General features: G+C 36.8%; 1 protein-coding gene across 1 annotated transcript; it reads left to right on the top strand.

Moving 5' to 3' along the window:
* Positions 1–36,657: 36,657 nt before the first annotated feature.
* Positions 36,658–53,272, top strand: LOC134750170 (odorant receptor coreceptor). The gene is made up of 11 exons (XM_063685291.1): positions 36,658–36,869; positions 36,974–37,073; positions 38,026–38,236; positions 43,346–43,482; positions 47,866–48,026; positions 50,268–50,454; positions 50,653–50,866; positions 51,381–51,480; positions 52,170–52,274; positions 52,561–52,716; positions 53,136–53,272. The coding sequence occupies exons 2-11, from the start codon at positions 36,974–36,976 to the stop codon at positions 53,184–53,186; spliced, it is 1,422 nt and encodes a 473-aa protein (XP_063541361.1). The 5' UTR covers positions 36,658–36,869; the 3' UTR covers positions 53,187–53,272.
* The last annotated feature ends 18,817 nt before the right edge of the window (positions 53,273–72,089 follow it).

Here is a 72,089-nt window from a genome sequence, read left to right as displayed (position 1 = left end):
GTCGGCGCACCCGATCAATCAATCAATCGATCAATCAATCAATCAATCATTTTGATTTCGTCATCACAGGTGTAAATACATTAGTACAGGTGATTTTCGGCGTACGATACTTAAAATAAAACTAACATACTACAATTACATGTAATAATACAATTATTTACAACTAACATACCTATAGTATGTTACAAACTGAAAAAATAAATATAAATAGTCAACTAACTTTAACATGATATACCTACATACAACTAAATTCTCAACTATCTGGTGATATAGTTAAATTTACGATGTCATATTTAAGACGAAAGGGAGGACCGCCCCAAAACCGCTATTCCATACAAACGTAGACCCCATTTTCCTCCCTGGACGTTAGCATTATTGCAAATATTATGACACTATATGATGTATATCAACCACAGCTATGCTAACTATCAAACGAAGGGGTCGTTTGATTTATTTCGAATTTTTAATGACGACATGAACGTCATAATCGCGGCAGTAATGCGGCAGCTAACGTCACTTAATATTAAGGAAATTGACGGATCCAGCGGCGGCGGCAACAATGACACCGCAACAGCTGCTGCAGTTGCATAAAATTTTAAATTGTATGTGTTTTACATGACCATTTTTCACATGCTAAGTAACAGTTTGCTATTATTTTCTTTTAAGGGTACATATCGCTACTATAACGTGGAAATCCCACCGAAGAACTTCCCTCTGCCAATCCCACCTGGTATCAAGAAGGGGGATAAAGGCGAAGTGAATTTCCAACTGCTGAGATATGGAAAGGAATTAATTCTGGATCTTTTCATCACCCTCCGCGCATATTGATAGTTAATTTCATCACAAACATGGGCCAAACACATACCAAAAAGTAATTTTGTAGACTTCTTCTCTGCATAGCCTTATCCCAATTCACTTGGGGTCGGCTCTCCTCGTCCTTGTTCGCCAGACACGTCGGTTCTGGGTCGTCGAGTCATTTACTTGGGCTTTCTTCAGGTCACTGTTGATAACGGATGTCCAAGTCAGGGGGGGTCTGCCACGCTTCTTCGGGCCGGTACTGGTACATATGTTAAGGACTTGTCGGGTCTCATGCTCTTCAGGACTTCTCATTACATGCCCATACCACCTAAGACGCATTTCTGATAGTGTTTCTTCGATAGGGCGAATCTTAAAACTTCCACGGATATGCTCGTTCCTCACCCTGTCGGCGAGGGTGACACCTCCGGCCCATCTCAGCATCTTCATTTCTGTCGTATGTACCTTTGTGGTGTGGACCTTTTTCATGGGCCAGCATTCGGTTTTATACATTTTTCCCTTTACACGAACCGGCATTCTCCTGTAGACAATAAGAATTAACGATCCGAGTACATATGACCCCAGGCTTCCATGAGCCGTGGCAATGCCGGGACAACGCGAGGAAGATGATGATGAGTATTGTAAGACAAAGAGTGCGGGTCAATTTTGAGACAAAATAAAATGTTCCGTAATTCCGATGACAATAGATAAACTTTCTAATAATTATGTAATATTAGAGCTGATCTGATGATACAGTTAAAAGGTAACCAAAGGAACTCCTCCATCGAAAAACCATCGAGTTTAGGCTCATTAGAGAGGTCTTGAAAATTACTTGATATATGTATACGGTCAGCAATAAGTGTGTGTCACAAAGTATTTTTTTGACAGTAGGTTATATATAAATTGTTTTCCTTGTTAATTCCCACTTTATGTTGGGTTGGTGTTTTAAAGGTGTGCAATAAAGAGTGTTTGAAATGAATTGAGCTTTTATTATTTGCAGTTTGTATGAATATTAAAATGATATAAATGATAGGAGTAGACGATGATTTTTGTTACGTTTTGACCTGGGTGCAATAATTTATTACCTATGGAATAGCGAATGCGCTATCCAATGATGAAATCCTGGGAAGATTCTTTGGCTCTGAGATGCCTGAGTTTGGCTCTGAGTGTAGCTTATACTATAATCTGCTTATATGGCAATAATGTGCATACGTCATATATAATCGAATAAGCTGTCGTGAGACATACTAACACTAAGCTAATTATACGTTTAACTGACTAAAAATACGTGAGCTAAACCGTAAAATAAAATTAATTTTGTCAAACAAAAAAAAAAGGCATCAGATCAACAGCGCAGGCTTCGTCACATTACAGAAAGATCATCCAGCTCAAGTTTCGTCAAAACAGAATGTTTTTACACGTAAGTTAAGAGTTTTGAATGATTCACGGTTAGCTAATTTCACTAGACTTATATTGACCGGGATATATAACGTGATTACCTTTTGTATTGTTTTTGAGCTCCCGATATCGTAAAGATATCTGCAGCATGTCTGCAGCACGCATCGTCAATATTAAGTTAAAAAAATTGTACAATAATAATAATCAAAAAGAGTAAACCGTAAAATTAGCTTAATAATATTGTTATGACTGAAAGTCTCCTTGCCAGTAATGTATGAGTAATACTTAAATGAAATTCTGCAACATGGCGAAGGCCAAATACAATTTTGTCAGGGTATACCAATAAATTATCGATGTGATTTCGAACTTCAGAGGACGGTAAGTTAAATGTAGTAGTCTTCAGATAGATGTCGTTATGAGTTCCCATAAGGCGTATGTATATAACAATAAAGGATATAGTGGAAATAAAAAATAAATAAACTGCAGACGAGACTCGAGTTTTGGCTGAGGAATATTTCTAACATTCTTAATAAAAAAATTGTGAACCTTTCTGCTCAGTACAAATTAAACATAAAAAGTATATAGTATAGTAGTCTAGATAAATACTCTTCAAGGTACTCTTAAAAAACCTTTAACTTACTGCGCAGGAAGTACATATATTCGAGTTCCCAAAAGTTCGAAAAGTTCGCAGAAATATCAGGAAATTTTCAAATGAAATATAGGACACTTTCATTCTGGAAATGGAAAATTTCGATCCTCATACAAAAATAAACACTTTTCGAATAAATACTTTACCATGTGGAAACACAAGTTTCGTAAGTTTCAGGCAGCACATCAGTAACTGAAAGTAATATGGATTTACTCCCTGAATGGAGTAAGTTTACGAGCGAGTGTGATGAAATAAATATTATATTTAGGTAAATAAACTACGCGTTGCGTGTTCCATCCGTTCGAGATATGTCGGGGTAATGTATTCCCCTTCGTAATACTGATATGTTCCAGAAAAATGGATAAGCGGGACTGATTGCAAAAAACAAACGCGATTTACGATTTATTCCTTATTTTATCTTACAATTAGCGGTTCTCTAGTTGCGATCCCAAAAACCATCGCAAGTCAATAAAATTCACATCGCAAGTCATTTCACAAACACACCACCAGAGATCCTAGAGCTGGCTCATTCCTTGGCCAAAGGATCGGAATTGCCATTCAGCGGGGGAATGTAGCCAGCATTATGGGCACCCTTCCGCAGGGATCAGATCTGGGGGACTTTTTTAGTTAGTTCTAATTTTGTTGTAATTTATTTTATAAGGTTTTAGTTTTATTTTAATTTAAGATTAGTTATTGTATTTTAAATATAATTTGTATGTGCTTATAATAATATAATTTTATATTTATATAAAATAAATACGCGCTTTTCACAAAGAATCTAGGAAATATACTGCCAAAAACTAAAAAAAAAACTAGCTTAATTAATATGATGTAGTTATAGCTTTAAATACTCAATGTTAACAACAAAAGCGACTTTAGTGACCGCGCACATAATCTCATGTTATAGATTTTGCACACAAGGAAATAAATAGACTTTTTTTAAACGAATTGTTAAATCGAAATCTGGCTCTACGTCAAAATTGAAGGAATTTCCATGACTTTTTGATTTCTTAGTGAATATGTCACGTAAAACCAGATAAGTACTCACTGTCTTTGCACACTGTACGCAAGGTAAGCCCCAAATTTCATTACATATAAAAGAAGGTGCGGAAATGTAGGCCACAAAATTGCCTGTGGAAGAAAAATGGCACAGAAAACGGGTATTTTCTTCGCCATTTTCATGGAGTAATATTCTATAACAATTTATCTTGTCTTTTGTGTATCTCGCACCATATAGTATATATTGATTATACTGATTCGAATGTGTTCGACTAGTTTTCCGTTATCTAAAGGTTGGTAAATAGGCCAGAGGACCTAGCCATGACAAACGTTGATATTTATTATTTGGAAAACGCCAATCGAAAATTTAATATTGTATGGAAATAGTCACGTAACTTTTTGTAGCATCTGTCATGCGGAATCATTTTATTTTGGTGGCGTTTGTCGATTGTTATCACGTATGTAAATAATACTTTTATTTCTGCTCTAGTTGCTTTTTTGGGTCCTTAATTTGTACCCAAGTAGCATGTAAGTGTCGGCATCTCCATTCCGCGAGCGCGGGGGAATACAACCAGCGCTATAGACACCATTCCCCAAATTGATTTTGTTATATTAAATGCATCTATAATTTATTTCAAAGATGAATTGCCCAAAACATTGCTCCCAGACGCCAAAATAGCGATTCCGTAGCCAGTTTCTGTCCGTCGCTTTCTCCTTAAACAGCGCCCAAGAACTGTGTTCATCAAACTACACTCAAACTTAATCTACTTAGAGACTTGTGTTATCTCTAAGCTAAACTTTCATCAGACAGAATGTTCCCAAGTCCCAACCCCGTTGAATCTTTAATTACCGTATGACCCGGGTAAGTAACGGTAAGACTTATAATCTATCTCATAATTATATTTTTTTAACGGGTTACATTTGAATCTATTACTTATTGCCGTACATATTTTGATTCAGTGATTGGAGCATTACTTGGAGCGAGTGCCTGTCGTGAACTGCATAATCATCATCCGGTGTAACGGGACCAATTTTGGTTTGACGTTAAATAGTGCGAGGGCAAATAAAAGTTGCTTTTTAGGGTTCCGTACCTAAAGGGTAAAAACGGGACCCTATTACTAAGACTCCACTGTCCATCTGTCTGTCTATCACCAGGCTGTATCTCATGAACCGTGATAGCCAGACAATTGAAATTTTCACACATGATGTATTTCTGTCTCCGCTATAACAATAAATACTAAAAATTAAAGTACGGAACCCTTTAAACTTTATAGTTTCAAAAATAATAATTAAAAACATATTTTTGCAAGGTAGGTAATGAAAGTGCTGGCGCATTTATTTAATAACGTTTAATTCGAGGAGGAAAACATTTGTTAAGTATTACTATTTAGAAATTGCTTCAGATCGATATGGACGATAACACTTAGTCGATATTTAATTAATCACTAGCACTAGTGCACTTTTGCCCCCGTCAAATCATCATTGTTGTAAATGGCGTTTTGGAATTCCACTGCTATTTTTAACTTCAAAACGCTTGTCCGCTGTTACAAGCACACCACTGACAACACAATCACAATATCACTTGAGGCATGTATTTATATTAAAGTACAGCGTCATCTATTCTTAACCCACAAAGAACTCATACTTTGACAGACATTCAAAGTTTGTTTCAAACTCCTAAATAACAGTAAAGTGACAGTTTTCATACGCACAAAGTTAAAAGCACACGTAACAAAAAGTGCCATCTACAATAATGATTAGTCGCTGGGCGTTGTATAGAGACTATCAGTCTTTTATTTACTTGTCTCTGGTTCGGGAAAGTTTCCCAAGTAGGGTATCTCGATTTTATTTCTGGCTAAGCTGCTTAAAAAGGTGATTACGTAGCTTTTCACACGTCCAAGCCGCATACTCGCATGAGGTCTCAAGTTACAAGAGTATTGAAAGCAGTATTGATTTTCGCTTAGAAATAAACTGTTAACCTTTACATTGAATTGGTCCTTAGATAGGAAGGCTTCTGGGCTACGACCATGAACCTGAGAAATACCTTCAAGTTACAGAAAAGAGCCCCAACAATGTAGGTTTCGACCATTGTCATGCGTCACTTTCGCACTTACTTGTTAGAACGTGACAGGCATGGTAACAAATGATAAAGAGCCGGCCATCTTAGCCCTTCTGGTTAAGACTGAAATGGCTTCTCTACACGATGGTCCAGCGTAGGCCAGTCCAAGGGACGCAGCTATCTTGTAGATAGCAATATCACTTGCTCCCTCTAACGCATAAATGCGTAACTTGGACTGGCCTACTGTGGGCCATCGTGTAGAGGAGCCATACCATAAGTAGGAAATCGTTGGAAGTGTGTGTGTGTGTGTGTGTAGCGACCGATAGTGGTGTTGTATAAGGAAAGCCTATACTTAGCAATGAATGTGTTTCGTGATCCTGACATGATCCTTTCTTATTATTATGCCTTTCTACATTATACCGTTAGGAACTATTACAATAGAATACAAATACTTAATTGCACACCTCATTACAGAAAACAATACAAAGAACATAGAAAATAAGTTAAAAGTTATGTAGCAGCATAAAATTACTGGGGATCGAACCAGGGACCACCCGGTGCAATCTACTCATTCTCGAGTAAAAACTAAATATCTAAATACCGCCAAAACCAGCAATACAAAGTTCCTGCATTTTTCAACATTTATTTTAATCTATAAACATATCTCAAAAAGAAAATACTATTCTGATATCAGTACGACTATTTGTTTAGGCGCGAGCTATCACGACTCCGCCATTTTGGAAAATTTCCAAAAACCGGATCGACAAAAAAAAACTATTTAATCATAGAATTTGGTCACAAAATTTCACGAAAATCGGTTGGGAATTGCGACCTGTAGAGGAGAACATCTGGACATACAAAAGCAAAATGCCCGAGTCAAACCGTAGACCTTCGCTACGCTTCGGTCAATAATAGTTACGTTGCCTTACATTATCGAAATTAGAAAACTGTCAAATTACTATTTAAGTTAAGATTGTTTTTTCTTCTTTTTTTTGTTTATAGTGTCACATGTCGATGCCTGCACATAATAAATAACCGAGTAAAGTTTGATTAAAAAACCGAGTTAGAGGTTACTTTGGGAATTAATTGTGTTGAGCGAAGTGTCATAATTCGTGTATCGGAAGCTGTGTTATTAAAGATAATATAATCAAGGACTATACATATAAGTACATATTTTTTCCATGTCTACGAATATCAACGTCTCTTAGGAAAAAATGATCATATAAGGAGATTTTTCGCTCTGGCTCAGGGAACGGCCTTAATAAGCACCTAAAGTAAAAATTATTATATTTTCGTAGGAAACACGTGGTTTTATGAAAGTCATTTCATGAATGAATGCAAATGTATTATGCGTGAGAGACAGAGCTGGATTAAATTATTGCCATTTCGGTGATTTTGGCAACATGTCTTAGACTGTCAAATCCGTTACTTCTATTACGGATTGTTATTCGCAACACGCGGACCGACTGTGGGCGGCGGTGAGGAATACGTGACGGGTCGTGGTTATACTCAAGCGCCCCAGCGCATATTTGGGAACCTCATTGGTACACAAAAGTTATTTGTTATAACATGTTTTTTTTTATGACACTTAGGGTAATGCTATTAAAAGTAAAAACAAAATGCAACTTTACGCTCAAGTGCAAGTGGCTCAAGCCACTGATGCCATCTGGTAACACTTACCTATTATAAAATGTCCAGCCGTTTTTTAATAAGTTTTAAATAAATCTTCACAAGATTGTGGAAATCATAAATTAAATTATCTTCAATGGTACATTCCAGTCATTTATTTATGTGGTGTACTGTAAATAATGTTTTTTTCTAGTGACTCAGTGAAATGTCTGATCTGTGTTCTTCTTTTAGTTGCCCTATAAAACAACACTTTTATTACATAATTTGTGCACAACTCCTTTCTCCTAGACCACTTCAAATTAGACAAATTTTCGGTACAGAATAATGTAGCGTAAACGGCGCTGCGCTCCAGCGAGGAGGAGGAAGGATCTGAGGAGGGATGAATGCCATATAGGCAAAAGAATGTTAGGGATGAATGTTGATTGACGGAGAGCGAATGGTAGACCCAAAAAACGATGGATGGATTGTGTGAAAGAGGATATGAGAAAGAAAGGAGTGAGTGGTGAGGTGACGAAAGATAGAGGAGAATAGAAGAGAGAAACATGTTGTCCCGACCCCACATAAACGTGGGATAAGGGCAAGAAGAAGAGAGAAACGGCGCTGCGCTCCCGGCCTAATTCACACCCGCGTGAATTAACCACATACGCCTTTAGGCTTGATGAACTCCGTAACATTGATTCGATTACGTGTAAGCAATTAGACTGGTTGGTTCCGAGAGATTAGTGGTTTTGTTTCAACATCGTGTCAGAGGTCTCTATAGGGGGTATTACTGCAATCTTCTGCCACTAGAGTGCACCACTAGCCGTGCTCCTAATACTGTGCCTTTTTCAGTTTTTTGACAAGTTTTCAGAGATAATAAAATATGACGTTGATGCGCCAAGGCGCTTTGTTTACAGAGAACCTACCGGGAAACGCGAATAATTTCGCTATCTGCCGCTTTATCGCTCGAATATGCAAGAGTGTCAGAGATGTTAGAATAACGAAATTTCGATTTTCTTGTTTTGCGAGACACTCAGATTGTGGTAGTGGCGCCCCCTGCGCAGTTTTGCGTAATATTCCCTATTAAGTATTCTAGTCTTAATTAGTCTTAATAAGTATTATTTCTAAGTTTTTATTCTAAAATAATGTTTCGGTAGTAAGTTCCCTATATTTATACTGTTTAGAAATCCGTATCAGCATGACAATTTTTTTTAGTTCAGTATTCAGTCATTTATTGCCTTTATAGGTACATAATAAGGTATTAGATAAGAATTTTGATCAGCTATGAACCCTGTAAGGGCACTGCAACTTAATACTCATTAATTAACTACATTTTTACCTACGTAACTTACTAAGTAATTAGTAATAAGTAGCTAAGGATCACGATTAAAGGTTACATTACATAATATATTAAATTTGACATGCCAATTAAAGATATTACATGTTATTGAATTTCACATTAGAGATTAAATATTATTAAATTTTCAATAAAATTAAATTTTGCATTGCGATTGGATATTAAATATTGTTAAATTTACATTACGATTGAAGATTGATTACATATTATTAAAGTTTACATCACGAATAATAAATAATTATTATATATATTAAATATTTTATTATATTATATTTCATAGTTTCATTAGTTATTACATTATATTTCATATAGTTACATCTTCATTCAAGAATTAGTACAGAGTAAAAGCTTTTTCAATTAAATATGCTTTGAGTTGGGTTTTCTTGCTTAGTTGTCACACTCTTATCAATGTGGTTGTGGTTCAAATGGTGATTGGTCTTCGTCCTTAATGCCGTCTTTTAGGGCTTACCACAAAAAGGTCTAACTTTGTCGCGGTGCACCGCGTTTTTAACACCGCGGTGTTAAAAAAATATCGTCACTTACCCGACTCCTTTCTGGAATGCCCTTTCTGCCCCTTATTGGCGGTATACCCTAGTTTACTACCAATAGAGAGAGTGCGCGCCTTATCCAAATATTAGGAAAGTACCACCCTAAAAAATAATCTTGGGCTTGCCACGCCCTTGTAGGATGAATAAAATCTGTACTTATTTTGCTTTTATTTTCCACTATCATCTCATTGCTTTCACCCTTCCATAAGATGTTCAACAAAATACGATTATTTTTAAGTGAGTCCGTACCCGAGTGGAACAAAGAAAAGGGCCAGCGGACCGTTTAGCTTATTTTATGTGCTGAATGTGCTGCGGGCGTGACTCAGACTCAATGTGGGGATTTTAAATGTGGTTAAGGAAAGTCCCAAGTTGATAGTAAACGGATTGAGAAAATGTAGGTTAAAAATATGCGTCGTCATACTGCCTTGCTTTCAGATATACTGATGCATGTGTAAAATACAGTGTAGGAAAGTGAATGTCCAATAACTTAGGCACTTAGTTACGAGAAATGCCCGAGCAGAAGATTTTAACGGTAAACGGACTGCTGGCAGATACAAACAGCTGACAGGAAACTGTCAATGTGTTTATTTTCTTCATAAAGTTACCTGTCTTTAACTTTTCAGGTATTATTTACTAAGCACCATTTATCGATCGCATTAGATTTGCACACATTAGAACTGAGTCTACGCTGAGAAACTACAATCAAATAAAATAGTAGGTTGGTACTTACTGAGTACTTACACAATTATATGGGATATGTTAGACCGATGAGCTCAAGATCACAGTACGCAAATCCTTGTTTTTGTGTCAAAAAATCCTAATCCTTTAAAGACAGTAAATATTCGGCCTATTAATCTACCCCAACGCCCAAAATAACGTACGTGACATTAGAAGACTAGTTTGAACTAGTACTTTATTACGCGAGAATAAGGGAAACAATTGAATGACTATTCGAACGCAATATAAATTCTCACACGCGCCCCTTCAGGAGACGAATTCGAACTTACATTCCAATATCAAAATTACATCATTTTGTTATCACGTATATCTCGCTCGCGCCAATATATGTACGATCAAGTCCGAGCGAAGTGCACACGCAAATTAAAACAAACAGTATTGCCTTGTAGACGCCTCTGGTGACCAGAGGGCTGGCAGCTACTTCGGCCAGAGACTAAGTCTGGCCATCCACAGAGGTAACGCTGCCAGTCTTCTGGGTACCATTACACATGATAGCGACCTGGGGAGCATTTTTTATTTATAAGTTTATTTTAAGTTTTATAAGTTTAGTTTAGTTTTAGAGATTAGTTAGTTTATTTAATTTTAAATTTATTACATTAAACAAACAGTTAATTTTGATGTCAAAATGTAAGTTCGAATTGGGCTCCGGGTTATAAAAGTGTTCGCAGTTTTATCGGGACGTATATCCGCAGTAAAGTGGAGCACGTGTCTTCTGATAGCCGATTACGTGCCTTTTGCCATTTTTATGCCTACTTAAAGTAATGGCAGATAAGAATGGAATTATAAAGAGGTCGCCTGAAGAAATGGTAGCTAAGGATGGATTTCATGTTTTTCAAGTCTTCAATAAAGTACCTTAAAAATGAAGTAAAAAACAGATAAATAGAACTTTTGAAAAATGTTCCAATATAGGACCTAACCTTTCAGTTAAATGCGGGTTACACCCGTGAAGCTAGGGTTTCGTAGCATCACATAATCTCAAAAAAAAATTCTTTCATGTGACCAACTTCTACTTGACCGGTTTGAAAACTTATTTCATGCTTATTACCCGACTATGGCAAAGCAATAAGAGGGTTTGAGTTGTCAATGTGAATTAAGAATAATAATACTGAAGCTTATAATAAATCACTAGAGTAGGTTCTAGCTCTGGTATTATTTTAACGAGCATCTATCGCAGGGGTAAGAAGACCCATATTAATTAACGATTTCTTCGCAAGCAAAGTCTCACAATATGTGAGCAGAGATTAATTATGGTGAATATCCAATAATATATTAAAAACATTACTCGATTTAAACTGAAATAGCTGTCATAATAAGGAAAAGTGACGAAGCCCTCCAGTGCTGGAAGCCAGATAACTGGAGTGATTCGTCACTCCAGTCATTGTTTGGAGTGTGTCAGTCAATGTTAGGAGTGCTTTGTGGAGTGGAGTCGGAGTGGACTTGAGTGGAGTATTGGAGTGGGCGGACCACTGAAGGCCCTTTGTCACTTATTCTTTAGTAGATAATTATGACATCTGTTTCAATTTATAATTTATATATAGTTAGTTAGTTAGTGTGACTACTTAAAAAAACACAAATCAAATTATTTCACATAGGTACCTAGTAATGTTATTTCTCGATGGTTTCACAAGTTACTCGCGCAGTAAGTTAAACAATTCAGTTGAGAGTAAATGTTTTGAAACGAGCAGCTGTTGCGAATCGCCGACCCACTAGTGGCTTTATAATCGAACGTTTAGTTTCAAAACATTTTCTTTGTCTTTTACTGGCGACTTAGAAAAATGAACAGGATATATCTACGTACGTTTGCTAGTGTTACGAGTATGTATATTTTCTCAACTTTTCTGCGATATGCAAAGAAATATACTTACTAACGTCATATTCGATATCAGTAATAAAAAAAAATAGAAGTGCGAGTGGTGATTGGTGATATACCTGATGTAAAAAACTTTTCAAATCTTAAGAGTAAAGTTGATAAATGATACAGATTGTAAAAATATTTCTCACCACACTAGTTTGTAAAGGCTCTCTTTATTTTTCAAAGCATGATGAGAAAGTTGCATTTTATCTACAAGTGTTGCAAAGTAATCTGATGCAAATTTGTCATATTGGCTGGTAGAATTTACTTTTAAGGGATGATTTTGAATGATAAATATTTAAAAAATGTTAATTTGGGTTCGATTTGTAATGTTTTACAGTTGATTTTTTCCTCGCGTTGGTGTGGTTTGTTTTTTTTTTTGTTCACGGAGTGGGCGAATGCTTTTACGCTCCGTCCCCTCGGCCGCGAGAAGGCCATTGATGGAGGGGTGTGTGGGACTCGCCGCTCCTGTCCCCTCTCAACTGGCGAGAGGGGAGGGAGAACCTGGCCCTACCCACTAAACCCACTCCGGCGTTTCATCCTCTTTGCCGTTTGTTTGTGTGTGTGTCAACCAATCCAAAAAAGTGGTGAAAATGTTGTGTTTTAGTCGGAAGCAGAATTTGTTTAACCCTCGTGCCTTGAAACCTACGCAACGCTCAATTTCCACTTTTCGAACGACTCGCTATGCTCGTTTCTTGGAATCTTTCGCTTGCTCGGATATCACTATTAGCACGAGGGGTTAAACAACAATTTTGCCCCATTATAAAACAAATAACTGCTATATATGAAAATAATAATGAAAATAAATATATGACCTATCCCAGGCTGTGGGAAAGCAATGGATGGCAATAGCTTCAAACAGAAGCAAATGGATTGAGTTGGAGGAGGCCTTCACCCAAAGAGGGGTTCACCACTAAGCAAATTAAGATAGATTCAACCTACGAATGTAACCTAAACTTAGTGTGAATAAACGGCTTTTTTAATTTAATTATTTATTATATGAAAATAAACAAAAAATAATTCATTCATTCTCTATGAAGTTCCGCTCGTAGCGCTACGTTTTGTAGCACCGTTTTCCCGGTTTGTAGCTAAATGCTTCGTAGTCTTCGTAGAGCCATGATTAACGCATACTGCCAGTGACTCGCCAGGGGAGGTCTCTGTTCGTAGGCGCTTTTCGCTACATACGGTTTTCCCCGTGTTATTGGCTACGCTCGTAGCGCGTAGCTCGGGCTGGCACTAAATGTGTTAACGCGGAAAAGCTTACCTCTAGTTCAGTTACTTTATAATAAAACTAACGCTGCTAAGGAATTAGTAATATACCTACTAGTTCGACAACATGGGCATCGGACTATATAGTCATAGTCATATCATTTATTGCATACATGTGTTTACATTAGGTCTTATTTATATCTTAGGATTCTTAGGTTACGTTACGAGTATAGTTAAGTTACGAGTTCAAAACATTAGGGTCCAGGGGAAGTTCTAACTAAATTACATCGTAGAATGCCTAGGCTGGAAGCGGTTTCGAAGTTTATTTCGACTTAGTTGGCAGTGCATCTCGCTCGCACCAATACCTATAAGTAGGTATGTACGGTCAAGCAATTTGATTTCTGAGCCACTTGGTACCCTGTCACAGTAACCATAGTTGAGATCCCCAGCTACTTTCATATTGATTGCGAAGTGGTACAGAAATAAAATTGTTTGACTGTACGTAAATTAACTAGGGTCAGACGCACTTACGGCGGATACAAAATCTTGTATGTTGATAAAGGTTATTAACCCGATTTGATCACTATTTTTTTTATTTTTACATAGCACAGTGAAACACTATATACCTACAGGAAAATAATAATATATAATGGCTCCTCTACACGATGGGCTATCGTACTGACCCACTAAGAACGGCCAGCGTGTAGAGAGGGTAGTGGTGTTGGATGGCTTATGGCGCGGCGGGATGGCGATGGGATGGCCGCGGTGTCGGTTTTTCGTCTGAACTAGAGGTATCTAGTGGGCCAGCGATCGTGCGTACGCATCTACACGTGGCCCATGCCATAGTGCGTGCTCTCAACCATCGCATGGCCATCTCGTTGGTCCAGCGCTGGGCCATCGTATAGAGGAGCCATAAAATTAAATCTTTACATATATTACCCAATAAAACTCTTTCTCTTGCCACCGTCAACGCGCCGGCTATCCTTGAACCAAACGGCGTTTTGAGGGACGACGGCAAGAGACCGGACGGTATGACCCTGGTCCCGTGGAAGATGGGACGGGTGCTGGTCTGGGACGCCACATGCGTCGATACACTAGCTCCGTCCCATCTACCAAGAACCTCGTTCAGGGCTGGGGCGGCTGCCGAGGCGGCTGAAGGCAAAAAGTTCGCTAAGTACCGAGGTCTCGGCCCACAATACCACTTTGTGGCATTTGGTGTCGAGACGCTGGGGCCGTGGGGTCCAAGCGCAAAAGTTCTTTTTAAAGAACTTAGCAAAAAGCTCGTCGACGCAACCGGTGACCAGAGAGCTGGCGGCTTTCTCTCGCAGCGCATAAGTATTGCCATTCAGCGAGGGAATGCTGCCAGCATCTTTGGCACAATGCCGCGGGGGCCTTATTTAGATGTTTTTTTAATTAAGAGTAGTTTTGTTTTTTAATTTTTTTTTTATTTATAAGTTGTTATTCTTAGTTACTTTTAGTTTTACTTTTAATTGAATAATAATAATTGTTAATCCGATAATAAATATATTATACACAAAATATAAAACTCTATAAGTGCATTCCACGAGAATGTCCCTTACGAAACGCCGTTCTTCTAATAGTTCTGAAAAGGCTGAGAAAATGATATTGGGTCTGGTAATATTTCATGACTTTGCTAACAAATTGGCAGTATATTCTCGAGCTTTACGGATTTCGTAAGGGACATTCTCGTGGAATGCCCATATACGGGTGATTATGTTATGTCCGGCCATACTCTGCGAGTAGAGGTTAATGGTATGCAATTTTAAGTGCCCCGTACAAAACTTTGTTTAAGGTGTTCTTATTACGGGATCACTTCGCTCTTGTATAATATGGGGCCAACCAGGAAAATAAAAACAAGTGTTCCGTGTAGTTAAATCTTAATAATTATGTCGATATTTTCTATGAAACGAATGACTTTTTTGTTTCGGAGTTGACTTGGCCCTGGGGTTAACAACTTTACGACAGTCATATTCTAGTTGTTGTTCATTATAATCATTATGGCCTCCATACTAACCCGTGATAGTATGTCGGTAGACCGTTTACTAAAATGGAGAACGTTCTCAAGAGGAGAACTCTTATGTCAGACATAACATTAGTCAACCGAAGATAATTATACGGTTTTAAAGCTCGGTTCTCCATACAAACGTAATTACGCTCTCATTCTAAAATGAGTAGCTATATTAGTTTGCTCTGAAACTTTGTACTTACAATAGGATAAGGTATATCTATGTCTGTCATTAGTTTATGTAGCTTCAGATACCACAGTTAAAAAAATACAGCAAATTTAAGTTTTTCATACAAAACTTGTTTTTGCTCTATTTCGTTTGTTTTATAAATTGGAGCTATTTAAACTAATTACTGACCTAGATATACCTCATGTCATTGCATGTGCAAAGTTTCATTATAATCCAACACGTAGTTTTAAAATGAGAACGAAACTCCGTTTGTATAGGAAGGTGAAATTCGGCCGAGCTTGCCAGGGACTCTTAACTCACGTATTTTAATCACTCGCGCTATCATGAAAGGCTACTCATGCACTGCTAATGCTTTAAAATGGTGACGTAGGCTCTCCGAAACATGTCGCGCAAGTGACTAATATACGTGACTTCAACCGTAAAATTAATTTAGTGTTAGTATGACTTGGTATGACTCACGACAGTTTAAATTCGAATAGACAACCTGTACAAATATCCCCGTACAGATACAATTCTGCCATCCATCTTGGCACACAGAGCGATGTTTCCTCGCACGCTATTTTATTCCGCTGATGGCGACGCAATATCGGAAATGGGAGCACCTATTTAATCACGATAGTAGTCCATTTTATTGCGACGTATGATATATGTTCCAGGTGAGAGAGATGAAATATTTTGTCTAGATGTGTTTTTGTGGCGATAGTGTAAGCCGTTCGCATAAAAAAACCGCAAATCGATGTACAGGTTAGCCGTCTGGCACACGCATACTATAGTTCAAAATATTTTTTTTAACCCGCAGTTCCTAAAAATATTTCCCTTAGGAGGGGAGTGCTGAACCTTTTTTTTTACCAAAATCATGCTTCAAAATTTGGCTTGGCACCTACTTCAAACATATCAGTGGTCACACATATTTTATCCTTTTTGAAGTCGGTTTTCTTTTTGTTGTAAAAAGTTTTTATTAATTTTTAACAATCAGAATCGTTTGCGAACAACCCAAACCACCCAAAAAGTTTCACCCAAGGCTTTATTTCGAGCTCTTGCTATTCGATACTCCATGATAGTTTGGTTTCAAAATAGGTCAGCTTACCCGGCAATCGTCTCGGTATGTAAACTTGGCTTGTCAATTTGTGCAGAATCCTTTGAAACTGGCTAGAAGGCAAACTTTATTGAATTTAGTAGATGGAGTGAAACCTGGTTAAATAGAATCAAAACAAAAAAAAACTCAATTTTTTTTGCAATCCGATTGGACAAGTTGGGTGGAGTAAGCAATATAATGCGGTAATTAGCACAATACGTGCCTATGTCGCAAATTTAAAGGGTCATATGTACTGTAAAACGTTGTACAATACAGGTGCTACAAGGTTATTAGCAACTCGTGTCGATTTAAAACACTCCCTTCGGCCGTGTTTTTAATTATCGCCACTCGTTGCTAATTTCCTGCTTTTCGTACTTTTAATTATCGTATTGTACTAATTATGTTCTTTAATATGAGTAAAGATCAGTACTTAATAGTTTTTGTAACTGTATGTAACACCCTTAGACAATAATCACGTTTGACGTTGACACCATTATTTGCGTTCGGAAATTTGCATATTGTTTCACGTTTGTAAAATGACGACGCCGTTTGTAAAAGTCTGATTCCTACAATTTGACTACGACATACATATCTACATGGGGCACATACGCATTATTAATTTGACTTATATCAACAAAACAGTGAAATAGTTCAACCTCTGCCGACAAGATTTTCTTTAAATGGTTCGAACGAACTAGTCTAACTAAGTTAACTTGGCAATAATAGTATAGGTACAAAGTGAGGGGGTGTACTAATTAGAAAGTCAGTATATAGAATTTTAACATTAATTATGACATTCTCATATTTTGTTATATACATTACAAATGCCATGCAGAAATGCAGTGTTAGCTTGGTCATACTGTATCAACCCGAATATTTACAACTTATCCTAGTTACCTAAATGAAATCATTTTTAATTTCGCCGCTAGGGGCGCTAGTGTAGATGGAGGTCTTTCAAAATGTCAAATGCATAGAAGTTTTGGGGGTTTCAAGCTTTTTTATCGGGAATTTTCACTTCTTATTCATAATTGTGGTAAATCTTTGTCCATCTTTGATTAATCATGGTAAACAATAGATATAGATCAATAAATGTTAGTGGTTTAAAAAAGTGCCAACTAAAGTATATGCAAAATTAAACAGGTATGAAAAAATGGCACATTTAGACGTTAAAATACCTTTGTGTATATTAGAACGTATATATTTCATAAAAATAAGCATAGAATCATTTTGAGATCTGTTTTTCTGGACCTACATCTACAGTGGCGCCAACTGGTGAGCACAAAAATGGGAACCCTCATTAAAGAAAAACAGTTTCCTGCAGTCGAGGTTTCACCAATACTAGGTATCTTTACCAGCTTAATGAGGCACTTGGCAGAGCGCAGTCCAAGTTTTAGCGTATTCGAGTCAGTTCAGTTGATCAAGGAGTTTCCAATATCCGGGCGTTTCAAAGGCTTTGCATCAGTTAAATTGTCTCGAGTAACACTGAAAGCTTATAGCAGGATTTTATACACTGAAGTGATTGAAGTAGCTGCAAATAAACAAAATAAAAAATATTTAAAACTTCAAACAACATCCTATCGAAACAGATATAATATACAGCGAATGGATAGAGTTTTCAACCCCCAGCGACCCGTCCGGCGGATTTTGGCAGTTTAATGCGTTTACTTAGTTTCGAACGACGAAATTTCTCAACAATTGATGTTTTCATTTCCATTCTGATTTTATTTCAAAGTAATGTATGTCTACTGGTGATACGCTTGTTACGATGTTGTTGTTTCTCTAAATACCTAAATGTTTATTTACCAGCCTTGGTAATATAACGAGCACCATACGATTGAGTGGCGTGCTTCAAACATTTACTTTATTAAGACGAAAGTGGAGGACTCGCGCGAAATCACCTTTTCATACAAACGTAGTGCTCATTTTCCTCTCTACACTACACTAAATATTTTGACACAATTTGTTGTATGTCAACCAGATGCCCCTACGTTTGATTTTTTCGATTTTTTCATTATTATAAAAGTTAGGAGCATTTAAATATTTGTATGAAATCTGTTTTTCGCTCTTAATTTTTACAATAATTAGTAAATCGAAAAAAATCAAACGTAGGGGCATAGCTATGGTTGATATAGAACAAATTGTGTTAAAATATTTTAAATAATGTTAATATCTAGACAAGAAAATGTGGACTAACTTTGTATGGAGAGACGGCCGTCCCCTTTCCTCTTAAGTATATATACTTACAAAGTAATTCCTCATACAATCAAATATCAAACATAATTATACTAACTTTCAAATACAAGTAGGTAAAAGTTTTTTTTATAAAAAAACGACAAGTTCTCTCTATAGAACATTAAAAGAATGTACTTAAACAGGGTCCATATTGGCTCACATAACATTACTTGTCATATTATTTTTCATAATAACGCTTTTTGATCATAATAATCATTTGTCATAATTTTTTTGCGTACATATTTGTTGTATATAAATTTGTATTACCAAAATCATTGCTCATAATTATCTGTAGACAGATTTTTTTAACAACATAATTTCATTTCCAACTATTCGTCACGACTCATAATGGTTTTTATAATAAACTTATTAATTATAAACTTAAATTGTATAAGTATTTGAAAGCATAACATTTTAACTTTTGCAACTTTTTTATTTTTCATTTACCTAGCCTATTAAGCTATTTCGGCCCGCCAAGGAGTCGACGAAGCCCCGCTTCGCGGGGCTCCTTTTTCCGCTCTGAGGAACACAAGAAACCTAACACTCCTCCTCGCTTCGCTCGTCGTCGTACCTATCCCGACTCTGGGACTGTATTTCTTTTTTGATCTGCAAGTTGAATGTGGTGTGGATGCAAGATACCTGACAGTTTATAAATAAAACCAGGTAAAGTTTAAAATAAATATTATATAAAATTTTATTACTTAAAATCGTTATGTTAAAAAATAAATATGATAAAATTGTATTATTTAAAATCGTTATATTAAAAGAATATATGAAGATTAACATTAGTATTACAGATATTTATTATGATTGACATTATTAACATGAATGATTTGGTCTTACGATAGTTATGCGCAAAGACAAGTTATAAGTAATGATCATTATGATATAAAATTATATAACAAACATTTTCGGACTTCCAATAATCGAAGTCGAAATTTTATGTGAACTTTGGCGAACCCACTTAAACAAACACAACCAAGTGACTCATCCGTCAATGAGATACAACTTTTTGTATTTGTAGAATTATATCATTAGCTGATCTACCGTAAAACATGGTATTGTTTGTTTCCAATCTACTAAGGTTCTATTTTTTAATGGCAAGTATAGTGGCAATATGTTCAAACGTTCTTAGAAGTTGCTACATTCCCATTGTTAAGAAAGTTTTTGAAAACAAATCGTAGAAGCACAAATCAAACCTATTGCATTATTCAATGAGTCGACGCACCGATTCAAACAGTCCCGAGTGGTTCTGCTTACGCAGCGTACTACGTAGGCGAACACAGAAATAAATATTAAATTTGTGTAGGCGAACAACACGCGAACGCGAAGCAAAGCGATGCGGCGCGGGGTGAATCAATCCTTTAATGCTATAGAAGTGTTTTACTTGCTACGTGTGCGATCTCGTTGCGAACGCAAAGTGCAAAACTGCAAACCCAGCAGTGGGCCCGCGGCACCGCGCCGCGCCTCTGCTTCGCGTTCGCGAGTTGTTCGCTTACGTAAGACGCTTCGTTACTCAACTCTTTTGAATTGAAATAACTCATATTTAATATCTTATTAGTTTTATTTATTAAATTGTTTTAAATTAAATCTGTTTTCTACATTTTTGAACACTATAAGCAGTGCATGAGCAGCGGTCACGATAGCCATATGTCGCGCGACTGACTTATATGGACTAATTATGGGACGTGAGATAACTGTAATAAAATATTTTTTATAAAAGCATTTACTGAAAGCTAATTTAGAGTTCTGTACCCAAAGGGTACAAACGGGACCCTATTACTAAGACTCCGCTGTCTGTCTGTCTGTCCGTCTGTCACCAGGCTGTATCTCATGAACCGTGATAGCTAGACAGCTGAAATTTTCACAGATGATGTATTTCTGTTGCCGCTATAACAACAAATACTAAAAACAGAATAAAATAAATATTTAAGTGGGACTCCCATACAACAAACGTGATTTTTTTGCCGTTTTTGAGCGTTATGGTACGGAACCCTTCGTGCGCGAGTCCGACTCGCACTTGGCCAGTTTTTTATATCGGAAGTAATATACTACTTATATAATTACACATAAATAATAGTAGGACTTGAGCAGAGTAAAACTTATAATTATATACATGAAATAATAATTTGGAACAGTTTATTTAGCCACTGTAAATAATGGGTTTCCAAGGCGCACAAAGTTTTAATCTTTCTTTCTTTTTCAATCCAATATAATACCAGAGAAAGAGATAGAGAGAGAGAGAGATAGACGGAAAAAGAGATATTGTATCCAAATAATTCATCATCCTTGCGTTGTCCCGGCAGTTTGCGTAGGCTCATGGGAGCCTTAACCCGTACCATGAGTCACTGACAGTGTCAAAACTGACATATTTTATATACTCTAACGTCTACGTAATTTACTTTATATATATATATAGGTCGCTCGCACTAATATGTCAGTACGAACGAGATGCATAGAAAGTAAGTTAATTTCACGCTAGCGTTTATGTCAGTGCCAAACTGATGGTAGGGTCCGCTTGGCAAATAATCCCATAAATTGTCGTAGGCACTATAGCACAGATTATATAATAGACTATAGTTTTTAGGAAAGCGACTGCCATCAGCGACTTGGGCGTCTTTGCAGAGCCCAGGCGCTCATTACTGTTCTTAGGAGACTATCTGATCTTCCAACCCAGAGGGTAAACTAGGCCTTATTGGGATTAGTTCGGTTTCCTCACGATGTTTTACTTTACCGAAAAGCAAGTGGTAAATATAAAAACTCATTGGTACGAGCCGGGGTTTGAATCCGCGATCTCCGGATTGCAAGTCGCACGCTCTTACCCTTAGGCCACCAGCGCTTTGGTTGTATCTTAATAATTAAAGAATAATAAAACTATGTATCATTTGATATGTTTGAACAATGTGTCCGTATTTATTACTCTCAGCTTACAATTTTTACTCCAACACTCGTATTATTAAAATGAAACAAAAGTCCCAAGTAATCAAAACGTCTCACATAAAAGAACTTGGGCGTCTTTGCAGAGCCCAGGCGCTCATTACTGTTCTTAGGAGACTAGCTTTGAACACTTCGTCTCGTTATTTTTGTAACGTAATTTTTAAATGAGCTGTGAGATTTTGTTTGGAGAAAATACTTTTTTACTCAGCAGCTTTATCTTTAGAGCAGGCAGAGGTCCGAATCGACATTTATGTTTTAATAACAGAACCGAGCTTGCTGGGGACCCTTAAGTATTTAATTTTGAATTTTTGTGTGAATTTTTGTGTGTTATTATTAAAATATAAATGTCGATTCGGACCCCTGCCCTGTCTGCTCTAAAGATAAAACTGCTGCTGGCTAAAAAAGTATTTTCTCGGCCGAATAGTAGGCAACATTCAGCCGAATACCGAATATTCGACAAAGTGGCCGAATAGGCCGAATACCGAATAGATGCCAAATATTCGTGGCATGTCTAATATAAATGCCTAATAGCGGGAATAATATTAAAGGGAGCCATACCCCCTAGTTACCTTCTCAGTGGTAATGGGGATGGTCCTGGTGATGGTTATGTAATGGTCATGGCTTGGTCGTGGACCCTGGTCGTAGGTTGGTCATGTTATGGTCACTGATAGTGCGGTCTTTCGAGTGAAGTTAAAAATACGTATTTATATACGTAAGTAGGTAGTTCTTACGAATATTTTCGTAAAAATTTGTCGTATGCGATTATTTCCGACCATTCGCCTTCGATTTCGAGCGTCGAATATAAAAATTGGCATCTTGTACTCCCGGACCCGATCTTGTATCAAGTCATATAACTTAAACATAATAGAACGCCGCAAATATATTAGCAATCAATACTTATTACTAATCATTAAGTGTGGAAAAAGGCCTTAAGTCATACTTGAGTCGGTATAAAAATGTCGTTTTGTTGCCGTGACTCCATCGTGTTCTGTGGTATGGCCACGTGGCCTGTACCTCCGCTTATTAATTCATTCGGCACCTGAACTTGATCAATATTTCTTGATAATTATATTATACTTTTACCAAAGATAGATATAACTCCGTAATAGATGGATACAGTCTAAGGAAAAAACGTGCCTCGAAAATCACGAAAATTTGATTCTCGATCAGATGGCGCCACTAGTTTTGGCCAACTCTCGTATAGAGGGCGTTGACTGTCTCGTTTGTTATTTATAATTTAAACGCATACCAGTAAAAGAACATGGGTCAAAATCATATAAAAATAATTAATGCAAATAAAAAAATCATTTATCCATATTTAAATACATTTTAACGTATTTTTATAAATCTTCATTTTTAGTTTTAAAGTATGTCGATAGATGGCAGTGAATTTACAGTGGTTACAAAATTACTATGACAGTACCGCTCTATCTTATTATATCCTCATTGCTTTTACGTAGCTCAAAAATGAAGTAAACTAGATATAGTCGTCTATTTTGAGAAGCTGTTTAATTTACGGGGTAAATTCCTGAGTTTAAATTAAGCAACATTCTCAAAGAAACCGGTATTCTAATTAACTCCATTTTTTGAGATAATCAATAATTTATATTTATCTGATAAGGCCCCTACGAGCATGTACACTTGTCTTAGGGCCTGTTTACATACTTTATTCAAGTGTTTAATGTTGTGTGTATGACTCAGTACATTTCTTAAACCAAAAAACGTCACTTTTGACACTGACAGATGGGTATCGTACCGCTGTCTTCTTAAAGCATTGTTCGAATCGGGCCGTAACCTTAATTCAGGCTACGCGTGTCACATATTATTTAATACAGTTGCTCAAAAAGTGCTACTTTACGTAGCTGTTTAGCGTCCGGAAAGTTGGTATTCGCGAACTAGTGCTTTTTACTTTTCCATTTTTTTTAAATTTATACTAGTTCCAATTCGTGACTACTTATTGATGAGTGTTAATATTAGTTTACTTTAAACGTCGTAATCAACATAAAAACCTACTGTTAATGTAAGAATACGAAAAATATACATATTTTATATTTTATCTTTATCATTATAACACGTTTGTTTTTTTAATATTGAAGATTAAAAAACCGTTCTTAATAAGTTGTCTGAATGGAACGGAATAGCTATGGAAGGTAGAGGTAGGAATAGCTGCCGAAACGCCTGTCAAAGAAGAGGCGTTTTTTCTTACTGCAAGCTAAGTTTCCAATTGCAACATTCGATATGGTTTTTATTCCTTATTTGTTGTTTTTCTTATTTTTTCGCAACTGTATTAAAAAACGTCGTTCGATACACGCGCGGAAATGTCATTCTTCACTCGTCCCGATATCTCGGTACTCGTGGAGTAATGATATACTTTCCGCACTAGCATCGAAATGTACTATTTCACGCGGCCCATTTACCTTCTTTTAATAATACTTAATGGATTACTTTAGATTATTAAATCTACTCTGACTCTGACAGCGCCACGTATTTCGAGTATTTCTCGGCGGGATATATTATTCATTTGACTGCAGCCTCAGTTAATTTCATGTTGGCGCAAAATGGAATGACACTCATAAATATCCCGTCACAGGAAATAAAGCGAATTTTCCCGTAAAATATTGCCTTATGCAGCTTTATGCTTGGCTGGGACTCAAAACTTGAACAATAAAAGGATGTCAAACGAAATACGGTCTGAGTGCCTACCGCGAACCACGTTCGACGTGTTGACTCTCTGTCGCTCTGTCTATTCGTACGTAAGTGTGACAGGGAGGCATCACGTCGAACGTGCTTCACGGTAGGCCCTCCGATTCTAACTTTAAGGGGATCTCATGCCCCATCCCCAATGATATATTAACAGCAACGGCTTTAAGCAATATAGTATCCCATATTTACTTCAAAGTTCATCTTCTTCTTCCTCGCGTTATCCCGGCATTTTGCCACGGCTCATGGGAGCCTGGGGTCCGCTTGACAACTAATCTCAAGAATTGACGTGAGCACTAGTTTTTACGAAAGCGACTGCCATCTGACCTTTCAACCCGGAGGGGAAACTAGGCCTTATTGGGATTAATTTAGTCCGGTTTCCTCACGATGTTTTCCTTCACCGAAAAGCAACTAGTAAATATCAAATCATATTTCGTACATAAGTTCCGAAAAATTCATTGGTACGAGCCGGGGTTTATAGCCGAGACCTCCAGATTGAAAGTCGCACGCTCTTACCGCTAGGCCACCAGCGCTTACTTCAAAGTTCATGGTTTTCGAAATATTTGGCATCAAAGTTGAACAATTTTAGGCCAAAAAACTGGTTTTAAGGCCATAACTTTTGTGTTAATTAGTTTAAAATTAAAACCTTAGACAAACTTTTAGAGACGTCAAAGACGAAACCAAATATTATGTAGATTTCGTATATGTAAGGTCTTTCACAGCGATCGAGATACGAAAAAAGTGTTTTTTTTTTTATTTAAAAAAAATCAAAAATAAATAAGTATTCACTTCTTTCAAAACCCGGTAGACAAAAATGGAGACAAAAGATTGAAGAACCGATAGCAGTTTGTCTTATAATTCTATATGTAGTGCAAAAGTAGAAGATACGATTCAAAGCTTGTCGAAAATCGGTGAAAACCTCGGGTAGCCCCTTAAGATACTTACGTCAAAAAATTGCTAAAGATACGACATGGATCGGATATCTCAGTGTCAAAAACGACGTTTTTGTTTGTTGAAACGTCACTTTTGACACTGACAGTATATCCGATCAATGTCGTACCTTTAGCAAATTTTTGACGTATCTTAAAGATAGAATCAGACCGATAGACTTGTACTACAACCCGTATCGTAGTATCGTCTCTGTCGGTCCGATTCGAACTTTAAGATACGTCAAATATTAGGTCTAGAAACGATATGGATTAGATGTGTCAGTGTCCCACACTTATGTTCTGTTCAAATCGGTGCGAAGTAAATTTACGCAGCGTCTTACAAGCGAACAACTCGCGAACGCGAAGCGAAGCGGCGGCGCGGTGCGGTGGGCCCACGGCGTTCGCGTTCGCAACAAGATCGCCCACGTAGGACACTTCTATAGGTATCAAAGGATTTATTCACCCCGCGCCGCATCGCTTCGCTTCGCGTTCGCGTGTTGTTCGCCTACGTAGTATGCCGCGTTAGAGCCTCTAACTTAGAGGGACTCTAATAAGTGTCGATGCTTATAACCTCCGTGCTGACCTAACATAGATTGACTTACTGACATATATATGTATTTGTAACCACTGACATTTTAAATTCAAAACGACAGGACTCAAAGAGACAGTTCACGTCAGACAACCATAGAATTCGGACTAATTCGGACGTTGGACACCGACGACACTGAACAGTAGCCTTACCACGAGCTTGACACTGACCTAGCTGACCTGACAGTCCTGACACTGACATATTCGCTAGCGTCTACGTACCTAATTTACTTTCTATGCATCTCGCTCGTACTGGCAAGTAAATTAGCATATAAAGCAAGTTACGTAGACGTAAAGCGAATAATGTCAATGTCAAAACTGGTGGTAGAGGTACAGGTCAACATAAGTACCTACTCGTTAGCTAGTTAGTTATCTCAATTAAGCGAGAGCCGCTTGCAGGAATTAACATGACATGTGGTAATTAAAGCTGTCGACGCCTTATTGTTCCACAAAATGCTCATTTCCCTGCCATGGCATCCCTACATAGTACAAGAGTTAGTGATAATATTTCACTTTATACTTTCGAAAGTTTCGAATGCAGAGGTAACCTCGGCAACCTCACGAGCGCGCCATGACAGTATCTCGCGGATATTATACCTGTCTTTTTTTGTTGTATGTTTTAAATTGAAAGGGTTGTTTTAATTAAAAAGGGACGGGTGATCCATCTCGCGCGGTAGATCGCCAGATACTGTCGCGGCGCCTTCGTGCTAAGCCTACTACTGGGTGCGTTAGACAAGATGCCAATCGTTAACGCTCCGTAGCGCACGAAACGCAACTGTCTGTGTCGCACTAATATGGAAGAGTGATAGAGGGAGATAACTACGCTATGCTTCGGAGCGTGAACGATTGGCATCTTGTTTACGCACCCTGCTTAGACAAAGTTTGAGCTGATTCGGGGCGCGGCGCGTGCCGAGGCCGCTGCTGGAAACCATCCCGAGCGTGAACCGCTGGTCGAAAGGTGTAGTATTTCAGCGGTTTCGTGCAATCTGCCGAATCCTTCGCCGAACCAGGTGACACAGGAGAAAACTGTAGTGTCGCCAAAGTTATTTTTAGTGTTTATGATTATTATTATTGTATGTATGTCACTTTGTAAGGTATATGTATCTATGGGCTTTAGTTGCCTGAAAATTAAACTATATTTTATTTGATTTAGGTACTTCTCTCTTCCTATTCAATACTAACTATTTATTTTATCTTTCTGATCTCGTCTTTCCTACAAACATAATAGCAATTCGAGTTTTACTCTTCACTGCTTTTTTCAGTTCTTTTAACACCTCGTCTAGTAATTACAACAGAAGCCTTTATTGAGCTTACTGTGGGATTAGGTTCATTTGTGCAAATAATATTATTTATTTAAACAAAATTTAACATTATGTTTATTTTAAATTTTAAGACCATTATTTGTAATACTTCTCTGATATAATTTTTAACTATTCTTAAAATTTTCGAATTGGTGTTTTCAATCAGAATTGGTGAAAAAACAAGTCACATAAAATTTAAAAAAAGGGAAAAAAAGTGCTTCGACTCCTGGCCTACAATAGCAAGCGTGCTCAAAATAAGCCTAATTTCCTCACAGCGACGCGCCAAATTAAATTCCATCTCCACACGCGACCGATTCGCGGAATTTTTCAAACAGGCGAACGAGGCATCAGGAAAAGGGGGAGTTTAGCTTTTATCCTACGCCAGAAGGAGTTTGGTTAATTTTTTTATTTATTTATATGAAAATGCTAAACCAAAGTATGATGTGAGTACAGTCACGGACTTCAATTGTTGAGCCATTTATACCCTTACATCTTATCATTGGAGATTTCATACCATTACATTACATCAAAATTTAAGGTCGAATTAGCCTCTTGAAAGTTTTGTTTAAAAGCTGCGGGGACAGGTCGAATTTATTACGTTAATAAAGACAGAGTTATCGAGTTTGAAAGCTTGGGAATAAGCAAAACTAAAGATGATTAGGGCTGTCTCACTTCTATATTAGACGCAAACCAAACTGACGACCGGGTCAGAGTTATACGTCATCTTTTTTTGTATGAAAAAAAATGTTCTGAAACCTATCGTGTGTGGTATCAAATGAAAGGGTTTTTTTAAGTCGATTCCTAAAATATATCACATCATTTTATTTTAGTCTTTTTTAATAACAATAAAAATAATTTTCAAAACATATCAAGTTAGGACTTCTCCAGATACGATACCGTTTAATTTTTTTTTGTAAAATATATCTCAAATTATTACCTAATATCCTCAGGATGACTCACGTTAGACCGGGCCGTGTCCGGGCCTGAGCTTCCGGCGCTTACTTTTCTATGACATGACAGGTGATCACGTCATGCTTTCCATAGAAAACGAAGCTCCGAAAGCTCCGGCCCGGACACGGCCCGGCCTAACGTGAGTCATCCTTAATCCTAAGAAAGAAATTTGGAAAATACTAAAATTTCGTTTTTTTTTTTTCATTATTACAAATTGCGATCTATCAATTAAATATTTAAAAAGAAAGCATAAAATTAATATAAAACGGTTATAAGTATAATTAGAAAAAGGTGAAGTCCTCTCCTATGGCCTATAGATTAATCGTACCGATTTTCATGCGTTTAACACCATTTGCAGCGTTTCTTGGCGTACCGCAACCGCAAGCACTAGTATCAGTTTGGATATACTGCGAGCGACAGTTTATTCCACAGTTTAGCTGTGCGCGGCAGGTATATAAAAATTGTAGGCATTGGCACCAATGCTCAACATTTTCAGACTAAATCTGTGTGACATATATTTTGATATATATTTATTTGAAAGTCTGATCTTCCCATGATCCCAATTACTCTCCACAACAATAAGCAAAAGGGGCAGCCCTGCTTAGTTCTCACAATAGAATTACAGTGACGAGGGTTGACACCTGCTGCCGGCGTCTTGAAACAAATTCAAAGTTTCAGGGTTCTACAGAGATCTAGAGCTTATCAAATTTAATATTTTTAAATTAAACATTTCTTACAACTCTTGATCAAGACAACTTAATAAAAAGCTGGAAAAATGCATCTTCTCTGATCCGAGGAACGTTTATTGGGAACGGTTCTTGTATACGTATCCGGATCCCGGCGGTTCCGTGTAAACCGTGTTCTTAGCACCGCCGGGCTTAAGAACACGGGTAATCGTTGCGGCGTGTAACACGGATACCGGGAGCCCTAGTTACGATATCTTATATGTACATATAACCTATAGCCGATATGTAGGAATGATACTGGAATATGAAAGTAGAAATATCGATCGATTACACACAACGCCGTCTCGACTCGCCTGGGTGTCTGTCGAGATCTAAACTGTTGCTTCCATCGGTTTTTTCTAACACTGGCCTCAACGTAACCAGTTTAAGAGTGATTTGAGGTAAACATGTTGCTACGGATCTTGTGATCTAGCTTATAGTGGTCTATATAAGGCGAATTTTTTAGTTTATATCGGTAAGATATGGGATTATGAGAGCAGCGCGGGCGGCCGTAACGGTAACGCACCTGTCCGATCACCATTAGTCATCATCACCTCTATTGACAGACGCGCCCGCTCGCTGGATGCCACAAATTGAAATCTGTTTCGTTCCCTACCCTGTCAAAGTATCTAGCTGACATACAAAAATGCCGCTGCTACAAGCCGATTATATATTAGAAACAACCGATGCGCCGTCACACGAGGCTACAAACAGTTGCGTGTTACATTTTAAAATCAATCAACATGATAGTCACTCAACAATATCAAATTTCCATTAACAATTTCGAAACAATCGATGCCTTAATTTATTAGAAAAACATGGTTAGGGAGCTTCGTCACTGTTCGTCACTCACGAGTGTTTACTGTTGCATACGAATATTAGGTAGTCTAAATTAAAAGTAGCGACGGAAACCAAATGTCGATCATTTAGCCGGGCGGCCCTAGAGACTCCATTAGGGGCAATAAAATGCCTATTACTATCGAGGACCGAAAAGCCAATGCACGCGATGCAATTACTTGATTGGCGCTGTTCTGGCCTGGTCTGTACGTTAAACGTCGTTTTTCAAACATATCAAGCTATCATTCTCCTGTAATATATATAACGTAAGTAACCCGTTTAAAATAATTTTAATATTACTCACTTAAGGTTACATTCGGATTGAGACTGCACTAGCGTTACTGGGCGTTTCTAAAATAAATATTGAAAACCTGATTCTTTCAAATCCGGACATTCTTGGGCTCATTCTACTCAGAATCGACAGCATTCTCCATCCTGCCATTAAAAAAAGATGACCCAAAATGCCCATTCCATTACGTCACGTTTCAGTGAGAAAACGTAGGGGAATGTACAATTTTCATACACATTTTTGGGACACTTTTTTTATCATCAGGATTGAATATTCTAGCGATTCTGAGTTGAAATAACACAAAAACACCAGGATCTGTGAGAATCAGGTTCTCAATATTTATTTTAGAAATCGCCCTACTACTGCAGCGTTCGTGGTGCAGCACTGCTGCAGACTGCATTGCTGCAGGAAATGCCAACTATCCAGAACGTTTGATTTTCATTTTCTGTCTCTGCTGCATCAGTCGTAATTCTATTGTAAACTTTAAGTCCCCGTCAAGCTCGTCCGAATTGCACCTTCCCATACAAACGTGGTTCCGCTCTCATTTTAAAACTACGTGTTGAATTGTAATGAAACTTTGCACATACAGTGACATGAGGTATATCTAGGTCTGAAATTAGTTTATATAGCTCCAATTTATAAAAAAACTAAATAGAGCAAAAACTAGTTTTGTATGAAAAACTTTAATTCGCTGTATATTTTTAACTATTTGAAGCTACATAAACTAATTACATACATAGATATACCTTATTTTTATTAAGTTTTAGAGCAATCTAGCTAGTCGTTTTAAAATGAGAGCGGAACTACGTTTGTATGGAGAACCGAGCTTGCCGGAGACCCTTAATCTGTAGCCTATAAGCGCAAAACTGTAAGCACCTGCACTGCCAGCATTTTTTTATTATATAGGAGAATTGTCTGATGGTAAGCAATTACCGTCGCCTACAGCAGAGGCGTTGCAAGTGCGCTTCCGGCCTTTAAGATGGGATTAAGTACGTTCTTTTCTTGAAGATTTGAAAATCGTATCGGTCCGGAAATACCGCATAATCACAACTTATTCACAACACCTTTAGTCGCTCTTGATATTAAAAGGTTGTAAGTAGACGAGCCGAATTTTATTATAATATTACGTATCTAAGTTTATTCCTTACCAATAATCCGTCCACCCGCGTAACGAGGAATATAATTTATCTTCCTGACTCACGTATTAAATGAAAATCTAACCATAATCTACCTCAAATAATGACACGCCTCGTGTATCCTAAGCCCTACAATAAGTCAGTATTCTCATGATAACTCCGCCACTTTATCTAGCCACTTTATTAAACCATCTCTGTTTAATATAACCCATATTTGAACACAGTTACAGTTGAAAATACGCAGTATTTTAAGGGCGAGGGTCTTAACTAAGTTGGTAACCTGACTAAGTGAGCCGTTAGATTTCATTATATAGGTAAAGAACAATGACATCTAAGGCTTGTAATGCATGCTATTATTTAGCACGTCTTTGCCAGGCTTTGAGGATTATACGAGGCACTTAGTAAAGACAAAGCTTAAAGAGAAATTTGTAAAAGCCAGCCAGGAAGAATTTCACATTAATTGCAGGCTGCCTCGATGGCAGAACAAAGTAACCCTCATAAGGCCGAGTATATGAAACCCTTATCTCAAAGAGCGTTTCAAGTAACTTCAAGTATCTGTCGTCTATCAGATGTTCTCAGACTCATATTATTGCTCCTCCCTCATTTACTTCTAAATTTTATAATTTGCCTTTTACCTTCCGGGCTGTTCGGTTGTGGAATGCTTTGCCAGAATTGCCAGTAGAAATAAAATTAGCTAAATCTCTCCCCATTTTCAAGAATCAGCTGAAACTATACTTTCTATCTCTGCCTTTAGTTGCCATTTTATATATTGTGTATATGTAAGTATAAATATATATTATTTAAATATATATATTGTATATTTATTTATGTATTAGGTTTTTTTTAATACTTATACATATAAGTAGAATGTAGTATGTGTGTTTGTGTTTAATAGTCTTCATATTTAGCTTCTTGCACTACCTGTTGACTTTTGTATGAGTTCTAAATTTCCTGCTACCCAAAGGTTGCCTGGAAGAGATCGCTTTTTAGCCTGTTGTTACCTGGTTCTATTTTCCTTTAAAATTTCTTTGTAGTTTTACATGTATGTAAAATGTATAATTATTGGTGCAATAAAGAACATTTTCTTCCTTATATTTCCTACAATCATTTTTTTATTAGAATGATTCGTTTGTGTTCGGTTTCTATCATCCTATATTATGCCTGTGAACGGGTTAAATCTGAAATAAAATGGAATAGTCCCAAATCGCATACCAATAAATTTCATTTTGAGAGAAAAACAATTTTTTTTTAATTTTTGAGAGGTACCAGGTACCTATTTTTGTTTATTATGATTGCTCATTTTATATTTAACTAATATACCTACGTTATATAATTCAGATGTTGGTCAAGCCTTAAAAACACATACAAACCTTTTTCTCCCGGTAGTTAACTTTACTTTCGATTAGACTCGTATACTTACATCACAATCTCTACAGTTGATCATGAATAATCGTTATTAATGTTCTCCAACATCAGCACAGACTTCTCTATCTAACTTATATAATTGTAATCATTTCACCCCGTTTGTTCGAATCACGAAAAAAATATTTAGATACGCCAAAACAAAAAGAAATACAAGGGTGAATATAGATTGATCAGTAGGGCTTGTCAAAGAAAAAGATATTCATAACATACATTTACATACCTACATAGGTACATGCGAAAAACATCACCCACGCTTTGTCAGTTGGGAAAAAATAGATAGGGACTATTTCTCCAGCGCGATGTTAATCTATGAGGACAGCAAATAAATTGCTTCTAGCTATTAGCTGCGAGCAAGTAATCGAGCCTTTTCATTAGGAGTAAAAATGGCTTTTACTGAGGTCTAGGGGCTTCAAAAAGGAGTTTATTAACCGCTGCGCCAGCTAAAGGAAAGATATTTTTTAGGGTTCCGTACCTAAAGGGTAAAAACGGGACCCTATTACTAAGACTCCGCTGTCCGTCTGTCCGTCCGTCCGTCTGTCCGTCTGTCCGTCTGTCCGTCTGTCCGTCTGTCCGTCTGTCCGTCTGTCTGTCTGTCTGTCTGTCACCAGGCTGTATCTCATGAACCGTGATAGCTAGACAGTTGAAATTTTCACAGACGATGTATTTTTGTTGCCGCTATAACAACAAATACTAAAAACAGAATAATATAAATATTTAAATGGGGCTCCCATACAACAAACGTGATTTTTTTGCTGTTTTTTCCGTAATGGTACGGAACCCTTCGTGCGCGAGTCCGACTCGCACTTGGCCGGTTTTTTATCATTAAACGAGAGTTTGGGTATATAATATTATTATGTTGTACAAATTATTTTTCGAAATTTCGTTATCTATCTCCAATTAAAAAAATGGTCTATAAGGGATAATAATGAGCCCAACATTTTAAACTTTTTTCAATATTTTGTATGCCGGGCAGGGACAGGACAACAGCAATTTAACTTGCGCTCGCAAAAAATTTTTTGTAAAAGAAAATATTAGTTACCTATGAGTGATTTTGTACAAAGGATCAAATGAATCATCTTGTATTAGCTTGTAAATAAATATATGACTCAAATGTACGGAACGCTCGACTAATTAACCACTCGAAGTTGGAAAAAATGGTCGGCCGAACTCATGGTTGCACTATTTGCATACTAAGCATTCAGATATTTTCACTGTATTTTGTTCATTGTAATTTCAACGGACGTCAACTTGTTTCTGGAGTAAAAATAACGTGACTTTGTTTTGTAATAATGTGGATTTTACAAGAATAACTCGGGCGTAAAAATTATGCGTCAATTTAATTCCGACGTCTTCCTTGCGCCGCCGGGGACAATTAAAAAGAAAATAATATCCACAACGTAACGTTATTTCTCAGTGAAACGAATTTCCAGAACGCTTTCTTTAATTTCATATTTTATCTCAAGAGCACAGAGTTTGTTTCCCATTTGAGTCCGTTTTAGCTAATATTTTTCTGTAAATTTCTCTGTTACTTCATGTGTGATACTGATAAGCCAGTGACAAGTATTTGAAATAAGCTATAAGTAGGTACTTTACTCGTGTAAATAAGGGGAAGAATCTTTGACAAGCGAAGCGTGAGAAAAGAAATGAGTTCGCGATTTTTTTACTTAGTATTTTAATGAAATGAAATTATAAAATAAACAAAAGTGAACCATTATATGTATAAATGAATACTAACAAACAAACTTAATCGAAACTAAATCACCATAGAACGAAAATAGTACAAAAAAAGTAATTTGGTTCTTACTTCACGTCACATACCAAAAGTGATCAATAAATAGACAGTAATAAAAAAATAAAAAATAGAGTTTGGCATTTAGACCCAGGTAGGGTGTAGCTAGTATTTTTAATACCGCGTTGGTGGCAAACATGCATACTACCCGGCTGATGGTAAGCGGTCACCGTAGCATATGGACGCCTGCAACTCCAGGGGTGTGTACATGCGCCTTCCGGACTCTTTAAAACCTGTACAATCCTTTTTTGAAGAACCCCATACCTAGAAAACCTCGGCAGGGAGCTCATTCCACGGCCGGAGCGTCCGCGGGGGAAATTCCTCTCAAACCACGCAGTACGCGACCATTTAGACTGTTCCAAGGTGTAAGGATGAACACTATTGAACACCCTACCGATGGAGAGCGGAGCAAGGTCAACAATAAACTTAAAACTATAATAAAAATTTAACATGGTTACGATATTTCTATGATGAAATGAAACTAATGAACACATATTAGGATATCTCTTTAAACGAGAAATATTAAAATTGAGCCGTTATATAGGTGCTTCATATTCGTACATAGAGGTAGGTACTATGGCTATAGACTCGATAGAGTAATAAAATTTAGGGCGCTGGTGGCAGGTGACTTGCAATCCGGAGGTCGCGGGTTCAACCCCCGCTCGTACCAATGAGTTATTATATATGAGTATCAAATATCATTTGATATTTACCAGTCGCTTTTCGGTGAAGGAAAACATCGAAAGGAAACCGGACTAATCCCAATAAGGCCTAGTTTACCCTCTGGGTTGGAAGGTCAGATGGCAGTCGCTTTCGTAAAGACTAGTGCCTACGCCAATTCTTGGGATTAGTTGCCAAGCGGACCCCAGGCTCCCATGAGTCGTGGCTAAATGCCGGAACAACGCGAGGAAGATAATGATGAGAGTAATAACATTTATTGAGCAGTATTCAGTTTACATTTTAAACCTATTAATGAAACCTGAATCTGTTTGTGTTATTATGGTTATAATAGAGACCGTTTTCGTACTTCTCTTGCTTAGGTTAGTAGTTAGTCCGGCATTAGATAAAGTAAGCAGGCTAAGCATTTACTAAACCATGAATTCTTCCTCACTTTATTGTTGGAGGAGACTTCAAAAATGTAAAGACGAGAGAGGGAGCGTTAGGGAATTTATTTTTTGTAATGTAAAGGATGACTCACGTTAGACCAGGCCGGGTCAGGGCCGGAGCTTCCGGGGCTTCGTTTTCTATGGCAAGCATCACTTGATCAACGGTCATCTGTCATAGAAAAGTAAGCGCCGGAAGCTCCGGCCCGGACCCGGCCCGGTCTAACGTGAGTAATCCTTAAGTATTTGCTAAAATGCCCACGGTTTTTTTTTGCATTACAAAGCATTTAAAATCGGCGCTGTGACCCCGCAACTAAAGATCATAGCGCAGCCACGCGATCGCCTGTGAATGGTACCTACGCTGCTAATTGCAGTCTACACTAGTGATCATGTCATAAATACATCCCGACAAATTATTTCTTAATGTTTCTACATGTCCTTTCCAATTTAAATGACTGTCTAATGTTAAGACTATTAAGTGCAATTTGTACCTTCTTCGATATGCAGACTTGTTGATATGACAAGAAGGTTGTGTTATGGCGTGTTTTTTGTCAAGGTTAGAACTGTTTTTTTTTTGGACTGGATTCATATATTCTATTTCGATATACTGATGTATTGATCTTGATGATCCTCAACCAATTTAGTGCCCTAGCGCGTGTTTTGATTGCATTGCAAATTACTTAGTAAAATAATAGGTAGGTATGTGAGACTATGTCACATGCTATCAACAAATCACAGCAGCTTTTATTTCATAACCATTCTAAGACTGTTTGTGTCAAATGTGCATTTCACTATTCATGCAGGCAACGACTAGACTTAGTGGGAACTTTCTCAAAGGGTAATTCTAAACATAACGTGCTCTTATATAAATGTGGACTTTAACTGTTTATAACTTTGTTTATCTTACTTAAACACGAACACAACCCAAGTACAGCACAGCGCATTTAAAATTGACTTAGCCAAGAACTCCTACTAAACAAACTAACAAACATCAAATAACGGTGAAAACAAATATGAAATACTAACATTGGCCGCTTTTTCGATCGAAAAATCGATGTCACACACTCGCTGTTTCCTGCATGCATGCAATTAACACACACATGGATGTACCATTAATAATTAAAAAGGGACAAATCACTAGGTGCCCTCTGCTGGACATCTGCTTGTATTCCCAAGAAACTTGCCACCATTGGTAGAAGTCTTTGAGAAAGATACACGTCAGCGCGTGTGGTGTGGCAGTGAAATTAAAATCGATCATTCTTGAAGACATTGGCATAAAAGACGCACGTCCTTTAGAAAGAAGTCGAAAATAATCTAATCAAATAATTAAATTCTCGTTTGCCGAAATGGGCAAGGGATTCGAAAATTAAGGACAATTGAATTTCTATTTTGATTACAGACAGAGAAATTAAAAAGCCCTCAAGGTAAGCGACGCGCAATTAGAAATGAGCCGTATTAGGATTGGTGATTATTTTAAATAATGTAAATGTAGGTACGCGAAGATTAATCCTTTTAATCTCAATTTTAGATGATGGGCAAAGTGAAATCTCAGGGCCTTGTGTCCGACTTGATGCCAAACATCAAGCTGATGCAAATGGCCGGACATTTCCTATTTAATTACACCGACGGTAAGTTTTGACAAATAACTTCAAATTAAAATACAATATGTTCAAATAAATATTTTTTATCTATACTCAATTACTTACACATGGTCAAATTTAGAGGACCGCAAAAAAAGTTTCAATTACTGGATTTATTTTATAGGTATTACTTTTAGTTTTGTAGGTATTTTAGGTCACATTTTACTGTATTACAGCACCTTAATTAATTTCAAAATTAGTTATTAAACTTTTTTTTGCGTTTCTCTAAATTTGTCCATAAGTGTACTTGCGAGATTCTGACATAAAACTAATTGTACTTCTTAAATCACTGTTCAGCAAATATTCCAAGACATGCTCTCCAGCCAAATTCAGTAAAATGTCCTTTTTTGTATCGTTATTTTGTACTGCCAATAAATATTTCGGAAAAATCTGGGCAGTAAAAACGTATTTTATTTTACATAATATATTTTGGTAATTAGAACGAAGTTATTAGAGTTAATTTTGAATCATAGTTTAGCTTTAGCTTTAGTAGCTTTTTGATCTATATCTATGAACATGTATAGTTTATCAGCCTAATAGATGTATATCACTGGAGATCGATTGGATGCTGAAATAGATACAGAATTTTCAAAACTCTCACCATAAAACCATCCGACTATAGATCAAAAAGCTCCCAACTATGATTCAAAATTAGCTCGAATAACTTCGTTTAGGTGGAAATGGAAGAAAAACAAGCTCAACGAGGGTGCGGAGTGTTAGGGTCGGCAACGCGCATGTAACTCCTCTGGACTTGCAGGCGTACATAGGTTACGGAGGCTGCTTAACATCAGGCGGGCCGTATGCTTGTTTGCCACCGACGTAGTATAAAAAAAAGAGAAAATACATCTTGAACTTGTGGACCTAGTGTTGTAGTACTGGACATTATAATAGCTGGTTGGTTTTACGGTACCAATGTCTTCAAAACTTGACTTGTTTTCAGAAACCGGTGGCATGTCATTGCTGCTGCGTAAAGTATACGCCTCAATGCACGCCTTTCTCATCGTACTCAACTTCATCTGCATGGGCATCAACATGGCACAGTACTCTGATGAGGTCAACGAACTCACCGCCAATACCATCACGGTCTTGTTCTTCGCGCACACTGTTATCAAGCTGGCCTTCTTTGCGATCAACTCTAAGAGCTTCTACAGGTATGTTTCAATATCAATAATTAATAACGTGTATCACCTTTGTGTCCAGAAAATTACGAGTATGAAAAACGTCAGAAATAAACCTTACTCGTTTTTATCTGGTCAAAGAAGTCCTCTTCAAAAGAAGTCCCTAACTCCCATAAAGTGGAGCGTCCCATTGATTATCGTCAGTATCGGGTCTATTTAATTCTCGTTAACAATTAGGAAAGATTCGCTGGCTATGGATGAGGTCTTGGTGGCTCAGTTGGCAGAGCGCTGGAGTATCGATCCAAAGGCCGTGAGTTATGTCTCACCCAAGGCAGTCATTTTTCCATATTCTAAGATTAATTAGGAATACATATTGGAGCGGCCGAGGTGCTCAAAAATATCTGATCACTAACACCTTGATAATAGAGGCGTGTCCTCTATGTATATTCTAACTACTTGTATGTATATAAAATACTAACAAGACTCTCTAGACTTATTAATAGTAATTTAAATAATAATTTAAATTTAATTTTAATAATATGTAATTCTATGGATGTCATTAATCCGAAATAAAAGCTATTTAATTTTTTTATTTTATGATAGGGACTTTAGAGAGAAAATCCTGAATCACAAATATATCCCGTAATACCCATATGTAAAAGCATAATGAAAATGAATGGAAATATGATTAACCCCGTTATTCGTGCCCACATTATTCAGATTCAGGTGTTTGGCAGAAACAAAGGATTTTGGCTCGTTAAATTATATCATCAATCACTGTCTCGCTGTGGTCTCGCTAATGAACGGCAACTGAAAAATAATAATAATAAAAATGTCACATATTTAATACTTTAAGCGCCACTTGCACCATCGCACTAACCCGGAGTTAACCAGTTAACCCGTTAACCCAGTGTCAAATTGTACTGGTAACCATGGTGACTCCAGGTTTAACCGGTTAACATCGGGTTAGTGAATGGTGCAAGTGGTCCTAACACGGCTAATATTGCAAAAGTTGACTTGGAATTTTGCTTGGTATTAAACTAATAATATAACTAATTCGTTAGTCCATTCGATTTACTGATGACAGAAGCATATTTGAGGCAAGAAGAACTTTTTAATATAATATTAACAGTGGAACAAAATTTGATGAGACAATATCCTTAAAAAATTTACATTTTATTAAGTTTTATATTTGATTTTATTTCCAAAATTACAAGCACATATATACAAAATACAAAAATACAAAAATTTTATTTCGTTACCAGGCATAGATGAAATATAGGATAAAACAATTGGTTTCACTTACAAATATGACAATTTGGTTAGCAGTAGCCCTCACACTAGGTCAAGCCTGTGTCGTGAGGACTAGGAAATTCAGTAGATTTATCAATAAGATGATGCGAAAAAAATATGCGAAATAAAACACACAATACTACTACTATTACTGCTACTATTATAATAGTAAGTTTTTGTGACTACTACATAATGAAAGCCATTAAAATACTTGTGCGTGGTCAGTTCTATCTTTCAGCTCCTTTTATAAAAAAGCATCACACGAGCGTGTAATACCTAATTTCATAATAAATGTACTGTTGCATACACTGCTTTATCTACACACATATTATAATCTCAATATGATGTACCTACCTACCTATATATATTGCGGTATTTGATCACACTGTTTGTAAGTGTCATTTCATTTCGAATAAAACTTCATCTCGACTAATACTAGAAATGAGCTACAGTTAGTTCCTACTTGTATATGTACTTGTATAATACTGCTGTGTTAAGCTTATTGTACCGTTTACTGTTTTTTTGAATAAAACGTCATCTCGACTAATACTAGAAATCAGCTACAGTTAGTTCCTACTTGTATATGTACTTGTATAATACTGCTGTGTTAAGCATATTGTACCGTTTACTGTTTTTTTGAATAAAACGTCATCTCGACTAATACTAGAAATGAGCTACAGTTAGTTCCTACTTGTATATGTACTTGTATAATACTGCAGTAAGTTAAGCTTATTGCACCTATTACTGTTTTTTTACTGCGACAATAAATGACTTTTTTTTTTTTTTATCAAATTACTTTGTTTTTACGTTATACTTACGCAAAAATAACATTCTCACGGATAGCAAGTGTGTTCTAATAAAAAAGTTTATCTTTATGCTTGCCGTAATTTACGGTATTTGAACGCATCATAAGATGGTTTATGATATGTGTGTAGTAGATAAACGAATTAACACACAATATTCGCGCAATACCTACCTACTTAATGAGTATACATGTTAAACCAGTTAATTTTAGAGTGATCGATCAACTCCTAAGTCCTCTTACTCTTTTTAATCCCTCGAGTCAAGCCAGAGCCCATTTAATCATATTCCTCAGCGAGCTTAGCTAAAATTTTAGCCAAAATCTTGATAAAAGGAAGTATTAATATTTCACAAGCCGTCGAGTCTGAAAAGAAAAATTCATTTCCACCCAATTTTAATTTAACAAGAAAATATAAAGATTCTTGACAGAATTCATTTTTAGGGCACCCGCGCCATGTTCAACGAAGCGAGGGAAGTAGATTTTTTCTGATGTTTATTGTTTGCTTGCGTTACTGAAAATTGTATTGTAGTGATATTTAAAAAAAAAAGTCATTTTATGCACCAAATACCACAACGGGAATACAGTATAGGAGGTAAAAAAAAGCTCAAACATTTATTTAGCAAATAGGCCACAAGGGGAACTTTTAGACGCCAAGATTTACATACAGGCAATAAAAAAAATCATCAACAATTCAATAAATTAACAAACATAAGTAAATTATTTCTAGAAATTATACTATAATTTAAAATGAATTAATTATTAAGAAAGGCATGCAGGAAACCACATTAACTGATATTAATTTTATAATTTCGTAAAACGAACTATCGTTATGTGGTTAATATAGAGCCCGCACAACGCGTGGGCTGCCTCGTAAACCCTTTATGTCGGTAATTAAAATTTAAATTGGTGGTTAATTTTAAAGTTCTGATACATTTTAAAGTTAACTTTGATGGCGTTTTACACCTTTTTAAATGAACTAATGTTAATGAAAATAATTAGTTAGTTGAACAACGGGAAATTGTGTATTGGGTAATATTCAAGAAAGAGATAACTGTCAGAGTAATGCCTGGACCGTTTTCAGAAGGCCGTTTGTATATTAGAGAGCTTAGTCTATTCAGTCGCCGTATTTAGGTAATCATATTGACGTATAGTCGTGGGAAAAGTTCCAGCCACGTTTTCCATGACCTAGACCGCAAATGAGTCAAGCACGTGGGACTTAGTACTTATGGTAATATTCTAGTTCTCATGGTTATTACAATCATCTATATTTTTGCAAACTGTGTATGTTTATTGTTTTTGGACTCATGTTTTGTATGAATTACACAATACACATTGACCAGGCTGCTGTTTGGTGCAAATTCCCTGGAAGTCGTGTCATTAGTTATCTCACACGCACTTATTGGTGCGCGTGAGATGCACTGCGACACGTATTAAAGTCGTATCATAATAAAATAAAATCTTAAAAGTGTTGTCAGAATCGGCCTCTATGATCTTACTGAGTAAGTCTTGCCAAAATACATCACACTGGCTAAATAATTTGCTTTTAGGAGACCTATATATAGGTATTTGTCTTGTTCAATATTGTATAACGTGTATGGCCTTGTCATGTATAGGCACGTACTCTAAAATCGCCACTTACTACTAGATATACCTACATTAAATTTGTCACGCAAAATAGGCGCTACTGGGAAACCTGCCCATGTCTCAAAATCACAACCTCTACATATACATACCTATTAAATATGTATGAACGTCTTTAAAGTACCATTCTATCGGCAAGTGAAAAATTATAATATAAAATTTGGAGCTATCTAGATACCTCCAATACCTATTATAGATATTCTATCTTTTAATCTTCTTTTCAATTTTTCATTTACCCACCAATCGAAAGTATCGTTGGACGCCCTAAAAATATTCAAATAGGGTTGATTGCTTTCTTCTGTAACAAAATTGAATGGTATGAATATTGATGACACCCGATCGTTTCGCTGGTTTACTTAATGCCCTAGATTTTATGATATCTCCCGCTTTTTATCGGATTGGTGTGATGATTTATATATTTTGAGGGTTTTTCTACGTAATGCGCAAAATATTTTTTTAAACAATAGCAATAATCTTGACTAACTTAGCGGTTTCATTCACGTATTTTTAGTCACTCGCCGCCGCCGTAGTCACCGCTAAGTTATTCAAGTTAATATGTCTCACGACAGTTTAAATTAGTACACGATAGTGAGTAATAGCTGAAATTTCTGGTTGAAGATTACGCGAGTACATTCGGATGACGACTCACCTTCAATCGCTTGTAAAACAAAATTCTACTTCCTCGTACGTTCTAGTACATATAATACTTTAGTTCGTTCTTGTTAATAATGCATTAAAATCAACGTTGTCCACCGACCTAGCCACGCCCGTCTCGCCCGTCACCAATCAAATCGTTCCTATTAAGTAGAAAGTATGCCTTCAACTGGTCACCGTGAACTCGACTTTCTAATTAAGAACGATTTGATTGGTTACGGCGTGGCTAGGCTGGCGGACAATGTTGATGTTACTGCACAGCATTCTTAACGCGAACGTGTATAATCTGCCCCTACTTTCCCTCATCGCTCTAGGCGACAACATTTCCATCTTTACCACTTAAGAGTCCCCGGCAAGCTCGGCCGAATTGCACCTTCCCGTACAAAAGTAGTTCCGCTCTCATTTTAAAACTACGGGTTGGATTGTAATGAAACTTTGCGCATAATACAATGACATGAGGTATATCTAGGTCTGAAATTAGTTTATATAGCTCCAGTTTATAAAACAAACGAAATAAAGCGAAACATAATTTTGTATGAAAAACTTAAATTCGCTGTATTTTTTTAACTATGGTATCTGAAGCTACATAAACTAATTACAGACATAGATATACCTTATTCTATTGTAAGTACAAAGTTTTAGAGTAATCTAGCTAGTCGCTTTAAAATGAGAGCGGAACTACGTTTGTATGGAGAACTGGGCTCCTATATCATAAAAAATAAAACATACCTCAGTATCTTTCGTTTTCTCAGGACTCTGGCAATATGGAACCAGTCAAACAGCCACCCTCTGTTCACGGAGTCGGATGCCAGGTACCACCAGCTCTCGCTGGACAAGAGCCGCCGGCTGCTGTACTTAGTATGTGGTGCCTCCTGTCTCTCAGTTGTGAGTAAGTATCTAGAGATTTCATTAAAACAAAATAAAAATCGGCCAAGTGCGAGTCGGACTCGCGTTCCAAGGGTTCCGTACATTACACAATTTTTAACAATGTATTTTTAGGGTTCCGTACCTCAAAAGGAAAAAACGGAACCCTTATAGGATCACTCGTGCGTCTGTCTGTCTGTCCGTCTGTCACAGCTCACAGCCTATTTTCTCCAAAACAACTGGACCATTCTTGAAATGAGGTCTTTCATTTGATATGTAACACGATATAGTTTGCTAAAATTTGTTTTTTAATTTTATCATTTGGCCCCCAAAAGTGGCCCCCATGATTAAAATTCATTAGTTTACGATACATGTCCGTCTTTGGGTTACAAATTTACATATGTGTACATATGTGTATTTCAACTTAATTGGTCCAGTAGTTTTGGAGAAAATTGGCTGTGACAGACGGACAGACAGACACACACAGACAGACAGACGCACGAGTGATCCTATAAGGGTTCCGTTTTTTTCCTTTTGAGGTACGGAACCCTAAAAATAATGAAACCTAAGCTACTGAAGAAAAAAAACAAATAAATACAGAGAATTAAATATTATCCATTCTGCTCCCTATAAAGTTGAATTCTGAAGGCCAATGGCCAGTATCACAATGGTGGTTTTGTTTTTAAATTACGATATTTTTTTAATGAATGGTGCTGATCACATTATATCACGTATTAGGTATTTAAAAATGTTTTCATTTTGTATAGGTACCAATTAACAAAATATACCAACACCGCATTGTAGTAACTAACAAGATATACAGAAAACATTCAACCCTCTTTGTTATTCTTGGCACAAGTCAAAGTTTTTAGTTTGCAAATGCATAAACACGTAGGCAGCTCCGGCCCCGTCCGTTCCCCGTATCTCGGCCCCGGCGGACTGTAAATAGTGCGAGGTAATGGAACTCGAGAAAAATGCTCATTCTTCTTGTACGACTATAATATACACACTGAACTGACCATCAGTGGACCTTATACCATTGAAATAAAGTTGACGAAATGTCAGTTAAAACTTATATAGACGACGGTACATATAGTGGACATCATACTGACTACGTGGACTTTTAGCTTGTGATAGAAAAGTTAAGCTATTCATATATTAAATATGTCACTGTAAGTTTCATTTTTTTGTGTATTTATATTTATTTATTGTATTTAATATATTTTTATTTGTATGGTATATTGTTTTGTATTGGGTATATTGTGTGCTTCTTTTATTTCATCTGTAACACCTACTGGCTTGACATAAATCTATTAATTTCCGGTACATAAAGGTTGTCTGGAAGTGATCGCCATAAAGAGTATTTGTATTGTATTGCATATTTAGACCCATACGACATGAGTTTAGAGGGAGTTTAAAACTATGACGCATTATAAAATTTATAAATAATAGAGTTATTTGTTCGCTCGAAACGTTTTGCCTCCGCCATTTTGGTACGGACGGCTAAGGAATGGAATGCGCTTCCGCAATCTGTATTCCCTGATCAATATGACCTCGCTGCCGTGTCAGACGTATCTCTGCTATCTCAAAAAACACAGTTTTGAGTAAATCGACTTTAATGTTTTTGGTGAGCGTGAAAACTAATAAACTCATATATTTCGTGAGTTTATTGAGTTAAGTCATTTTTAATATGTGTTTTGTGTTTCAATAGACGTGAAGAATAATATTTCTTTACATTTTTGTTGTAAAAGTACATAGTTTTTGAAATAAACGCATAAACATAGTTTGGCGTAACCACTGTTTCATACATTTGGTGGTTGCGCGTAACTATGTTAACTTAAAGTTAGACGAGTTCGTTGTATGAGCGCTCATACTATTTCGCGTGGCCACGGCTCGCGGGCTTATTGAGGTTTTCGTTTATCTAAAGTTAGAAGACTACATTGTATCAACTTCTAGTAAAACGTGTAACCAGGGCATGGGGAATATTGAGGTGGTCACGCGTAGTTCTTTTATCTTAAGTTGTAAGAGTTCGTTGTATTAGTGCTCCTAGTAAAACGCGTAACCAGACTACACAAGATAATCCATTTTATAATGTGCTAACTCACATTACATACAAGGAGCCCGATTTCCATCAGTCCTTACATCATTGGTTATAAAGTAGATCAATCGATTGGTGGAAAGAGCCTTATGTTTAAAATAGCGCATGCATGTTTTGCATGTATGTATGTATGTATATATGTATGTATGTATGTATGTATGTATGTATGTATGTATGTATGTATGTATGTATGTATGTATGTGTGTGTTTGTTTGTATGTACTTTATTTAATATTGAATCCCAGTAAGTGTAAAAGGCGGAATTAACGGCAGAAGGTCAGTTACTCCAAAATTTTTAACCGCCTTAAAAAAAGGTTCTCAGTTTGACCCGTATGTTTGTCCGCGATTATCTCGCGTTTGGCTGAACCGATTTTGATGCGGTTTTCAGAAAAGTGTTTGTTACATTCTGGAGAAGGTTTTAGTATACATAGAGCTGAGCTGATGCTGAACCCTGGCTGTACCTAGTGGAACTCAGGTTTGGTGTAATATAGGCACACGCTGTTTTGGACATCCAACACGTCTTAATGAGCACTTGGGAGAGCAGTACCCAAGAAAAAGCTGATGCTGAACCCTGGCTGTACCTAGTGGAACTCAGGTTTGGTGCAACGTAGGCAAACGCTGTTTTGGTCATCCGACACGCCTTGATGAGCACTTGGGAGAGCAGTACCCAAGATAGAGCTGATGCTGAACCCCGGCTGTACCTAGTGGAACTCAGGTTTTGGTTCAGATTTGGTGTAAATTTATTGTGGGCATTAGAAGATACCTAGTAAAAATATTAAGGTCAGTTACTCCAAAATTTTATTCATCAGAATCATTAACTATACGTTTCTATGTATTTGAAAATAACACACTCCAGCGATCCAAATATATGTTTAAACTAATATTTTGCCTCTACTGACACTGTTTGAAACTTTTTCTTGCTTTTAGTAATAAAAATAAAAAGAAGAGTAAAAAAAATTATGTTTTATAAATTATGTTCATAATTTTACTTACTTTTTATGCATTTATTAGTTATCTTCTACAAAAGAAAGAAACTACTACAGAAGTATGTAACAAGATAGTACTCGTGCATTACTTATATTATATTGTAAGGTATAACTATCATTCAATTATTTTTGTTTGTCACTTTTTATTTTTAATTTACGTTAAGATTTTTGTAAGTAGGACCTGTCGAAGCTTCTAACCTCCGTGGTGACCTGACATAGACCGACTGACTGACTAGCTGACTGACATACGTATTAGAAATATTGGAACATTTGAAACGACCGACATTTAAATTCAAAATTAGACATGACAATCACAAGACCAGTTGACGACTAGTTCATGACAGACAGCGGGCGACGATAAACAGTTCAGTACCTATGTAGGTTATCTTAAGATTTCAAAAAAAAACGAAATAGTTTAGTTTTTCACAGGGTTTTCAGCAATGATTACAAAGTGAGATTAGCTAAGATAATTAGTCGCACAACCTTTGTTTTCTACGACATTTCTATCACTACACATTCGTAACAATTCGTACTTCGTAAGGAACTCATTTTAAAGACTAATTTATCATATTTTGAACAAACAACATAAAAAAAACACCGGAACGCTAACTTAACTGGGTCAATATTACGTAAATGAAATGTAAATGTGACGTTTTCAATCAAAAGGTACCACATTGTCGCTTACCATAAGGACGAAAATTGCTTGTATCTTTATACGAAAAACCTGTCAGAATGTCCTTATGATAAGCGACAATGTGGTACCTTTTGCTTGAAAACGACACAAATAAACAAATACACGTGGCAAGGAGCGACGAGCCGCTCCCTCCGCGCCCCGCCTCACCGCGGGCCGCCTATCACCGTACTACCTGCGTGTGGTTACGCGAAACTATGATAACTCGAGATAGTAGATATCCAGTTTGCCATAAAAAAACTGCGAAGAGTTACGCATAATTATTCTAACTTGAGTTAGAAGAGATACGCATAACTCAATGTCCAAAAATTCGAAAACGTCTATCTTAAAACATGAAATATCTCAGTAACTAAAGACATTTTTTGAAATTTTGTTTAAGTATTATATAAAGCATAGTGTCTAGTTTCATTTTGCACTGGTTAGGCGTATCTCTGCTATCTAAAGATAGCAGAGATACGTCTGACACGGCAGCTCGGTCTCTTTAAAGCAAGAGTGAATAGGCTGTTACTGAACTGGTGAGCTCCATCTTAGGCCCTGTCTTCACTTTCCATCAGGTGTGACTAGAGCCAATCGCCGATCAGTTTATAAAAAAAAAATGATCCTCAGTTTAGTCAACCACTTCTTAATGTCCTAGGCTGGGTGACGCTTACGTTCTTCGGTGAGTCTGTCCGCCTGATCGCCGACAAGGAGAGCAATGATACCCTGAGCGAGCCAGCTCCCAGGCTCCCGCTTAAGGCCTGGTACCCCTTCGATGCGATGAGTGGAAGCATGTACATCATGGCGTTCGTCTATCAGGTTCGTTTATTTGTCTTCGCAGCACGACGTACTATTGGAACAAGCTGACAGTCCAGACACAAGCTTCGTACAAAAGTAAAGAATTTCAACAATAGTCTGTTAAATCACATTTGGAAACGGGTCTATCGCGAATTTATTTTGTTACCTTTATTTACCGACGTTTCGTTTTTGTAGTCTGTTTACAAAAATGCGCCTACTCACGTAACTTTTGGATTGTATGGTGGATTCATGAAAAAAATCTGCTATAATGCCGTCATATGCAAATTGGCCATGAATCGGTGTCCGGAGGTAATTTGAAATTTAGCCGAATATCGCAAATCGCAACAAAATACGTACGATTATGATTTTTTTAAACATTGTCTTTCCTTTCGGCTTAAGTAATAATTATGTTGAAAACTGGCACTTTATTAAGCAACTCCAAAAATTGTCACCTATCCTTATCCTTATCGATATCCATAAGTAGTGAAACTTTCAGTTTTAATAAAAAAAAAAGTTTTTATATTTCCGAGATAGGGACCACCCACCAATTTCGGAAATATAAAAAAAAAATATTGAAAATTTAAAAGTGTAAATTTACTACTTATATTTGACACTCTATTTTTTTTTAATAATACATCTACATTACTTACATAATGTATAAGTTACAAGAAAATCGGTTCAGTAGTTTAGATATAAAAATAACCAATATTCTTTTTTTTTCTCAAAAACCTGCAGCATTTCAGGATTAATATTTGGTGAAATAGCATCTTCAGCTGAGCTAATAAATTGGCAAAACGGCAATCAATTTGCTTCTGGGGCCGATGCCCCATACAAACACGGCTATACCCTTTATTTCAAAAAGAAGTAGGAAGACAAAGGAGTAGTTTAAATAGGTATCGGGAAACGTCCGACGTAACTAATGACTTCAAAGCCGGGTGAACTAGAACTGGAAAAGCCTTTTTACATTAACTTCGTTCCAGCACGTTAGCATTAGCAACTACGTGGCGGGTGATCAATCTTACACCAAACTTGGCATTCACATAAGAAAACATAAATATCTTTTAAAATTGTTAGTTTTTTTCACTTTTTTTAAGTTGAAAGGGTTGAAACCACCACGACTGGAACTAGTTGTTTCTTGGTACTATAAAAGCCTAACGAAAATATATAATTCAAATTCATATCATAACACATTTAACCTTCATTAAAATATGGCTAACAGATACGGTCATTACTTTTCGGTTCCATTTATTATACTCAGAACACCAAGTGTAAACATTCGATAGCGTGACGGTCGTGACGGACCTACGCGTTTGCATTAAGTCTCATTTTGTATGGGATTTTGGACAGCGCGACAAGCGGGACGTTTTGGAAACTCAAAATCCCATACGAAATGAGACAACGCAAACACGTACGTCACGTCTCGCATAGAGTAACTTATACTAGAGCGGTACTGTCATAGTAAATTTTGTAACCACAGTAAATTCACTGCCATCTGTCGACACACTTTAAAACTAAAAATAAATATTTATAAAATACGATAAAATGTATTTAATATGGATAAATGATTTTTTTATTTGCATTAATAATTTTTATATGATTTTGACCCATGTTCATTCACTGGTATGCGTTAAAATTATAAATAACAAACGAAACAGTCAACGCCCTCTATACGAGAGTAGGCCAAAACTAGTGGCGCCATCTGATCGAGAATCAAATTTTCGTGATTTTCGAGGCACGTTTTTTCCTTAGACTGTATCCATCTATTACGGAGTTATATCTATCTTTGCGTCTCGCTATCGAATGAAATTTACACCAGGGGTTACTGGGTTTGGGTTAGGTACTGTTAGTCTGTACCTAAATATACTTACTGACGTAACGTCTTCTAACTATCTAACTATACACAGATAAATAAAGAATATCGACACTTGTAGAAAGCACATAATAACTTGTATATTTTACATTACGGCAATAATTTTTTTGCTAAATTATCGCAATAGGTTCATTTTGTAATGATAATTGTATGTGTGGAAATAAAATAAAATAAAAATAAATTTGCACATCGGATTTGTGTACTCTGTTTCGATGGTTTACCTACCTACTTTTTTTTCTCTAAGTAGTCTGTCAACAGACAAACTTATAATTAAAATATTGACTACGTGAAAAGGGAATAGTAAGCTCGAAATTACAAGCAAAACCCATATGTTTATTGGCCGCTGTTGTTGTTTATAACGTTTAAAATTTAATATGACTGTGTTCCAACAGATCTACTGGCTTCTGTTTTCGATGTTAATCGCCAATCTGATGGACGTGATGTTCTGCTCCTGGCTGATTTTCGCCTGCGAGCAGCTACAGCATCTGAAAGCCATCATGAAGCCGCTCATGGAACTCAGCGCTGCTCTAGACACCTACAGGCCTAACACTGCTGAGTTGTTCAGAGCATCTTCTACTGGTAAGGCAAAGAAAATTCTAGCCAGACTTCTTAAAACTCGAAGAACGTCCCGCGTGGTGCCGTCTATTTATAGAAATAAATTTTAATGTACCTATTATGCTTTTTTATGGAAATAAATGCAGCAGCAGACAACCGCCGTATTTATTGAAATGATTTAAGGATTGCTTTCAATAAATATGGTTTTTGTAATAATTTCAGAAAAGTCAGAAAAAGTTCCAGAGCCCACAGACATGGATATCCGCGGTATATATTCCACGCAGCAGGATTTCGGCATGATGCTGCGAGGCGCAGGGGGTCGACTGCAGAACTTTAACTCGCCAAATCCCAACCCGAACGGGTTGACTCAGAAACAGGAGATGTTGGCTAGATCCGCTATCAAGTATTGGGTGGAGCGACATAAGCACGTTGTTAGGTATGTATTGTATGTAATCTTGTACCTGAGTCCTGAGTTTATTTATTAATAAGAATATTAAATCAGGCAACAAGGCATTCATTTTATAAACTTAAACACTATTTAGGCGACAAAACGACGTGGCATCGTGGTTCGGCGTGGTTTAGGATGCCATGCCTGTGTTTATGTATGTTTATAATAGAGTCAGAAAAACACATGTGTGTTATATAGAAAAACACTTTCCACATGATACTAACAAGTGCTTAGGAAGTAATGAAGAGTAATCCACGTGCCTTTGTGCGTATTTGATGACGACTTAGGTCCTTAAATTATCAAAGATAAATCAAACAACTTGTGAGCATAATTCTCTGAAGTATATAATACTAAATTCGAAATACCATGAAATGGTTTATTTTAAATAAAAAAGGATTCTAAATTAAATATTCAGGATTTATTTTCACACATTACGAAAAATCTTAAGTAGTGTACCTAAATATGAACGTATGCTTAGTTTAAATTTTGCCATATTTTTCAGACTGGTGGCGTCCATAGGAGATACTTATGGTACTGCTCTACTGTTTCACATGTTGGTGTCAACCATAACTCTTACACTTCTGGCTTATCAAGCGACAAAGGTAAGATTTATACTTGCCTACCTATTATGAATATTATGATGCAATTTTCAATCAGAATTTTGTAGAATCCGGTATTTTGGCTTAGAGATTATGAGTTTTAACAATCATAAATTATTACGGAGAATATTGTGCCGAGATAACGCGGGAAATCCATACTAATATTATAAATGCGAAAGTCTGTCTGTCTGTCTGTATGTCTGTCTGTCTGTCTGTGTGTTACCTCTTCGCGCTTAAACCGCTGAACCGATTTAGTTGAAATTTGGTATACAGATAGTTTGAGTCTCGGGGAAGGACATAGGATACTTTTTATCCCAGAACTCACCCCTCAAGGGGGTGAAAAGGGGGGTGGAAATTTGTATGGGGAATCAATAACCGCTGAACTGATTTAGATGAGACTTGGTATGGGGATAGTTTGAGCTGTGGGTAATGATATAGAATAACTTTTATCCCCGAAATCATCCCTTAAGGGTGTAAAAAATGGGGTGAAAATGTATAGTGTGGACCAATTTGGGGGTGAAAAGGGATGGATTAAAAAGCAGATTTGTTTAAGAATTAAGGTACCCAAATTACTAATTCCACGCAGACGAAGTCGCGGGCAAAAGCTATTATATAAATAGATAAAAATGTCTGTTTCCAAGAGTGAGATTTTTTTTTTCTGGGTAAGGTTTACGACATTTATTAATTCACAGATCGATGGTCTCAACGTGTACGCGTTTAGCACGATCGGTTACCTCTGCTACACCCTTGGACAGGTGTTTCATTTCTGCATCTTCGGCAACAGGCTTATTGAGGAGGTATGACCAATAAAACCCGTGAATAAAACTGATTCCGCTCCGTGTTCTCAATACTGGCTTATATTTCACCCAATTTAGAATATTCGGATATCTCTGCTGAAGTAGTGACGATATTTGTATAAGAGTGCGACTAATGAGTTCTAACGTGACGTCGCAACGGGCACGTTTCTATCATATAAAATTACAATACATTACTACAGTTATCTTATCAATAAATTAGCAACATGTTACTAGGTTTAGTTGACCCCTCGACGAAAGTTTCATGCTTAACTTCTATTTTACGCAGAGCTCTTCGGTGATGGAAGCAGCATACTCTTGCCAATGGTACGACGGTTCTGAAGAAGCCAAGACCTTTGTCCAGATTGTGTGTCAGCAGTGTCAGAAGGCTATGAGCATCTCCGGCGCCAAGTTCTTCACGGTTTCACTGGATCTGTTCGCTTCTGTAAGTTTGACTTGAAGCATAATTCTGACTAAAAATCACATTATTTTCTTTTACAGCTTTAAACAAAGAAATATTGTCTTGGTCAGTGTCCCATCGAAGAGGATTAGCGAGACGCGAGTAGTGAAGAGCGAGATTTGCGATCAGAACACACAGCTGAACACTCTTTTAGTCACTCAGAATCTACATTTATCAGACATTTATATACTTATGTACATTTATTATTTGAGAAAATAGTTGACAGATAGTCGCTTTTTCGTCGCCGGTCTGACTGATGCCTTTGATATTTTTTACTGATTCCGGTGTAAATTTTCGGTATTATAAGGCATTGTCCACAACGGTGCTTCAAAAAACGTTGAGAGCTAATTCGTCAAGTATCGGTTTTGTAGGTTCTTTAATTTGTTTCCTTTTATTCTCCAAAGGTACTCGGCGCTGTTGTGACCTACTTCATGGTGTTAGTACAACTGAAGTAGAAGCCATCGAATTCATCAAACACAACTTGCAAGCTTATAACTGCTGAACGAAGTGTATTTGTACTTTTGAGGTTCTTGAAAACTGAAAAGTTAAGAATCCTCAAATCGGGACGCGTGGATACTATGACTCATTGATCTTTTTAGAAGATAATGAAAATAAAAGAACTTAGACAACATATTGACCTGTAACCTGATTATAATATTTAATACAGAAAGTTACAATAACGGAATCGTCTCACCTTAGAGATTGATGCTGATTCAAGTAATGATGATGTAGTAAACAATCTATACATATATACCCCCGTTATTCATAAATTTTACAGGCCTCAATTAATTAATTTATATTTTATCCCTTTCTTACAAATGTCTTAATTCACAATTAAATAGCTAATAATTAAGGCTTGTATCGCGTTTATTAATAACGCCATAAAACATTTTTTTTTAATAAAAACATTTAATTACACTTGTAGGGTACAAAAGTATTTATAATAAACAAAAAAAATATTCAAAATAATTCGAAAATGATTCGAAATAAATAATTGAATTGAATTGAATTTAATTTAATCTATTGTAATGTTTTCAGTCAATTAATTCATTTTAGTAATATTGTCTTCGGTTACCGCGATAGTTACTCATGAAATAAAACTATGAAAACGGATTATATCGCGTATATTGAATTTATAATACATCCCGACGTTTCGAACTCTTTACAGCGTTCGTGGTCAACGGGTGACTGAGGAAAAATTACAAAATGCAAAAATACCCACATACTAAAATAATGAACAATCATAGACTACAAACTTTAAGGCTGGTTGTACATGCAAAATCGGTTCATAAGGCTAGTTATACACTATAATTATTTTTCAAGTAAAGATATATATATATACGCGATAAAAATAAACTATGCCGGCTCCAACCCTACACCACGGACCCGAGAAGATTTAATTCCCTCCTAAATTGTAGGAGGGTATCCCAATATGGGACCGGCAACAAACTCGGCGGGACACATCTTTTCAAAACATCAGAATGTCCAGCATCATCCAACACTACGGTCTCACAGTCTGTGTCTCGCTTGCTCCTTTATCAGGTGGACTACAGGATCCCAAGCTCCTCAGTCACCCGTTGACCACGAACGCTGTAAAGAGTTCGAAACGTCGGGATGTATTATAAATTCAATATACGCGATATAATCCGTTTTCATAGTTTTATTTCATTTTAGTATTTATATCGGTAGTACAGTTATCATCGGTTCGATCGATCGGTGATAAAGTGTTTACTTTTGGTTCGAGTCTTAATTTAGTCCTGCCTGTGTACATTTATAAAATGCTAGGAGCATTATTACGTCAAGAATGCGTGTTTAAAATCTGTCGGGTTACTCGTTCCCACGGTGTATATAATCTATAGTTACACCCAAGTAATTTATATTAATGAGATATTTATATTCCTCCCAAATTATATTTTTTTAGAAATACACCTTTTCTGCATTAAAAACAAGTCGTGTGTATCAGTACTATCACCCCACATCACGATACCGGATCGCAACCAGAAATGGGCATAAGCATAATAGGCAGAGAGTGCTGCAGCGAAATTTGTATTTTTACGTAATGTAAATAGCGCATATTGAAATTGGGATAGTTTTGTTTTAGTATTTAAAACGTGGGCTTTCCAATTCAAATGGCTATCGATAGTAACACCTAAGAGTTTAAACTTATTTTTCATTTCTCAGCTCTGAAAGAGGGTCATTGTTGATCTAAAAGTTGTGCAGAAAATGATACGTGTCTGCACTAGAGCATTTTACGTTTACGATTTTTTTAATTTTGTTACGATAAGCAATTAAAATTTGAGTTTAAATGGATTTGTTATACAATTTCCTTTCTAATATTTGACTCTCCATTCCTTAAATAACGATACTTTTGTCTGAATTGTTAATTGAAAATACCCCCAAGAAATACTATAGAAATGTATACTTAGCCATGTTTTTAAAAAAACACATGCATTTTACTTTCCTCGTATTCGAAATGAAAAGTAGAGTGTTTAACTCGGGTAAAAGGCATCATTTCATCCCTTGGTTAACAATCTACTATACCTCTTCAATTTCTTTGTTTTTAAGCATTAGTTTTAATTCCAAAGGCGTTATTTGGTAAGGATTTAGGATGTTAGATATATATTTCTACGTATTTACGTAACAAATGGCGAATTTTTTTATAGTTTTTATGAACTAGACTAGACGGTAGAAGATTCTAATTAGGTAAGCTTGATACTAAGTTGTAATAATACCTAGTAATGTTGATTTTATTGTACAGTATTGATGGATTTCTCATTGATGGTTACCAGCATGTTATCCGTGATAAGTAATATTTATTTCCACGGCTCCTAGTCGGACGGATCAGTACGGCTACCATCAGTTTGGCACTGACATAAACGCCATCGAGAACGTAATTCACTTTCTATGCATCTCGCTCGCACTCCTATCAGTAAATTACGTTCTCGATGGCGTTTATGTCAGTGCCAAACTGATGGTAGCCGTACAGGTATCTTCTTAATTTGTACACCGATATTTTATTGACGCACATTTTCATGTCCAAGTATATGAAAACGCTATTTTCAAACTACTGCTTTTAGAAGTAATTATTAAGTATATTAAATATTTTTACCTTTCCTAGGTTTGCTTACTAGAGAATGCTCATGATGACATGAATTAATATTGTATCGTTTTATTTTCTGGTTATTGTCTTCATTCATCTCTGTTTTATTCTCCTGCACTTATAAATAATAAGTCTCTGTTTGACTATAAAACTCCCGTGAGACTCTCTCTCGTGAGTCTCTGTTTGACCCAATGATTGACTGGAAGACAAGGCTTTAAGGCATTAATTAAATTTAAAATAAATGTCGAGCTGCACGTAAGCACAGTCATTTGTCTTATTTATATAATAATGGTTTGCCGCTTAGAACTCATCTATGTGATACAATAGTATGAATTTGTTTACTTATGATATTTTGGATCGTAAACAAAACGTTTTTGTATGTATAAAGTTGATATAATATAAGAAAATATTTATTAAATAAATGTATTTTCTTTCTTTCTTTCATATAAGGAAAGCAATAAGTAGGTACAGGAGTAGGATATTTTTTAATAGATTGACGGTAGTTGAAAAAATTGTCTAGAACAATAATACCTATTTTTCTCTTATGTTTGTTAGATGGTATATTTTATGGATTAAATTATTTTTAATTAAGATAGTTTTATTTGAAAACATCAATTATGTAATGCGCGGCCGCTCTTAATATTATGTAGATGCTAGAGTCTGTGCCGAAAGAGAAGATTCGTGGAATAAGTATAATGGGGCCCACTGACTATCTGATCAGCCCGCCGGACGACATCGGCCTGTCAGTTGTTGGGAACTGTCAATTTTTTGTTCTAACTGACAGACCGATATCGTCTGCCGGACTGATAGTGGGCCCCAGGGAAACCAATGAACATATATATCTCTTTTCGCACAGACTCTAATATATATTTTTATAGTACCTAATATAATATTCTCCTAAAGCTCATGGTCCTAATTATAGTACTTATTAATTTCGATGAAATTTAAATCATTTTCAATTAGAACAGTTTATTTTGTTTCGTTTCGTTCATTTTCCAAGAAAACATAATTAACTCTATTTCCTACACTACAGGTTCAAATTTCACTGGCAAATTTTATATTTTTTTCTTGCATGGAGGATATAAATTGAAGGCAGATAAACTGTAAGTAAGGTAAACGTCCCAATGTTACACCCTATATCCACAGTCTGATTACCATTTTTGTTGCAATGAATTATAATTAAAAACTTGTAAGATAGAGTCGAGCACTGCGCTGCGTATTACGTACCTAGGCGAACACTCGCGAACGCGAACGCGAAGCGAAGTGACGCGGCGCGGCGCGGCTATAGAAAGGTCTCCGATTCGCCAGATTCTTGTTTCGTCGGATTCTCGTCGGATTGTGACGTACTAAAATAAAACACGTGATTCACGTGGTCCCATACTGATGGGATCAAAGCATTAATATCTAAACATATATCACATTATAAATTGATTTCTCATACAAACGATCATCATCATCTTCCTCGCGTTATCCCGGCATTTTGCTACGGCTCATGGGAGCCTGGGGTCCGCTTGACAACTAATCCTAAGAATTGACGTAGGCACTAGTTTTTACGAAAGCGACTGCCATCTGACTTTCCAAACCTGAGGGGGAACTAGGACTTGTTAGGATTAGTCCGGTTTCCTCACGATGTTTTCCTTCACCGAAAAGCAACTGGTAAATATCAAATGATATTTCGTATATAAGTTCCGAAAAACTCATTGGTACGAGCCGGGGTTTGAACCCGCGACCTCCGGATTGAAAGTCGCATGCTCTTACCGCCAGGCCACCAGAATGATATTCATCCCAATTTATACAACAAGATTCAAATTGAAAATAGAAAAAAAATATGGTGGGCATTACGAGATTAAACAGTTTAAGTTTTTAACGCGTTCACGCGTTGCTGGCAGTTAAAGTCAAGGAATTGATTTACCTACATATAATACCTATATACCTACAAGAAGCACACCCAACTATTAATCGAAAGCAAATTACATTTCCTGAAATTAACTAGTTATTGAATATTAATCACACGATTTTCCTTTATATCATATCATAGCCAATATGAATTATTCATTATCACAAACAAGGACAACCATCGATATCGGTTTTCATTATATAATTATGTATAGGTACGTAATTGATTTAGACGAAACCGGTTTTATGAATAAATTTAATGTTCTTGTATTAAACTAAATTATTTGGGGAAATATTAGAGCGAATATTCAAAATACCGCTTGGATGAAATAATGATTGATATTATTCCGACTACAACTATAGGCATTTACATTTACATTTGAATAATAATTTTAAGGCAACAATTTTAGTGCTTTTTCTCGACTAAAAGGTTTTTCCGTCCTATGAACAACCTCCACCAATGAACAGCTTCCAGGTACCCGGAACCAGGTAGTAAAAGTTTAGTTGCTCTATAAATATCTGGCTTAGCTCTTATATCCTAGCCAATTGGATAAATCTGTTAATTATTGTTGAATATTGCATTGAACTAAATTTTCTAAATATTTAATAATAATGTTGATGTAGTCATTGTAATAGGTACTTCCATCTGAGATGCCTCCGCGAAATTATGGGCGTCCATTGGTTCGACCGTGTTAGGAACACGGAGATCCTTAGGCGTGCCGATGTCGCTGGAATGGAGGCCTACCTAATAAGACGACAGCTTCGATGGTGCGGTCACGTCTCCCGCATGTCCCAGGATCGAGTCGCGAAACGCATCTTCTACTGCGAACTGCAAGATGGAAAGCGCAAGCAAGGCGGCCAGTTCTTGCGGTTCAAAGATGTGTTGAAGCGGCATATGAAGAGTGCTCATATAGAGCCAACGACATGGGAGAGCCTAGCCAGTGACCGTCCACGTTGGAGGCATATTGTGCAGACGCAGGTGCGTCAGTTTGAAGCTAGGCGGCGCACAGAACTCGACGCTAAGCGCGACGAGCTAAAGGCCAGACCACCTGTGGCCATACGTTACAATTATGTCGGAGGAGTGCTGACCTGCAGCGAGTGTGGTCGCACATTCGCTGCAAAAATTGCCTATGTCAGTCACCTGAGAGCGCACCAGCGACGCTCTCAGTGGTAAAACGCAATCGCTGTGGCCGAAATCGGCTAGGAGATGATGATTGATGATAATAGGTACATTTTCTAAATTTGTCTTTGATGTCGCAGAATTTCTAGTTAATTCAATTACTACTAAAGTCTCTTCTATCAAGAACTTCGTGATTTTCCAATATTTTTTGAAATATAATGCTCTTTTTCATGTGATCTTAGTGACTGAATGGGAAAAGGAAAACATACTTGAAATGTCAAACACAACTTCTATTTGAAGAGAATGAAGAGTCACACGAACTTACCCGCCGCCATGCAATCCAAGCTACACTCATTTTAAAATTACTTCCTAAAATGACTTGAAACTTTGATAGGATACTAGTTTTAATTGATAGGAATTGTAATACAAAGAAAATAGAGCGAATAAACGTTTTACATACAAAACTTCTACTCACTATATTATTTATGTTACAATTTTAGCAACAAAAACAAATTCCAGCGGTGGTATCATGGTCGCATTTTTATCACCTGTCATGTCATGCGTCACTTTCGCACTTACATTCTTGTTAGAACGTGACAGGCATGGTGACAGATGATTAAAAACCGACCATCTTAGACCTACAGGTATAGATATAATAATATAAACTTAAATATAAATGCCAAATTTCATGTTATTTCAGCTTATTGTATAGGAGCAGCTTTTTCGCGGAGGGTTCGTGCATCTTACTCTTAAGACGAGAGTGGACGATTGCCCCAAAACCGCCTTTTCATGCAAACGTACTACGTAATTCCCCTTTCCCTCTGTGGTTATTAACATTATTGCAAGCATTTCTAGAAAAATCTAAAAAAGTCAAACGAACGGGCTATGGTCAATATAATATACATCAAATTGTGTTTACTTACTTTCTCAAATGTTAATATCCAGAGAGGAAAATGAGGACGTTTGTATGGAGAAGCGGTCGTCCCCTTTCTTCTTAAGTGGGCATGGTGTAACACGTTCACTGCGTTGGGGGTTGAAAGACACCATGTAAAGTAAAGGTTATTAGGAACTACACTAATAGGGTAGTTGACACATGTTGAATTTTATAACTAATACAAAATGAGCAAAATTTATCACAATAAATTGGGAACTTAAAAAACCTATGGGAATAATACAAAAATACAAGACCTCAGTTTCGAAAAAAAACAACTTTTTTTTAAAACTTTCAAATAGGAATAAAATAACGGTACCATTCGATTGCTTACATTTTATTTAAAAAAATATTGTATATTAACAATATACATGAACGCAATGTTACATTTCACCGACAAAATCGCAATTTCCTTTTTTTCCATACATCGAAACGGCTTCTAAGCAAAGTAACAGTGACGTCACGATGTGTGGGCATTTTATTAGTGTTTGCTTAGTAAAGTGCGGGTGCCATCATTTGTGAATTTTGTATTGCTTTAGGACAATGGGTCTCTCATACAGACATTTGATCCTTAAAACAAACCTGATCGACTGATACCATAAAAAAAATTGTCAACTACCCCATTGCCGCAGCCTTTTTCCTCATATGTTAAGTTTAGGAATTCAAATAGTCACCGCTTGCCTCTCAAGGCCACTCACTTTACAGGCGCGGTGCTTACCCTTCCGCCCACAAGCGGAATTGACCAAGTCGTGGGCGGACCTCACTTAAAAAACCGGACAAGTGCGAATCGGACTCGCCCACCGAGGGTTCCGTACTTTTTAGTATTTGTTGTTATAGCGGCAACAGAACGGACAGAGGAGTCTTAGTAATAGGGTCCCGTTTTTACCCTTTGGGTACGGAACCCTAATAAATGTTCGTAAAAAGGTCGATTTCTATTTTTATGACGTTTAATAGAATTTGGTAAGTCTGAAGAGCTACTCATTCTGGGCGGAATAAACACGAAATTCCAATTTTGTAACGAAAAAATGTACCTAAGGTAAGGTGGGGTAAGACTAACATAGTTTATTTTGCTCGGTGCATATGAGGATTCCATACAAGTGATAGTCTTACAGTTTTGAATGATTCACTTACCGTTTCGCGTAAAAGTAAAAGGGGGGAATTGTCATTTTTTGCCTATTTTCTTGAATAACTTCTAAATTGTTTTTCCTAAAATTATAAAAAGTATATATTTGTGATTCTCACAATGAGTTCTTTCATTTGATATGTAACACTAATTTATTAATTTTTTCATTTACCCCCCAAAAGTGGCTCTTGTTTAAAATTCATTTGTTTACGTTAATAGTCCGTCTTTGGGTCACAAACTTTCATATGTATACCAAATTTCAACTTAATTGTAGTTTCGGAGAAAATGGGCCGTCACCGACGGACAGACAGACAGACAGACGCACGCACGAGTGATCCTATAAGGGTTCCGTGTTTTCCTATTGAGGTACGAAACCCTAAAAATAAACAAAAGGATTAAAATAGAATGAAGCAATTATAATAAAATTATAATGGGCACACATTTCTAATTATTTACCTCTTTAATTAAACGATCCAGCGCCACATTATATCACCGACAATTTAACAAAGACCTATGTGACTACATCCAAACCGCTTCAAATGTCCCTGGTGTTATATAACGTGAGGGACGAGGAAGCTCTTCTATCTCTGGTTTGCTTGGAAAAGGGATTCACACTTTGTAAACCTGTACATACAAATTTACACAACTCTTCCACGACAAAACTAAAAAGTCTTATGTTACTATCTTTAACGTCTGTGCATTTGACGTTTTGATATAGTGCCAAGCTCTGAATCAAACGGTGCAAATATTAGGAGTAATTTGGAAGGTTGATTGTTAGGAGAATTTATATTAAGGAAAAGTATTTAATACAAGCGACCCTAAACTCTCTATGTTACTTCCGAACTCAATAATGGCAAAGAGTACATTGAGAATTTAATTAACTAGAGACCCGTTGCGGCGTCAACACGCCGCTAGAGTATGGTTCTAAAAGTTAGGTTGCCTGTCCACTGGAGCGGAGCGGTAAGCGGGAAAAAAATCCAGCAATAGAATTTCATTAAAATTTCAGAGCGGAGATTTTTCCTCGCTCATCGCTCCGCCACCTCGCTCCGCTCCTGTGGACAGGCAGCCTAAGACTGAACGCTTAATGAAATCAGGAAATGTGACGTCTTCAGATGAATCACTGACTGTCACTATCTATTTGATGCTGACTATACCCACAGAATATGAAATCTTATACATAATTAATTATCCATACTATAATATTATAAATGCGAAAGTCTGTCTGTCTGTCTGTCTGTCTGTCTGTCTGTCTGTCTGTCTGTCTGTGTGTTACCTCTTCACGCTTAAACCGCTAAACCGATTTAGTTGAAATTTGGTATACAGATAGTTTGAATCCCGGGGAAGGACATAGGATACATTTTATCCCAGAAGTCACCCCTAAAGGGGGTAAAAAGGGGGGTGGAAATTTGTATTGGGAATCAATAACCGCTCATCCGATTTAGATGAAACTTGGTATGGGGATGGTTTGAGCTGTGGGAAATGATATAAAATAACTTTTATTCCCGAAATGATCCCTTAAGGGTGTAAAAAATGGGGTGGAAATGTATAGTGTGGACCAATTTGGAGGTGAAAAAAGGATGGATTAAAAAGCAGATTTGTTTAAGAATTAAGATATCCAAATTACTAATTCCACGCAGACGAAGTCGCGGGCAAAATGCTTATAAAATGGCGACATGTTTGTATAATTTTAGCGTATTATATTTCGGTCGCGTAGCACCTACCAGCATGTTTTGTGATCGTTAGTTTTGATGCAAAAAAGACATAATTATTGTCTATCTTTTCGCATCTTTCTAAACTAAAAATCATGATACGCGATCGCGATATGATACGGTAAATCAAGATTTCGTGGATAGGATGCCTTCTTGACATTTGGCTCTCATGCCTAAAATTTCATAGGGCTAGAGTATAATTTATATTTAATTCTCTTTTTCCTATTATTCATGAGACTGAAGTTTACAAACATTTTACAAACATTTCGTGACATTCCGTGTTAGGGCTATACCGCGAAAATCGAAGTTCAAATTGCGGGCATCTTTCTCTGTCACTCTAATTACGCTTTCATTGGAGTAAAAGAGAAAGATCCCCGTAATTTGCGAATTTCGGTTTTCGCGGTAGACCCTCTGACCTAATAATAGACTTAGTATATACACGTAGTATATACTAAGTCTATTATTTGTATTGTATCTCTTTCTCGCTCTCGGCGTACGGTAGCCCACCTTAAGCGCCTAACACATCACCGCACCGCACTGGTCATTGTGCGATGCACCTATAAGTAAGAGCGAGAAAGAGATATTGCTTTCTCGCTCTTACTTATGGGTGCGTCACACAATGACCTTGGTGCGGTGCGGTAATGTGTGAGCCGCTTTATAGCCGTATTTAACAGACTATCTTAAAAGCCGTTAGAGACTACCACACCTCACCGCGACCTTGGTGCGATGCGGCGCACGTATCGATAGTGCGCAAGGTGGTCACCGTACGTGCGTTAAGGACGCAGCTATAAGTTAGAGCGAGAAAGAAATATTATAGCCGTATTTAACAGACTATCGTAAAAGCCGTTAGAGACTACCACACCTCACCGCAGCCTTGGTGCGGTGTGGCGCACGTATCGATAGTGTGCAAGGTTGTCACTGTACATACGTTAAGGACGCAGCTATAAGTTAGAGCGAGAAAGAGATATTTTGACCGCACCAATACGGCTTTTCGAGATATTATCTTTCTCGCTCTCACTTATGGCTGTGGCGCACCAAGATCGCGGTGCGGTGCGGTAGTCTGTTACGGCTTTTACACACGATCGCACATACGCCGCACTGCACCAAGGGCGCGGACCGATGCGGAAAATGGGGTTGGCCGGTCGAAATAATTAACAGAGGGCGCCAGCATAGCTTGCCCTGTCAATCCCTAGAATTGTGTCAAATTTTTGTTTTTTTAATGCCCTGGATGCCAGCCCTTTAAGCCAAATCTTATAGAAAAGGCAAGCTATGATGGCGCCATCTCTGCAAACCTTTGACAGTTGCCAACCCCATTGGCTGACCGTTTACCTTAAAGATCCGACATCATTTAACATCCTCATAAGAACAAACCTCGCCGTACGTGCTTTTTGAAGTAAATATAGATGCTTTTCCCCACCGATTTGTATGGTTTATGGTGGCCTGGTGGGCTACAAATTCTGTCCCTCACGGGCGCACGCGGTACGCTACTTCTATAGGATCCTACCTTCTATGTGCCAAAGCAACAATAAAATAAACATGTGTCATTTTGATGAGTACGATGTGGATTAGAACGTAGTGATTATATGCTCTTTGATGTGGATCATCACTTGTGGATGACACATGTCTGACATGTTGTCAAACACAATAATAAAATTTTATGGTGTTTTAATATAATTTTTAGTGTGGTGTATGCATGTTACAGTCTCAAAACAAATATTTGAATGGATTGGATACCTTACATACATTGGATATAGGTTTGAGTTCAATTCAATCTCAAGTCAGAACAAAGGTCACGTGGTACATTTTTTCAAATTAACTTTTTAGTACTTTTTCGGGAAAAAATCAAAAACCTAAGAGCTTATTGCAAATCTGTAGCATGAGACGAATCTAATGACATATAATTTATTAAAATCGAACCATAACTGTAGATCTGATGGGATGAACAAAAATCGGCCTCGCGTAATATATATATAGATAGATAGATAATACGAATCGAAACGATGACACAAAACTGTATGGCTCTATTGCGTCGCCTGCTTGGGGGGTGGGATTTAGTAGGTTGTCTAGATCGCTTTATGGTCTAGCGGTCTAGCCAGATCCTTATTTATTCGGCATGGCAACTAGCAGACCTGGGGGCCTAGCCCAGATGACAATCGTCGATAGAAAACGCCAATCGAGACTTAAATAATGACCTGACTTTTCGTAGCATCTGTTAATCCTGATACATTTTTTTGGCGTTTGTCGAAGTCCCCAGAAGTATCATGAGCAGCTCTTTCAATTACCTGTGAAGATGTCTAAGAATAATCTAGTAGTAGTAGTATTTTAGCCGCTAGGTCGATAACATGCTCTGCTGTAGCCAACGATGGAGTCATCAATTGACGAAACACGCAGCCACCTTTGCTCATAGATGCATACAATACAATACAATGCAATACAATACAATACAATACAATACAATACAATACAATACAATACAATACAATACAATACAATACAATACAATACAATACAATACAATACAATACAACACAACACAACACAACACAATACAACACAATACAATACAATACAATACAATACAATACAATACAATACAATACAATACAATACAATACAATACAATAAAACACAACACAATACAATACAGATACTCTTTATCTCTTCAAGTGAAGTGGCGAAAAGTAGTAAAACGCGCCGCGGATTTGCGCAAAAACAGTTAAGTGGCGTCTACCGGCCTTATGATTATTACAAATTACTTTCTGTCCATTGCTCGGATATTTGATCCCGTTATTTCAGTCTGGAATTTATAATCTTATTCTACTTTTGGACATAAATCTGTGTGAAGTCGCAGCTTTTAATCAACAAATTTCAGAGCTGGTAATTGCTACTTTAGAGAAAGTACGGGTACTTACCTATGCCAAACGAGTTACCCAGTTCGGGACAGACTAAATTAATTGCTCGGAATTCACTCGATTTGTGTAACAAATATTCATTGGGCAGTCATTTGTGATACATTTTACGTTTAAGAGACCAAAGGGTTTGGAATATAATCTCCGTGTAAGTATGTATGTTAACACTTTATTGTACATAAGACAGGTTTTGATACAATTAAACAGAAAGTATACAATGTACAAAGGCAAACTTATCCCTGTAAGCGATCTCTTCCAGTCAACCTTTGAGCAATTGAGAGTAGACAAATAAAAATGTCAGATAAACGAACACTACTACCTATGTACAGAAAAGTAAATTATAGTTCAATTATTACACAAGTAAATAATTAAAAAATATAGCCTACATGATAATAAAAATACACATATAATATATAAAACATATTAATATAAATACATACATAGAAATAAATACATGTATACATAAACCTAATTAAATAAAAAGCTCAAAGCGCATTGAGGATTTCACCTTTTGCATTTCCTCAAGAATTTTCCCATTAGCAAAAAGTAATTACCAATAATAATTATATCATTAAAGTTCCGGAAGACCTATTGGTAGAGTCTGTGCGGAAACAGAAGAGTCGTGGAGTGTATGGGGCCCAATCTGGGCCCAATACATTCCACGACTCTACCTCTTTCCCTTTTTTCCAGCCTTTTTCCGAATAGTCTATGGGCTGGGATTTGAACCGTTGACCACTGGTTTGGAAGCCGCCTTACGCTCACTTACCAGAACCGTAACTTTTAGTTTATACCTACAAATTATACAATGTCATTTAATTTTATTTTTTTTTACAATTTCCATAACATTTAAATAATGCTGGAAAAACGAAACAAAATTTTCTAATCGAGTCTGCTCTAACAAACGAAAAAACGAAAAGGAATATGCTTTCATCAAAACCGCGCGCTGTCGTCTCCATTTTCCGCAGGAAATCAAAAAGTATTTTCGCTACAAAATCCAGGGAAAGCCTCGCTTGTAAAATAAAGTTAACACGTCATTCCTTTACACAAATTGCTTCAATTTTCATAATTTGTTGCGAATTTTGCGAGGCGCAAGTCAGTTTGTACAGTTAAGGAAGACAAGTAAGATTAAAGGATTTTAGAAACCTGCTAATAAAAACTTCTGTGTTTCACTCGCTACGCGTATAAACTGTAAGCGCCACTTGCACCATCCCACTAACCCGGGGTTAACCGGTTAAACCGTTAACCTAGTGTAAAATTGTACTGGTAACAATGGTAACTCCAGGTTTAACCGGTTAACCCCGGGTAAGTGGGATGGTGCATGTAGCCTATGTACATTTTGAACTTTAAACTTATTGCGCGGAAATACGACATACGATTAAATGAGTTTACAGTACGGATGTCATGGTTGTATTTGTCTACGTGACAGCGGGATTAAGACAGTGACAGTTTGGTATTTTATCACGTGGATAAAACCACCCATCATTCGCCTGACCATCGAAATGCAAAGAAAATTTATGTCTATATCGTATGTTATTCGAGTGACGGAAACGTAGATCGACAATTTTAGAAATTTTGTTATTCGTAATAGTACCTAAGTATTACAGTTCTGTTACATACACTTCGTATAATATTGCTCATTATACGGAATGTAAAATTTATTATCTAATTTCATATCCCATTCAAGGCACGGAATCTTTTGGTTTTATATAACACTTTCCTGTCACAGTGTACACACACAGCGCCTGAGACAAATATTATTTTATGTAAATAAGTTATTTCTTGAGATAGGTTGCTGCGATGGGAAAGTATCCTGGGAAATTTAGGTTGTCTGGTTACATTAGAAGATATGTTGTGTCAAAATAATACTGGTACCTACTTATGCCTCTTGTGCCTACATTTGCGCAATTGCACAATTATGAAATGATATTTTTTTTTGAGAAATATTATTATGATGATGTATTTCTGTTGCCGCTATAACAACAAATACTAAAAATTAAATTTGTACGGAACCCTCGGTGGGCGAGTCCTAGTCGCACTTGTCCGGTGCTTTCTCTCTTAACTTCTTCTACAGTCAAGAACTCTTTGTTGCAAACCCAAAGGGATAGGTACTTGAAATTGGCTACCCCAATATAACCTTCCCTTTTTGAGACAGAGTATTATTGGGTATACTAGGGAAAGTAGGTTAACCTGTCTAAGCAGGCAATACGGTGTGAAAACGGAAATCGGTCACAACCGCGAAGGTTCAAGGCAAAAGAGGATGAAAATTATATGGATAATATAGAAATTTTACATGAATCTGAAAGACTCCCAGGCTGGCATTAAGTATCATTAGATAAAAAAACAGTGAGTTTCTCATAAAGCCATTGGAAGGAGAGATTTGTAGGGTTTTGTTGCAGTTTTTAGGGTTCCGTACCCAAAGAATAGACAGTTGAAATTTTCACAGATGATCAAATGCTCTGTTGCCGCTATAACAACAAATACTAAAAACAGAATAAAATAAATATTTAAGTGGGGCTCCCACACAACAAACGTGATTTTTTTTGCCGTTTTTTGCGTAATGGTACGGAACTCTTAGTGCGCGAGTCCGACTCGCACTTGGCCGGTTTTTAGGGTTCCGTAGCCAAATGGCAAAAACGGAACCCTTATGGATTCGTCATGTCTGTCTGTCTGTCTGTCTGTGTCTGTCTGTCTGTACGTCCGTATGTCACAGCCACTTTTTTCCGAAACTATAAGAACTATACTGTTGAAACTTGGTACGTAGATGTATTCTGTGAACCGCATTAAGATTTTCACACAAAAATAGAAACAAAATTAATTTTGGGGGTTCCCCATACTTAGAACTGAAACTCAAAAATTTTGCTTTTATCAAACCCATACGTGTGGGGTATTTATGGATAGGTCTTCAAAAATGATATTGAGGTTTCTAATATAATTTTTTTCTAAACTGAATAGTTTGCGCGAGTGACACTTCCCGGTGTAACTTCTAAAATAAGAGAATTATAAAACTAAAAAAAATATATGATGTACATTACCATGCAAACTTCCACCGAAAATTGGTTTGAACGAGATCTAGTACGTAGTTTTTTTTTAATACGTCATAAATCGTAAACCGCAATTTACCTTTCACTCACGTTTCACATAAAAAATATATTGTTTAAATTGAGTAATGTACGGGACCCTCGGTGCGCGAGTCCGACACGCACTTGGCCGGTTTTTTCATTTTGTCAGGATTATGATAAAATTTGGTGAGTTTGAAGACCGGAATCCATAGTATTATGTTTTGCCGTGGGTACGTCATTTTCTACCTCGTATCTCAGCAACATCAAAAGGGTTTATTTCTCTCTTGATTGCTGATTGCATAATTAAATTGACCCTTTCGATCCTCATATACTAGAGGTGTACGCCTAAACAAACTGATTAGGACCCTTCCGTTTTGTCCCGACCTCCTCTATTGACAGATACTTACCTTGGTCAACGTAAACAGTAAAAGGTTCCAAACAGAATCGATCTAAGCAAACGGTACCTTTCTTAAATTTAATACATATAGTGATACACATACTAAGGGTAAATATAATTATATATATCACCGTGAAAACCCGTTTTAGTGAATACGCGTTTTTCATAGTTTAAGCTAGTTTTCCATATCGCCTCAGTAAAACGCGTTTTTACTAGTTCAAACCTTCAAACTAGTTTTTCGTAATTCCGTAATGAAATGTTCATATACTTACGTGATGGCTTCCCTTTTGCACACTTCAACTTTAAGCTTAAGCGTCGTTATAGATCTGTGCTACAGGTAATTCAGGTAAGAGTATAAAGGCCGTATAGTCACTAGCGCCGTAGAATAAAAAAAAAAAAAGTATGAGGTTCTATTTCAGGACGAGCCCCGCATCGGCTCGAATGACGATCGATTGACAAAATATGAGTGTTTGAAGAGCACAGATTAAACTGCGACATACGGGCTTTACGTATGGTTGAGTCAATTTCGTAAATATGTTTATCTACACACATGTCATAAATCCTATGATTGTGATGTTACAATTATCAACAAAATGTAACAAACAAAATCTTTTCTAATGAGTTTTTTGGTATCTGTATAATATATATTCAGTAGTTTGACACACAGCCTTCATGATTTAGTTTTGTAAAAAAAGATGGTCATACTTAAAGTAGAGTAAATAGTAAATAAGTAAAAGAGTATTTATTTGTACAGTTTCACAAATTACAGATTTACAGACATTGCAGGTACCGGCATTCATAAATAAAATAAAAACTGAAAGTATGGAGCAAATATCCAAAATAGTGAAAGTGCTTACACTTTTCGCCTTATGCTTTCGCCGTAGGAGTAAGGCGCAAAAGTGGAAACATATCTTTGAAGTCGACTGTACATTAGGTACGTTTACCAAGCCTTTTTTTATGATATAAGAGGCACACGAGCAGACGAATCATCTGATGGTAAGCCTAATATATAACTAGACAAATAATAGCAAAATGTTTGATGAACGACCGTGTCGTGTGTAGCATCGCTGCTACACGAGCATAGGATCGTTTTGAACTGTAGCTTGTTCCTGAGAGGCACATTACGGACTCGCAGCCGGGTTTGTATCAGTGATAAGATAAAAACTATGACAAGCATACCTCATAGTGCGGCTTACGAATGTTATTTGATTTTTCTGAGTAGAGTAGTAGTAAGTATGCTACGAAGCAGAGCTTTAGGTTGACAGTATATTTTAACTAAGGCTCCTTAAGATCTTCGAAAGAGTAGTGTTCGTCAGATACATTATTTTACTTAAAGTTTACCACTGAACTCAGGTAGTTGATTGATAAAGTAGTGTCACGATGGTTTTCCAGTGGCTTAGTTTTTGTAGTACTTGAATATATTTTAAGTATAAAATCTTTACCCGCTTAACATGTTGTACAAAAGTTGCCTGTAAAGCCTTCAACTAGCCCGTGGTTAAGTAAAGGTATTAACTTCTTACCAACCGTCTTAATATCATAATATAATTATAGTTAAGTGGTAGACTTCCTAGCAATATTTTAAAATTTTATTTTTATCTTATTTTACAAAACGTGTAAGATTGTGTGTCTTTCCAACAAGCAAACTAAAGCACTGCATTTCACTGCATCGTCCTTTGAAATACAAGACTGTTTACGCGAATTTTCGTTGCGCTTTTCGAGAAATTTATGCCGCAATTTACCAAAGAGCCTTTGGCCCTCCGGCCAAAAATTCCGGCACAAAATTGAAATATCTCGAGCCCGAGTTTGGGGGCCGGCCAACGTCTAACTAGATATCGAGATATTGGCCAGAGCTTCGGAGTGAACAATTATTCGCGCTCGATTGGTCTTCAGCCTTCGGAACAAAGATGGCGAAAATCTGAGATGTGATATAGCTACACGCAGGTTGAACGAATAAATACGTGAATTATCTTTTTTGCATTTGAAATTTCACTGGTAGTGTCCAATGGTCCTGGGGTTTGAATCAGTGGAAAAAAAATTGTGACTTTAATGAACTTAACGTCAAGACTAGCACAAGATTAGATCAACCGTTTTTAGTCCGGGAATTTTGATGTTGAAGATGAACGCTCCCCAGCCACATATGTGCTTTCATGTTAAACTGACATATGTAAGTAGGTATCTACGGAAAGCATTTCCGCAATTACATTTGGGTCCCCTTCGAGTAGTCAAAAGCTGAATTATGGATTGTATAAGCTGAATAGTTATCGGTGTCACGGGATCCATGACGTGTAGACGGAACGTCAAACTAGACTACTTAAATAAATTTCGGGTCTACAGTATAATAATAATTCATATTTGGTATGAGAGGAAGACTGTTTTGCAAAAAATGCATTATTTTAGCGCAATGTGCGAACTATTAAACCTGTTAGTAAAATGTGTTATCTACTTAACATTTTTTCTAGAGACAAAAAAACTGCCTCATACAAATAAGTGTTACCGTTTTCCCCCTGACGAGACAGTATAACTAAAACAAAGGTTATCCACTATACAACACCACTATCGTGTTGTAAATATAGTATAGTATAGTATATCTTTACGCTAAATAGAAAGATAAACACAGAATGTATGTAACAAACAGTACGTTTGTTATACATAATATACTACTAGCTGTCTCTCAGCAGCTAAGCTACGCGCTAAACCACAGTAACTGGCAATGTGTTTGAACTTAAATTAAAATAACATTTTATATAAGTATAATATCCTCTGTTTGATAAATAAGCGCCACGAATAAATATACAACACAGTCAACACACTGTAAAATTAACATGACATATGCATTGTAAATATGGAATTTAAAGTGGTGATCCTCTGAAAAGCGCAAAAGCATTGTCACTCGTAAACCATTTGCTGCAGAACACGGAATATTTCTGTCTTTGTGTTGAACGTGTCCATAGATTATTGCTAATAGATTCAGCATTATGCGGGGTTCGAATCCTGACCGCCTACTTAGTATGACTTGCGTTCTCGCGCCCGACTCCATACTCGAAGTTGCGCTTGATTGACCGAGCTTTAGCGAAGGTCTGCGTTTCAGCCTGGAAAAAAAATAGTATACACACA

The sequence above is a fragment of the Cydia strobilella genome, chromosome 19, assembly GCF_947568885.1.
Source record: "Cydia strobilella chromosome 19, ilCydStro3.1, whole genome shotgun sequence".
Classification (NCBI taxonomy): Eukaryota; Metazoa; Arthropoda; class Insecta; order Lepidoptera; family Tortricidae; genus Cydia; species Cydia strobilella.
The sequence above is the reverse complement of the archived record's forward strand: the minus strand, read 5'-3'. Positions and strand labels throughout refer to the sequence as shown.

What these genes read in the sequence shown, in the direction of transcription:
- LOC134750170 (XM_063685291.1), top strand. Translation starts at nt 36,974, where the DNA reads ATGATGGGCAAAGTGAAATCTCAGGGCCTTGTGTCCGACTTGATGCCA. An exon ending in CCTATTTAATTACACCGACG is followed by an intron (nt 37,074 to 38,025) that starts GTAAGTTTTGAC and finishes ACTTGTTTTCAG; the next exon opens with AAACCGGTGGCATGTCATTG. An exon ending in TGGCTTATCAAGCGACAAAG is followed by an intron (nt 51,481 to 52,169) that starts GTAAGATTTATA and finishes ATTAATTCACAG; the next exon opens with ATCGATGGTCTCAACGTGTA.